The sequence below is a fragment of the Ambystoma mexicanum genome, unplaced genomic scaffold (assembly GCF_040938575.1).
Source record: "Ambystoma mexicanum isolate Mex_15411 unplaced genomic scaffold, UKY_AmexF1_1 Mex_scaf26, whole genome shotgun sequence".
Classification (NCBI taxonomy): Eukaryota; Metazoa; Chordata; class Amphibia; order Caudata; family Ambystomatidae; genus Ambystoma; species Ambystoma mexicanum.
This window is the reverse complement of record NW_027182440.1, coordinates 1,027,445-1,099,533: the sequence shown is the minus strand read 5'-3', so window position 1 is coordinate 1,099,533 and position 72,089 is coordinate 1,027,445.

The window sequence follows — 72,089 nt, the reverse complement described above, 5'->3', positions numbered from 1 at the left end:
CCAGCTGGGCGTCTGTCACATTCCCCTGCATAGAGAGCACATGTTCCTAACACTAACAGCGAGCTGGGAGTCTGTCACATTCCCTAACAGTGAGCTGGGAAACTGTCACATTCCCTTGCACAGAGAGCACTAATAGTGAGCTGGCAGTCTGTCACATTCCCTTGCATAGAGAGCACATGTTCCGAACACTAACAGCAAGCTGGGAGTCTGTCACATTCCCCTGCATAGAGAGCAAATGTCCCTAACACTAACAGCGAGATGGGAGTCTGTCACATTCCCTTGCATAGACAGCACATGTTCCTATCACTAACAGCGAGCTGGGAGTCGGTCACATTCCCTTGCACAGAGCACATGTTCCTAACACTAACAGCGAGCTGGGAGTCTGTCACATTCCCCTGCATAGAGAGCACATGTTCCTAACACTAACAGCGAGCTGGGCGTCTGTCACATTCTCCTGCATAGACAGCACATGTTCCTAAAACTAACAGCGAGCTGGGAGTCTGTCACTATCCTTTGCATAGAGAGCACATGTTCCCAACACTAGCAGCGAGCTGGGCGTCTGTCACATTCTCCTGCATAAGGAACACGTGTTCCTAACACTAAGAGCGAGCTGGGAGTCTGTCTCATTCCCTTGCATAGAAAGCACATGTTCCTAACACTAAAAGCGAGCTGGGAGTCTGTCACATTCCCTAACAGTGAGCTGGGAAACTGTCACATTCCCTTGCACAGAGAGCACTAATAGTGAGCTGGGAGTCTGTCACATTCCCTTGCATAGAGAGCACATGTTCCGAACACTAACAGCAAGCTGGGAGTCTGTCACATTCCTTTGCACATAGAGCACTAACAGCAAGCTGGGAGTCTGTCACATTCCCCTGCATAGAGAGCAAATGTCCCTAACACTAACAGCGAGATGGGAGTCTGTCACATTCCCTTGCATAGACAGCACATGTTCCTAACACTAACAGCGAGCTGGGAGTCGGTCACATTCCCTTGCACAGAGCACATGTTCCTAACACTAACAGCGAGCTGGGAGTCTGTCACTATCCTTTGCATAGAGAGCACATGTTCCCAACACTAACAGCGAGCTGGGCGTCTGTCACATTCCCTAACAGTGAGCTGGGAAACTGTCACATTCCCTTGCACAGAGAGCACTAATAGTGAGCTGGGAGTCTGTCACGTTCCCTTGCATAGACAGCACATGTTCCTATCACTAACAGCGAGCTGGGAGTCGGTCACATCCCTTGCACAGAGCACATGTTCCTAACACTAACAGCGAGCTGGGAGTCTGTCACTATCCTTTGCATAGAGAGCACATGTTCCCAACACTAACAGCGAGCTGGGCGTCTGTCACATTCCCTAACAGTGAGCTGGGAAACTGTCACATTCCCTTGCACAGAGAGCACTAATAGTGAGCTGGGAGTCTGTCACATTCCCTTGCATAGACAGCACATGTTCTGAACACTAACAGCAAGCTGGGAATCTGTCACATTCCTGGGCACAGATATCACTAACAGCAAGCTGGGAGTCTGTCATATTCCCCTGCATAGAGAGCACATGTTCCTAACACTAACAGCGAGCTGGGCGTCTGTCACATTCCCTTGCATAGAGAGCACTCGTTCCGAACACTAACAGCGAGCTGGGAGTCTAACACTTTCCCCTGCATAGAGAGCACAAGTTCCTAACACTAACAGCTAGCTGGGCATCTGTCACATTGCCCTGCATAGAGAGCACATGTTCCTAACACTACCAGCGAGTTGGGAGTCTGTCACATTCCCCCGCATAGAGAGGACATGTTCTTAAAACTAACAGCAAGCTGGGCGTCTGTCACATTCCCCTGCATAGAGAGCACATGTTCCTAACACTAACAGCGAGCTGGGAGTCTGTCACATTCTCTAACAGCAAGCTGGGAGTCTGTCACATTCCCTTGCACAGAGAGCACTAACAGCGAGCTGGGAGTCTGTCACATTTCCTTGCCTAGAGAGCACATGTTCCTAACACTAACAGCGAGCTGGGAGTCTGCAACATTCCCTTGCGCAGAGAGCACATGTTCCTAACACGAACAGCGAGCTGGGAGTCTGTCACATTCCCCTGCACACAGAGCACATGTTCCTAACACTAACAGCGAGCTGGGAGTCTGCCATATTCTCTTGCACAGAGAGCAAATGCACCTAACACTAACAGCGAGCTGGGTGTCTGCCGCATTCCATTGCACAGAGAGCACATGCCCCTAACACTAACAGCAAGCTGGGAGTCTGCCACATTCCCCTGCGTAGACAGCACATGCTCCTAACACTAACAGCGAGCTGGGAGTTTGTCATATTCCACTGCATAGAGAGCACATGTTCCTAACACTAACCACGAGCTGGGAGTCTGTCACATTCCCCTGCATAGAGAGCACATGTTCCTAACACTAACAGTGAGTTGGGAGTCTGTCACATTCCCCTGCATAGAGAGTACATGTTCCTAACACTAAAAGCGAGCTGGGAGTCTGCCACTATCCCCTGCACAGAGAGCAAATGGTCCTAACACAAACAGCGAGCTGGGTGTCTGCTGCATTCTCTTGCACAGAGAACACATGCTTCTAACACTAACAGCAAACTGGGAGTCTGCCACATTCCCTTTCACAGAGAGCACATGTTCCTAACACTAACAACAAGCTTGGAGTCTGCCACTTTCTCCTGCGTAGACAGCACATGTTCCTTACACTAACAGCGAGCTGGGAGTTTGTCATATTTCACTGCATAGAGAGCACATGTTCCTAACACTAACCACGAGCTGGGAGTCTGTCACATTCCCCTGCATAGAGAGCACATGTTCCTAACACTAACAGCGAGTTGGGAGTCTAACACTTTCCCCTGCATAGAGAGGACATGTTCCTAACACAAACAGCAAGTTGGGAGTCTGTCACATTCCCTAACAGTGAGCTGGGAAACTGTCACATTCCCTTGCACAGAGAGCACTAATGGTGAGCTGGGAGTCTGTCACATTCCCTTGCATAGAAAGCACATGTTCCTAACACTAAAAGCGAGCTGGGAGTCTGTCACATTCCCTAACAGTGAGCTGGGAAACTGTCACATTCCCTTGCACAGAGAGCACTAATAGTGAGCTGGGAGTCTGTCACATTCCCTTGCATAGAGAGCACATGTTCTGAACACTAACAGCAAGCTGGGAGTCTGTCACATTCCTTTGCACATAGAGCACTAACAGCAAGCTGGGAGTCTGTCACATTCCCTTGCATAGACAGCACATGTTCCTATCACTAACAGCGAGCTGGGAGTCGGTCACATTCCCTTGCACAGAGCACATGTTCCTAACACTAACAGCGAGCTGGGAGTCTGTCACTATCCTTTGCATAGAGAGCACATGTTCCCAACACTAACAGCGAGCTGGGCGTCTGTCACATTCCCTAACAGTGAGCTGGGAAACTGTCACATTCCCTTGCACAGAGAGCACTAATAGTGAGCTGGGAGTCTGTCACATTCCCTTGCATAGACAGCACATGTTCCGAACACTAACAGCAAGCTGGGAATCTGTCACATTCCTGGGCACAGAGATCACTAACAGCAAGCTGGGAGTCGGTCATATTCCCCTGCATAGAGAGCACATGTTCCTAACACTAACAGCGAGCTGGGCGTCTGTCACATTCCCTTGCATAGAGAGCACTCGTTCCGAACACTAACAGCGAGCTGGGAGTCTAACACTTTCCCCTGCATAGAGAGCACAAGTTCCTAACACTAACAGCTAGCTGGGCATCTGTCACATTCCCCTGCATAGAGAGCACATGTTCCTAACACTAACAGCGAGTTGGGCGTCTGTCACATTTCCCTGCATAGAGAGGACATGTTCTTAACACTAACAGCAAGCTGGGCGTCTGTCACATTCCCCTGCATAGAGAGCACATGTTCCTAACACTAACAGCGAGCTGGGAGTCTGTCACATTCTCTAACAGCAAGCTGGGAGTCTGTCACATTCCCTTGCACAGAGAGCACTAACAGCGAGCTGGGAGTCTGTCACATTTCCTTGCCTAGAGAGCACATGTTCCTAACACTAACAGCGAGCTGGGAGTCTGCAACATTCCCTTGCGCAGAGAGCACATGTTCCTAACACGAACAGCGAGCTGGGAGTCTGTCACATTCCCCTGCACACAGAGCACATGTTCCTAACACTAACAGCGAGCTGGGAGTCTGCCACATTCTCTTGCACAGAGAGCACATGCTCCTAACACTAACAGCGAGCTGGGTGTCTGCCGCATTCCCTTGCACAGAGAGCACATGTTCCTAACACTAACAGGGAGCTGGGAGTCTGTCACATTCCCCTGCACACAGAACACATGTTCCTAACACTAACAGCGAGCTGGGAGTCTGCCACATTCTCTTGCACAGAGAGCAAATGCACCTAACACTAACAGCGAGCTGGGTGTCTGCCGCATTCCATTGCACAGAGAGCACATGCCCCTAACACTAACAGCAAGCTGGGAGTCTGCCACATTTCCATGCACAGAGAGCACATGTTCCTAACACTAACAACAAGCTGGGAGTCTGCCACATTCCCCTGCGTAGACAGCACATGCTCCTAACACTAACAGCGAGCTGGGAGTTTGTCATATTCCACTGCATAGAGAGCACATGTTCCTAACACTAACCACGAGCTGGGAGTCTGTCACATTCCCCTGCATAGAGAGCACATGTTCCTAACACTAACAGTGAGTTGGGAGTATGTCACATTCCCCTGCATAGAGAGTACATGTTCCTAACACTAACAGCGAGCTGGGAGTCTGCCACATTCTCTTGCACAGAGAGCACATGCTCCTAACACTAAAAGCGAGCTGGGAGTCTGCCACTATCCCCTGCACAGAGAGCAAATGGTCCTAACACTAACAGCGAGCTGGGTGTCTGCTGCATTCTCTTGCACAGAGAGCACATGCTCCTAACACTAACAGCAAACTGGGAGTCTGCCACATTCCCTTTCACAGAGAGCACATGTTCCTAACACTAACAACAAGCTTGGAGTCTGCCACTTTCTCCTGCGTAGACAGCACATGTTCCTTACACTAACAGCGAGCTGGGAGTTTGTCATATTCCACTGCATAGAGAGCACATGTTCCTAACACTAACCACCAGCTGGGAGTCTGTCACATTCCCCTGCATAGAGAGCACATGTTCCTAACACTAACAGCGAGTTGGGAGTCTAACACTTTCCCCTGCATAGAGAGGACATGTTCCTAACACAAACAGCAAGCTGGGTGTCTGTCACATTCCCCTACATAGAGCACATGTCCCTAAAACTAACAGTGAGCTGAGAGTCTGTCACATTCTCCTGCATAGAGAGCACATGTTTCTAACACTAACAGCCAGCTGGGCGTCTGTCACATTCCCCTGCATAGAGAGCACATGTTCCTAACACTAACAGCGAGCTGGGAGTCTGTCACATTCCCTAACAGTGAGCTGGGAAACTGTCACATTCCCTTGCACAGAGAGCACTAATAGTGAGCTGGCAGTCTGTCACATTCCCTTGCATAGAGAGCACATGTTCCGAACACTAACAGCAAGCTGGGAGTCTGTCACATTCCCCTGCATAGAGAGCAAATGTCCCTAACACTAACAGCGAGATGGGAGTCTGTCACATTCCCTTGCATAGACAGCACATGTTCCTATCACTAACAGCGAGCTGGGAGTCGGTCACATTCCCTTGCACAGAGCACATGTTCCTAACACTAACAGCGAGCTGGGAGTCTGTCACATTCCCCTGCATAGAGAGCACATGTTCCTAACACTAACAGCGAGCTGGGCGTCTGTCACATTCTCCTGCATAGACAGCACATGTTCCTAAAACTAACAGCGAGCTGGGAGTCTGTCACTATCCTTTGCATAGAGAGCACATGTTCCCAACACTAGCAGCGAGCTGGGCGTCTGTCACATTCTCCTGCATAAGGAACACGTGTTCCTAACACTAAGAGCGAGCTGGGAGTCTGTCTCATTCCCTTGCATAGAAAGCACATGTTCCTAACACTAAAAGCGAGCTGGGAGTCTGTCACATTCCCTAACAGTGAGCTGGGAAACTGTCACATTCCCTTGCACAGAGAGCACTAATAGTGAGCTGGGAGTCTGTCACATTCCCTTGCATAGAGAGCACATGTTCCGAACACTAACAGCAAGCTGGGAGTCTGTCACATTCCTTTGCACATAGAGCACTAACAGCAAGCTGGGAGTCTGTCACATTCCCCTGCATAGAGAGCAAATGTCCCTAACACTAACAGCGAGATGGGAGTCTGTCACATTCCCTTGCATAGACAGCACATGTTCCTAACACTAACAGCGAGCTGGGAGTCGGTCACATTCCCTTGCACAGAGCACATGTTCCTAACACTAACAGCGAGCTGGGAGTCTGTCACTATCCTTTGCATAGAGAGCACATGTTCCCAACACTAACAGCGAGCTGGGCGTCTGTCACATTCCCTAACAGTGAGCTGGGAAACTGTCACATTCCCTTGCACAGAGAGCACTAATAGTGAGCTGGGAGTCTGTCACGTTCCCTTGCATAGACAGCACATGTTCCAAACACTAACAGCAAGCTGGGAATCTGTCACATTCCTGGGCACAGAGATCACTAACAGCAAGCTGGGAGTCTGTCATATTCCCCTGCATAGAGAGCACATGTTCCTAACACTAACAGCGAGCTGGGCGTCTGTCACATTCCCTTGCATAGAGAGCACTCGTTCCGAACACTAACAGCGAGCTGGGAGTCTGTCACATTCCCTTGCACAGAGCACATGTTCCTAACACTAACAGCGAGCTGGGAGTCTGTCACATTCCCCTGCATAGAGAGCACATGTTCCTAACACTAACAGCGAGATGGGCGTCTGTCACATTCCCTTCCATAGACAGCACATGCTCCTAACACCAACGGTGAGCTGGGAGTCTGTCACATTCCCTTGCATAGAAAGCACATGTTTCTAACACTGACAGAGAGCTGGAAGTCTGTTGCATTTCCTTGCATAGAGAGCACATTTTCCTAACACTAACCACGAGCTGGGAGTCTGTCACATTCCCCTGCATAGAGAGCACATATTCCTAACACTAACAGCGAGTTGGGAGTCTAACACTTTCCCCTGCATAGAGAGGACATGTTCCTAACACAAACAGCAAGCTGGGCGTCTGTCACATTCCCCTGCATAGAGAGCACATGTCCCTAAAACTAACAGTGAGCTGAGAGTCTGTCACATTCTCCTGCATAGAGAGCACATGTTCCTAACACTAACAGCCAGCTGGGCGTCTGTCACATTCCCCTGCATAGAGAGCACATGTTCCTAACACTAACAGCGAGCTGGGAGTCTGTCACATTCCCTAACAGTGAGCTGGGAAACTGTCACATTCCCTTGCACAGAGAGCACTAATAGTGAGCTGGGAGTCTGTCACATTCCTTTGCACATAGAGCACTAACAGCAAGCTGGGAGTCTGTCACATTCCCCTGCATAGAGAGCACATGTTCCGAACACTAACAGCAAGCTGGAAGTCTGTCACATTCCTTTGCACATAGAGCACTAACAGCAAGCTGGGAGTCTGTCACATTCCCCTGCATAGAGAGCAAATGTCCCTAACACTAACAGCGAGATGGGAGTCTGTCACATTCCCTTGCATAGACAGCACATGTTCCTATCACTAACAGCGAGCTGGGAGTCGGTCACATTCCCTTGCACAGAGCACATGTTCCTAACACTAACAGCGAGCTGGGAGTCTGTCACTATCCTTTGCATAGAGAGCACATGTTCCCAACACTAACAGCGAGCTGGGCGTCTGTCACATTCCCTAACAGTGAGCTGGGAAACTGTCACATTCCCTTGCACAGAGAGCACTAATAGTGAGCTGGGAGTCTGTCACATTCCCTTGCTTAGACAGCACATGTTCCGAACACGAACAGCAAGCTGGGAATCTGTCACATTCCTGGGCACAGAGATCACTAACAGCAAGCTGGGAGTCTGTCATATTTCCCTGCATAGAGAGCACATGTTCCTAACACTAACAGCGAGCTGGGCGTCTGTCACATTCCCTTGCATAGAGAGCACTTGTTCCGAACACTAACAGCGAGCTGGGAGTCTGTCACATTCCCTTGCACAGAGCACATGTTCCTAACACTAACAGCGAGCTGGGAGTCTGTCACATTCCCCTGCATAGAGAGCACATGTTCCTAACACTAACAGCGAGCTGGGCGTCTGTCACATTCCCTTGCAGAGAGAGCACTCGTTCCGAACACTAACAGCGAGCTGGGATTCTGTCACATTCCCTTGCATAGACAGCACATGCTCCTAACACCAACGGTGAGCTGGGAGTCTGTCACATTCCCTTGCATAGAGAGCACATGTTCCTAACACTAACAGTGAGCTGGGATTCTGTGACATTCCAATGCATAGAGAGCACATTTTCCTAACACTAACAGCAAGCTGGGTGTCTGTCACATTCCCTTGCATAGAGAGCACATGTTCCTAACACTAACGGCGAGCTGGGAGTCTGTCACATTCTCTAACAGCAAGCTGGGAGTCTGTCACATTCCCTTGCACAGAGAGCACTTACAGCGAGCTGGGAGTCTGTCACATTTCCTTGCCTAGAGAGCACATGTTCCTAACACTAACAGCGAGCTGGGAGTCTGTCACATTCCCCTGCACACAGAGCACATGTTCCTAACACTAACAGCGAGCTGGGAGTCTGCCACATTCTCTTGCACAGAGAGCACATGCTCCTAACACTAACAGCGAGCTGGGTGTCTGCCGCATTCCCTTGCACAGAGAGCACATGTTCCTAACACTAACAGCGAGCTGGGAGTCTGTCACATTCCCCTGCACACAGAACACATGTTCCTAACACTAACAGCGAGCTGGGAGTCTGCCACATTCTCTTGCACAGAGAGAAAATGCACCTAACACTAACAGCGAGCTGGGTGTCTGCCGCATTCCATTGCACAGAGAGCACATGCCCCTAACACTAACAGCAAGCTGGGAGTCTGCCACATTTCCATGCACAGAGAGCACATGTTCCTAACACTAACAACAAGCTGGGAGTCTGCCACATTCCCCTGCGTAGACAGCACATGCTCCTAACACTAACAGCGAGCTGGGAGTTTGTCATATTCCACTGCATAGAGAGCACATGTTCCTAACACTAACCACGAGCTGGGAGTCTGTCACATTCCCCTGCATAGAGAGCACATGTTCCTAACACTAACACTGAGTTGGGACTCTGTCACATTCCCCTGCATAGAGAGTACATGTTCCTAACACTAACAGCGAGCTGGGAGTCTGCCACATTCTCTTGCACAGAGAGCACATGCTCCTAAAACTAAAAGCGAGCTGGGAGTCTGCCACTATCCCCTGCACAGAGAGCAAATGGTCCTAACACTAACAGCGAGCTGGGTGTCTGCTGCATTCTCTTGCACAGAGAGCACATGCTCCTAACACTAACAGCAAACTAGGAGTCTGCCACATTCCCTTTCACAGAGAGCACATGTTCCTAACACTAACAACAAGCTTGCAGTCTGCCACTTTCTCCTGCGTAGACAGCACATGTTCCTTACACTAACAGCGAGCTGGGAGTTTGTCATATTCCACTGCATAGAGAGCACATGTTCCTAACACTAACCACGAGCTGGGAGTCTGTCACATTCCCCTGCATAGAGAGCACATGTTCCTAACACTAACAGCGAGTTGGGAGTCTAACACTTTCCCGTGCATAGAGAGGACATGTTCCTAACACAAACAGCAAGCTGGGCGTCTGTCACATTCCCCTGCATAGAGAGCACATGTCCCTAAAACTAACAGTGAGCTGAGAGTCTGTCACATTCTCCTGCATAGAGAGCACATGTTCCTAACACTATCAGCCAGCTGGGCGTCTGTCACATTCCCCTGCATAGAGAGCACATGTTCCTAACACTAACAGCGAGCTGGGAGTCTGTCACATTCCCTAACAGTGAGCTGGGAAACTGTCACATTCCCTTGCACAGAGAGCACTAATAGTGAGCTGGGAGTCTGTCACATTCCCTTGCATAGAGAGCACATGTTCCGAACACTAACAGCAAGCTGGGAGTCTGTCACATTCCTTTGCACATAGAGCACTAACAGCAAGCTGGGAGTCTGTCACATTCCCCTGCATAGAGAGCAAATGTCCCTAACACTAACAGCGAGATGGGAGTCTGTCACATTCCCTTGCATAGACAGCACATGTTCCTATCACTAACAGCAAGCTGGGAGTAGGTCACATTCCCTTGCACAGAGCACATGTTCCTAACACTAACAGCGAGCTGGGCGTCTGTCACATTCCCTAACAGTGAGCTGGGAAACTGTCACATTCCCTTGCACAGAGAGCACTAATAGTGAGCTGGGAGTCTGTCACATTCCCTTGCATAGACAGCACATGTTCCGAACACTAACAGCAAGCTGGGAATCTGTCACATTCCTGGGCACAGATATCACTAACAGCAAGCTGGGAGTCTGTCATATTCCCCTGCATAGAGAGCACATGTTCCTAACACTAACAGCGAGCTGGGCGTCTGTCACATTCCCTTGCATAGAGAGCACTCGTTCCGAACACTAACAGCGAGCTGGGAGTCTAACACTTTCCCCTGCATAGAGAGCACAAGTTCCTAACACTAACAGCTAGCTGGGCATCTGTCACATTCCCCTGCATAGAGAGCACATGTTCCTAACACTACCAGTGAGTTGGGAGTCTGTCACATTCCCCTGCATAGAGAGGACATGTTCTTAAAACTAACAGCAAGCTGGGTGTCTGTCACATTCCCCTGCATAGAGAGCACATGTTCCTAACACTAACAGCGAGCTGGGAGTCTGTCACATTCTCTAACAGCAAGATGGGAGTCTGTCACATTCCCTTGCACAGAGAGCACTAACAGCGAGCTGGGAGTCTGTCACATTTCCGTGCCTAGAGAGCACATGTTCCTAACACTAACAGCGAGCTGGGAGTCTGCAACATTCCCTTGCGCAGAGAGCACATGTTTCTAACACGAACAGCGAGCTGGGAGTCTGTCACATTCCCCAGCACACAGAGCACATGTTCCTAACACTAACAGCGAGCTGGGAGTCTGTCACTATCCTTTGCATAGAGAGCACATGTTCCCAACACTAACAGCGAGCTGGGCGTCTGTCACATTCCCTAACAGTGAGCTGGGAAACTGTCACATTCCCTTGCACAGAGAGCACTAATAGTGAGCTGGGAGTCTGTCACATTCCCTTGCATAGAGAGCACATGTTCCGAACACTAACAGCAAGCTGGGAATCTGTCACATTCCTGGGCACAGAGATCACTAACAGCAAGCTGGGAGTCTGTCATATTCCCCTGCATAGAGAGCACATGTTCCTAACACTAACAGCGAGCTGGGCGTCTGTCACATTCCCTTGCATAGAGAGCACTTGTTCCGAACACTAACAGCGAGCTGGGAGTCTGTCACATTCCCTTGCACAGAGCACATGTTCCTAACACTAACAGCGAGCTGGGAGTCTGTCACATTCCCCTGCATAGAGAGCACATGTTCCTAACACTAACAGCGAGCTGGGCGTCTGTCACATTCCCTTGCATAGAGAGCACTTGTTTCGAACACTAACAGCGAGCTGGGATTCTGTCACATTCCCTTGCATAGACAGCACATGCTCCTAACACCAACGGTGAGCTGGGAGTCTGTCACATTCCCTTGCATAGAGAGCACATGTTCCTAACACTAACAGTGAGCTGGGATTCTGTGACATTCCAATGCATAGAGAGCACATTTTCCTAACACTAACAGCAAGCTGGGTGTCTGTCACATTCCCTTGCATAGAGAGCACATGTTCCTAACACTAACGGCGAGCTGGGAGTCTGTCACATTCTCTAACAGCAAGCTGGGAGTCTGTCACATTCCCTTGCACAGAGAGCACTAACAGCGAGCTGGGAGTCTGCAACATTCCCTTGCGCAGAGAGCACATGTTCATAACACTAACAGCGAGCTAGGAGTCTGTCACATTCCCCTGCACACAGAGCACATGTTCCTAACACTAACAGCGAGCTGGGAGTCTGCCACATTCTCTTGCACAGAGAGCACATGCTCCTAACACTAACAGCGAGCTGGGTGTCTGCCGCATTCCCTTGCACAGAGAGCACATGTTCCTAACACTAACAGCGAGGTGGGAGTCTGTCACATTCCCCTGCACACAGAACACATGTTACTAACACTAACAGCGAGCTGGGAGTCTGCCACATTCTCTTGCACAGAGAGAAAATGCACCTAACACTAACAGCGAGCTGGGTGTCTGCCGCATTCCATTGCACAGAGAGCACATGCCCCTAACACTAACAGCAAGCTGGGAGTCTGCCACATTTCCATGCACAGAGAGCACATGTTCCTAACACTAACAACAAGCTGGGAGTCTGCCACATTCCCCTGCGTAGACATCACATGCTCCTAACACTAACAGCGAGCTGGGAGTTTGTCATATTCCACTGCATAGAGAGCACATGTTCCTAACACTAACCACAAGCTGGGAGTCTGTCACATTCCCCTGCATAGAGAGCACATGTTCCTAACACTAACACTGAGTTGGGACTCTGTCACATTCCCCTGCATAGAGAGTACATGTTCCTAACACTAACAGCGAGCTGGGAGTCTGCCACATTCTCTTGCACAGAGAGCACATGCCCCTAACACTAAAAGCGAGCTGGGAGTCTGCCACTATCCCCTGCACAGAGAGCAAATGGTCCTAACACTAACAGCGAGCTGGGTGTCTGCTGCATTCTCTTGCACAGAGAGCACATGCTCCTAACACTAACAGCAAACTGGGAGTCTGCCACATTCCCTTTCACAGAGAGCACATGTTCCTAACACTAACAACAAGCTTGCAGTCTGCCACTTTCTCCTGCGTAGACAGCACATGTTCCTTACACTAACAGCGAGCTGGGAGTTTGTCATATTCCACTGCATAGAGAGCACATGTTCCTAACACTAACCACGAGCTGGGAGTCTGTCACATTCCCCTGCATAGAGAGCACATGTTCCTAACACTAACAGCGAGTTGGGAGTCTAACACTTTCCCGTGCATAGAGAGGACATGTTCCTAACACAAACAGCAAGCTGGGCGTCTGTCACATTCCCCTGCATAGAGAGCACATGTCCCTAAAACTAACAGTGAGCTGAGAGTCTGTCACATTCTCCTGCATAGAGAGCACATGTTCCTAACACTAACAGCCAGCTGGGCGTCTGTCACATTCCCCTGCATAGAGAGCACATGTTCCTAACACTAACAGCGAGCTGGGAGTCTGTCACATTCCCTAACAGTGAGCTGGGAAACTGTCACATTCCCTTGCACAGAGAGCACTAATAGTGAGCTGGGAGTCTGTCACATTCCCTTGCATAGAGAGCACATGTTCCGAACACTAACAGCAAGCTGGGAGTCTGTCACATTCCTTTGCACATAGAGCACTAACAGCAAGCTGGGAGTCTGTCACATTCCCCTGCATAGAGAGCAAATGTCCCTAACACTAACAGCGAGATGGGAGTCTGTCACATTCCCTTGCATAGACAGCACATGTTCCTATCACTAACAGCAAGCTGGGAGTCGGTCACATTCCCTTGCACAGAGCACATGTTCCTAACACTAACAGCGAGCTGGGCGTCTGTCACATTCCCTAACAGTGAGCTGGGAAACTGTCACATTCCCTTGCACAGAGAGCACTAATAGTGAGCTGGGAGTCTGTCACATTCCCGTGCATAGACAGCACATGTTCCAAACACTAACAGCAAGCTGGGAATCTGTCACATTCCTGGGCACAGATATCACTAACAGCAAGCTGGGAGTCTGTCATATTCCCCTGCATAGAGAGCACATATTCCTAACACTAACAGCGAGCTGGGCGTCTGTCACATTCCCTTGCATAGAGAGCACTCGTTCCGAACCCTAACAGCGAGCTGGGAGTCTAACACTTTCCCCTGCATAGAGAGCACAAGTTCCTAACACTAACAGCTAGCTGGGCATCTGTCACATTCCCCTGCATAGAGAGCACATGTTCCTAACACTACCAGTGAGTTGGGAGTCTGTCACATTCCCCTGCATAGAGAGCACAAGTTCCTAACACTAACAGCTAGCTGGGCATCTGTCACATTCCCCTGCATAGAGAGCACATGTTCCTAACACTACCAGTGAGTTGGGAGTCTGTCACATTCCCCTGCATAGAGAGGACATGTTCTTAAAACTAACAGCAAGCTGGGCGTCTGTCACATTCCCCTGCATAGAGAGCACATGTTCCTAACACTAACAGCGAGCTGGGAGTCTGTCACATTCTCTAACAGCAAGCTGGGAGTCTGTCACATTCCCTTGCACAGAGAGCACTAACAGCGAGCTGGGAGTCTGTCACATTTCCTTGCCTAGAGAGCACATGTTCCTAACACTAACAGCGAGCTGGGAGTCTGCAACATTCCCTTGCGCAGAGAGCACATGTTTCTAACACGAACAGCGAGCTGGGAGTCTGTCACATTCCCCTGCACACAGAGCACATGTTCCTAACACTAACAGCGAGCTGGGAGTCTGCCATATTCTCTTGCACAGAGAGCACATGCTCCTAACACTAACAGCGAGCTGGGTGTCTGCCGCATTCCCTTGCACAGAGAGCACATGTTCCTAACACTAACAGCGAGCTGGGAGTCTGTCACATTCCCCTGCACACAGAACACATGTTCCTAACACTAACAGCGAGCTGGGAGTCTGCCACATTCTCTTGCACAGAGAGCAAATGCACCTAACACTAACAGCGAGCTGGGTGTCTGCCGCATTCCATTGCACAGAGAGCACATGCCCCTAACACTAACAGCAAGCTGGGAGTCTGCCACATTCCCCTGCGTAGACAGCACATGCTCCTAACACTAACAGCGAGCTGGGAGTTTGTCATATTCCACTGCATAGAGAGCACATGTTCCTAACACTAACCACGAGCTGGGAGTCTGTCACATTCCCCTGCATAGAGAGCACATGTTCCTAACACTAACAGTGAGTTGGGAGTCTGTCACATTCCCCTGCATAGAGTACATGTTCCTAACACTAACAGCGAGCTGGGAGTCTGCCACATTCTCTTGCACAGAGAGCACATGCTCCTAACACTAAAAGCGAGCTGGGAGTCTGCCACTATCCCCTGCACAGAGAGCAAATGGTCCTAACACTAACAGCGAGCTGGGTGTCTGCTGCATTCTCTTGCACAGAGAGCACATGCTTCTAACACTAACAGCAAACTGGGAGTCTGCCACATTCCCTTTCACAGAGAGCACATGTTCCTAACACTAACAACAAATTTGGTTCAGCCACTTTCTCCTGCGTAGACAGCACATGTTCCTTACACTAACAGCGAGCTGGGAGTTTGTCATATTTCACTGCATAGAGAGCACATGTTCCTAACACTAACCACGAGCTGGGAGTCTGTCACATTCCCCTGCATAGAGAGCACATGTTCCTAAGACTAACAGTGAGTTGGGAGTCTAACACTTTCCCCTGCATAGAGAGGACATGTTCCTAACACAAACAGCAAGCTGGGTGTCTGTCACATTCCCCTACATAGAGCACATGTCCCTAAAACTAACAGTTAGCTGAGAGTCTGTCACATTCTCCTGCATAGAGAGCACATGTTCCTAACACTAACAGCCAGCTGGGCGTCTGTCACATTCCCCTGCATAGAGAGCACATGTTCCTAACACTAACAGCGAGCTGGGAGTCTGTCACATTCCCTAACAGTGAGCTGGGAAACTGTCACATTCCCTTGCACAGAGAGCACTAATGGTGAGCTGGGAGTCTATCACATTCCCTTGCATAGAGAGCACATGTTCCGAACACTAACAGCAAGCTGGGAGTCTGTCACATTCCTTTGCACATAGAGCACTAACAGCAAGCTGGGAGTCTGTCACATTCCCCTGCATAGAGAGCAAATGTCCCTAACACTAACAGCGAGATGGGAGTCTGTCACATTCCCTTGCATAGACAGCACATGTTCCTATCACTAACAGCGAGCTGGGAGTCGGTCACATTCCCTCGCACAGAGCACATGTTCCTAACACTAACAGCGAGCTGGGAGTCTGTCACATTCCCCTGCATAGAGAGCACATGTTCCTAACACTAACAGCGAGCTGGGCGTCTGTCACATTCTCCTGCATAGACAGCACATGTTCCTAAAACTAACAGTGAGCTGGGAGTCTGTCACTATCCTTTGCATAGAGAGCACATGTTCCCAACACTAGCAGCGAGCTGGGCGTCTGTCACATTCTCCTGCATAAGGAACACGTGTTCCTAACACTAAGAGCGAGATGGGAGTCTGTCTCATTCCCTTGCATAGAAAGCACATGTTCCTAACACTAAAAGCGAGCTGGGAGTCTGTCACATTCCCTAACAGTGAGCTGGGAAACTGTCACATTCCCTTGCACAGAGAGCACTAATAGTGAGCTGGGAGTCTGTCACATTCCCTTGCATAGAGAGCACATGTTCCGAACACTAACAGCAAGCTGGGAGTCTGTCACATTCCTTTGCACATAGAGCACTAACAGCAAGCTGGGAGTCTGTCACATTCCCTTGCATAGACAGCACATGTTCCTATCACTAACAGCGAGCTGGGAGTCGGTCACATTCCCTTGCACAGAGCACATGTTCCTAACACTAACAGCGGGCTGGGAGTCTGTCACTATCCTTTGCATAGAGAGCACATGTTCCCAACACTAACAGCCAGCTGGGCGTCTGTCACATTCCCTAACAGTGAGCTGGGAAACTGTCACATTCCCTTGCACAGAGAGCACTAATAGTGAGCTGGGAGTCTGTCACATTCCCTTGCATAGACAGCACATGTTCCGAACACTAACAGCAAGCTGGGAATCTGTCACATTCCTGGGCACAGAGATCACTAACAGCAAGCTGGGAGTCTGTCATATTCCCCTGCATAGAGAGCACATGTTCCTAACACTAACAGCGAGCTGGGCGTCTGTCACATTCCCTTGCATAGAGAGCACTCGTTCCGAACACTAACAGCGAGCTGGGAGTCTAACACTTTCCCCTGCATAGAGAGCACATGTTCCTAACACTAACAGCGAGTTGGGAGTCTGTCACATTCCCCTGCATAGAGAGGACATGTTCTTAACACTAACAGCAAGCTGGGCGTCTGTCACATTCCCCTGCATAGAGAGCACATGTTCCTAACACTAACAGCGAGCTGGGAGTCTGCAACATTCCCGTGCGCAGAGAGCACATGTTCCTAACACGAACAGCGAGCTGGGAGTCTGTCACATTCCCCTGCACACAGAGCACATGTTCCTAACACTAACAGCGAGCTGGGAGTCTGCCACATTCTCTTGCACAGAGAGCACATGCTCCTAACACTAACAGCGAGCTGGGTGTCTGCCGCATTCCCTTGCACAGAGAGCACATGTTCCTAACACTAACAGGGAGCTGGGAGTCTGTCACATTCCCCTGCACACAGAACACATGTTCCTAACACTAACAGCGAGCTGGGAGTCTGCCACATTCTCTTGCACAGAGAGCAAATGCACCTAACACTAACAGCGAGCTGGGTGTCTGCCGCATTCCATTGCACAGAGAGCACATGCCCCTAACACTAACAGCAAGCTGGGAGTCTGCCACATTTCCATGCACAGAGAGCACATGTTCCTAACACTAACAACAAGCTGGGAGTCTGCCGCATTCCCCTGCGTAGACAGCACATGCTCCTAACACTAACAGCGAGCTGGGAGTTTGTCATATTCCACTGCATAGAGAGCACATGTTCCTAACACTAACCACGAGCTGGGAGTCTGTCACATTCCCCTGCATAGAGAGCACATGTTCCTAACACTAACAGTGAGTTGGGAGTATGTCACTTTCCCCTGCATAGAGAGTACATGTTCATAACACTAACAGCGAGCTGGGAGTCTGCCACATTCTCTTGCACAGAGAGCACATGCTCCTAACACTAAAAGCGAGCTGGGAGTCTGCCACTATCCCCTGCACAGAGAGCAAATGGTCCTAACACTAACAGCGAGCTGGGTGTCTGCTGCATTCTCTTGCACAGAGAGCACATGCTCCTAACACTAACAGCAAACTGGGAGTCTGCCACATTCCCTTTCACAGAGAGCACATGTTCCTAACACTAACAACAAGCTTGGATCTGCCAATTTCTCCTGCGTAGACAGCACATGTTCCTTACACTAACAGCGAGCTGGGAGTTTGTCATATTCCACTGCATAGAGAGCACATGTTCCTAACACTAACCACGAGCTGGGAGTCTGTCACATTCCCCTGCATAGAGAGCACATGTTCCTAACACTAACAGCGAGTTGGGAGTCTAACACTTTCCCCTGCATAGAGAGGACATGTTCCCAACACAAACAGCAAGCTGGGTGTCTGTCACATTCCCCTACATAGAGTACATGTCCCTAAAACTAACAGTGAGCTGAGAGTCTGTCACATTCTCCTGCATAGAGAGCACATGTTCCTAACACTAACAGCCAGCTGGGCGTCTGTCACATTCCCCTGCATAGAGAGCACATGTTCCTAACACTAACAGCGAGCTGGGAGTCTGTCACATTCCCTAACAGTGAGCTGGGAAACTGTCACATTCCCTTGCACAGAGAGCACTAATAGTGAGCTGGGAGTCTGTCACATTCCCTTGCATAGAGAGCACATGTTCCGAACACTAACAGCAAGCTGGGAGTCTGTCACATTCCTTTGCACATAGAGCACTAACAGCAAGCTGGGAGTCTGTCACATTCCCCTGCATAGAGAGCAAATGTCCCTAACACTAACAGCGAGATGGGAGTCTGTCACATTCCCTTGCATAGACAGCACATGTTCCTATCACTAACAGCGAGCTGGGAGTCGGTCACATTCCCTTGCACAGAGCACAGGTTCCTAACACTAACAGCGAGCTGGGAGTCTGTCACATTCCCCTGCATAGAGAGCACATGTTCCTAACACTAACAGCGAGCTGGGCGTCTGTCACATTCTCCTGCATAGACAGCACATGTTCCTAAAACTAACAGCGAGCTGGGAGTCTGTCACTATCCTTTGCATAGAGAGCACATGTTCCCAACACTAGCAGCGAGCTGGGCGTCTGTCACATTCTCCTGCATAAGGAACACGTGTTCCTAACACTAAGAGCGAGCTGGGAGTCTGTCTCATTCCCTTGCATAGAAAGCACATGTTCCTAACACTAAAAGCGAGCTGGGAGTCTGTCACATTCCCTAACAGTGAGCTGGGAAACTGTCACATTCCCTTGCACAGAGAGCACTAATAGTGAGATGGTAGTCTGTCACATTCCCTTGCATAGAGAGCACATGTTCCGAACACTAACAGCAAGCTGGGAGTCTGTCACATTCCTTTGCACATAGAGCACTAACAGCAAGCTGGGAGTCTGTCACATTCCCCTGCATAGAGAGCAAATGTCCCTAACACTAACAGCGAGATGGGAGTCTGTCACATTCCCTTGCATAGACAGCACATGTTCCTAACACTAACAGCGAGCTGGGAGTCGGTCACATTCCCTTGCACAGAGCACATGTTCCCAACACTAACAGCGAGCTGGGCGTCTGTCACATTCCCTAACAGTGAGCTGGGAAACTGTCACATTCCCTTGCACAGAGAGCACTTATAGTGAGCTGGGAGTCTGTCACATTCCCTTGCATAGACAGCACATGTTCCGAACACTAACAGCAAGCTGGGAATCTGTCACATTCCTGGGCACAGAGATCACTAACAGCAAGCTGGGAGTCTGTCATATTCCCCTGCATAGAGAGCACATGTTCCTAACACTAACAGCGAGCTGGGCGTCTGTCACATTCCCTTGCATAGAGAGCACTCATTCCGAACACTAACAGCGAGCTGGGAGTCTGTCACATTCCCTTGCACAGAGCACATGTTCCTAACACTAACAGCGAGCTGGGAGTCTGTCACATTCCCCTGCATAGAGAGCACATGTTCCTAACACTAACAGCGAGATGGGCGTCTGTCACATTCCCTTGCATAGACAGCACATGCTCCTAACACCAACGGTGAGCTGGGAGTCTGTCACATTCCCTTGCATAGAAAGCACATGTTTCTAACACTGACAGAGAGCTGGAAGTCTGTTGCATTTCTTTGCATAGAGAGCACATTTTCCTAACACTAACCATGAGCTGGGAGTCAGTCACATTCCCCTGCATAGAGAGCACATATTCCTAACACTAACAGCGAGTTGGGAGTCTAACACTTTCCCCTGCATAGAGAGGACATGTTCCTAACACAAACAGCAAGCTGGGCGTCTGTCACATTCCCCTGCATAGAGAGCACATGTCCCTAAAACTAACAGTGAGCTGAGAGTCTGTCACATTCTCCTGCATAGAGAGCACATGTTCCTAACACTAACAGCCAGCTGGGCGTCTGTCACATTCCCCTGCATAGAGAGCACATGTTCCTAACACTAACAGCGAGCTGGGAGTCTGTCACATTCCCTAACAGTGAGCTGGGAAACTGTCACATTCCCTTGCACAGAGAGCACTAATAGTGAGCTGGGAGTCTGTCACATTCCTTTGCACATAGCGCACTAACAGCAAGCTGGGAGTCTGTCACATTCCCCTGCATATAGAGCACATGTTCCGAACACTAATAGCAAGCTGGAAGTCTGTCACATTCCTTGGCACATAGAGCACTAACAGCAAGCTGGGAGTCTGTCACATTCCCCTGCATAGAGAGCAAATGTCCCTAACACTAACAGCGAGATGGGAGTCTGTCACATTCCCTTGCATAGACAGCACATGTTCCTATCACTAACAGCGAGCTGGGAGTCGGTCACATTCCCTTGCACAGAGCACATGTTCCTAACACTAACAGCGAGCTGGGAGTCTGTCACTATCCTTTGCATAGAGAGCACATGTTCCCAACACGAACAGCGAGCTGGGCGTCTGTCACATTCCCTACAGTGAGCTGGGAAACTGTCACATTCCCTTGCACAGAGAGCACTAATAGTGAGCTGGGAGTCTGTCACATTCCCTTGCATAGACAGCACATGTTCCGAACACTAACAGCAAGCTGGGAATCTGTCACATTCCCCTGCATAGAGAGCACATGTTCCTAACACTAACAGCGAGATGGGCGTCTGTCACATTCCCTTGCATAGACAGCACATGCTCCTAACACCAATGGTGAGCTGGGAGTCTGTCACATTCCCTTGCATAGAAAGCACATGTTTCTAACACTGACAGAGAGCTGGAAGTCTGTTGCATTTCCTTGCATAGAGAGCAAATTTTCCTAACACTAACCACGAGCTGGGAGTCTGTCACATTCCCCTGCATAGAGAGCACATATTCCTAACACTAACAGCGAGTTGGGAGTCTAACACTTTCCCCTGCATAGAGAGGACATGTCCCTAACACAAACAGTGAGCTGAGCGTCTGTCACATTCTCCTGCATAGAGAGCACATGTTCCTAACACTAACAGTGAGCTGAGAGTCTGTCACATTCTCCTGCATAGAGAGCACATGTTCCTAACACTAACAGCCAGCTGGGCGTCTGTCACATTCCCCTGCATAGAGAGCACATGTTCCTAACACTAACAGCGAGCTGGGAGTCTGTCACATTCCCTAACAGTGAGCTGGGAAACTGTCACATTCCCTTGCACAGAGAGCACTAATAGTGAGCTGGGAGTCTGTCACATTCCTTTGCACATAGAGCACTAACAGCAAGCTGGGAGTCTGTCACATTCCCCTGCATAGAGAGCAAATGTCCCTAACACTAATAGCGAGATGGGAGTCTGTCACATTCCCTTGCATAGACAGCACATGTTCCTATCACTAACAGCGAGCTGGGAGTCGGTCACATTCCCTTGCACAGAGCACATGTTCCTAACACTAACAGCGAGCTGGGAGTCTGTCACTATCCTTTGCATAGAGAGCACATGTTCCCAACACTAACAGCGAGCTGGGCGTCTGTCACATTCCCTAACAGTGAGCTGGGAAACTGTCACATTCCCTTGCACAGAGAGCACTAATAGTGAGCTGGGAGTCTGTCACATTCCCTTGCATAGACAGCACATGTTCCGAACACTAACAGCAAGCTGGGAATCTGTCACATTCCTGGGCACAGAGATCACTAACAGCAAGCTGGGAGTCTGTCATATTCCCCTGCATAGAGAGCACATGTTCCTAACACTAACAGCGAGCTGGGCGTCTGTCACATTCCCTTGCATAGAGAGCACTCGTTCCGAACACTAACAGCAAGCTGGGAGTCTGTCACATTCCCTTGCACAGAGCACATGTTCCTAACACTAACAGCGAGCTGGGAGTCTATCACATTCCCCTGCATAGAGAGCACATGTTCCTAACACTAACAGCGAGCTGGGCGTCTGTCACATTCCCTTGCATAGAGAGCACTTGTTCCGAACACTAACAGCGAGCTGGGAGTCTGTCACATTCCCTTGCATAGACAGCACATGCTCCTAACACCAACGGTGAGCTGGGAGTCTGTCACATTCCCTTGCATAGAGAGCACATGTTCCTAACACTAACAGTGAGCTGGGATTCTGTGACATTCCAATGCATAGAGAGCACATTTTCCTAACACTAACAGCAAGCTGGGTGTCTGTCACATTCCCCTGCATAGAGAGCACATGTTCCTAACACTAACGGCGAGCTGGGAGTCTGTCACATTCTCTAACAGCAAGCTGGGAGTCTGCACATTCCCTTGCACAGAGAGCACTAACAGCGAGCTGGGAGTCTGTCACATTTCCTTGCCTAGAGAGCACATGTTCCTAACACTAACAGCGAGCTGGGAGTCTGCAACATTCCCTTGCGCAGAGAGCATATGTTCCTAACACTAACAGCGAGCTGGGAGTCTGTCACATTCCCCTGCACACAGAGCACATGTTCCTAACACTAACAGCGAGCTGGGAGTCTGCCACATTCTCTTGCACAGAGAGCACATGTTCCTAACACTAACAGCGAGCTGGGAGTCTGTCACATTGCCCTGCACACAGAACACATGTTCCTAACACTAACAGCGAGCTGGGAGTCTGCCACATTCTCTTGCACATAGAGAAAATGCACCTAACACTAACAGCGAGCTGGGTGTCTGCCGCATTCCATTGCACAGAGAGCACATGCCCCTAACACTAACAGCAAGCTGGGAGTCTGCCACATTTCCATGCACAGAGAGCACATGTTCCTAACACTAACAACAAGCTGGGAGTCTGCCACATTCCCCTGCGTAGACAGCACATGCTCCTAACACTAACAGCGAGCTGGGAGTTTGTCATATTCCACTGCATAGAGAGCACATATTCCTAACACTAACCACGAGCTGGGAGTCTGTCACATTCCCCTGCATAGAGAGCACATGTTCCTAACACTAACAGTGAGTTGGGAGTCTGTCACATTCCCCTGCATAGAGAGTACATGTTCCTAACACTAACAGCGAGCTGGGAGTCTGCCACATTCTCTTGCACAGAGAGCACATGCTCCTAACACTAAAAGCGAGCTGGGAGTCTGCCACTATCCCCTGCACAGAGAGAAAATGGTCCTAACACTAACAGCGAGCTGGGTGTCTGCTGCATTCTCTTGCACAGAGAGCACATGCTCCTAACACTAACAGCAAACTGGGAGTCTGCCACATTCCCTTTCACAGAGAGCACATGTTCCTAACACTAACAACAAGCTTGCAGTCTGCCACTTTCTCCTGCGTAGACAGCACATGTTCCTTACACTAACAGCGAGCTGGGAGTTTGTCATATTCCACTGCATAGAGAGCACATGTTCCTAACACTAACCACGAGCTGGGAGTCTGTCACATTCCCCTGCATAGAGAGCACATGTTCCTAACACTAACAGCGAGTTGGGAGTCTAACACTTTCCCGTGCATAGAGAGGACATGTTCCTAACACAAACAGCAAGCTGGGCGTCTGTCACATTCCCCTGCATAGAGAGCACATGTCCCTAAAACTAACAGTGAGCTGAGAGTCTGTCACATTCTCCTGCATAGAGAGCACATGTTCCTAACACTAACAGCCAGCTGGGCGTCTGTCACATTCCCCTGCATAGAGAGCACATGTTCCTAACACTAACAGCGAGATGGGCGTCTGTCACATTCCCTTGCATAGACAGCACATGCTCCTAACACCAACGGTGAGCTGGGAGTCTGTCACATTCCCTTGCATAGAAAGCACATGTTTCTAACACTGACAGAGAGCTGGAAGTCTGTTGCATTTCCTTGCATAGAGAGCACATTTTCCTAACACTAACCACGAGCTGGGAGTCTGTCACATTCCCCTGCATAGAGAGCACATATTCCTAACACTAACAGCGAGTTGGGAGTCTAACACTTTCCCCTGCATAGAGAGGACATGTTCCTAACACAAACAGCAAGCTGGGCGTCTGTCACATTCCCCTGCATAGAGAGCACATGTCCCTAAAACTAACAGTGAGCTGAGAGTCTGTCACATTCTCCTGCATAGAGAGCACATGTTCCTAACACTAACAGCCAGCTGGGCGTCTGTCACATTCCCCTGCATAGAGAGCACATGTTCCTAACACTAACAGCGAGCTGGGAGTCTGTCACATTCCCTAACAGTGAGCTGGGAAACTGTCACATTCCCTTGCACAGAGAGCACTAATAGTGAGCTGGGAGTCTGTCACATTCCTTTGCACATAGCGCACTAACAGCAAGCTGGGAGTCTGTCACATTCCCCTGCATAGAGAGCACATGTTCCGAACACTAATAGCAAGCTGGAAGTCTGTCACATTCCTTGGCACATAGAGCACTAACAGCAAGCTGGGAGTGTGTCACATTCCCCTGCATAGAGAGCAAATGTCCCTAACACTAACAGCGAGATGGGAGTCTGTCACATTCCCTTGCATAGACAGCACATGTTCCTATCACTAACAGCGAGCTGGGAGTCGGTCACATTCCCTTGCACAGAGCACATGTTCCTAACACTAACAGCGAGCTGGGAGTCTGTCACTATCCTTTGCATAGAGAGCACATGTTCCCAACACGAACAGCGAGCTGGGCGTCTGTCACATTCCCTAACAGTGAGCTGGGAAACTGTCACATTCCCTTGCACAGAGAGCACATGTTCCTAACACTAACAGCGAGATGGGCGTCTGTCACATTCCCTTGCATAGACAGCACATGCTCCTAACACCAACGGTGAGCTGGGAGTCTGTCACATTCCCTTGCATAGAAAGCACATGTTTCTAACACTGACAGAGAGCTGGAAGTCTGTTGCATTTCCTTGCATAGAGAGCAAATTTTCCTAACACTAACCACGAGCTGGGAGTCTGTCACATTCCCCTGCATAGAGAGCACATATTCCTAACACTAACAGCGAGTTGGGAGTCTAACACTTTCCCCTGCATAGAGAGGACATGTCCCTAACACAAACAGTGAGCTGAGAGTCTGTCACATTCTCCTGCATAGAGAGCACATGTTCCTAACACTAACAGTGAGCTGAGAGTCTGTCACATTCTCCTGCATAGAGAGCACATGTTCCTAACACTAACAGCCAGCTGGGCGTCTGTCACATTCCCCTGCATAGAGAGCACATGTTGTTAACACTAACAGCGAGCTGGGAGTCTGTCACATTCCCTAACAGTGAGCTGGGAAACTGTCACATTCCCTTGTACAGAGAGCACTAATAGTGAGCTGGGAGTCTGTCACATTCCTTTGCACATAGAGCACTAACAGCAAGCTGGGAGTCTGTCACATTCCCCTGCATAGAGAGCAAATGTCCCTAACACTAACAGCGAGATGGGAGTCTGTCACATTCCCTTGCATAGACAGCACATGTTCCTATCACTAACAGCGAGCTGGGAGTCGGTCACATTCCCTTGCACAGAGCACATGTTCCTAACACTAACAGCGAGCTGGGAGTCTGTCACTATCCTTTGCATAGAGAGCACATGTTCCCAACACTAACAGCGAGCTGGGCGTCTGTCACATTCCCTAACAGTGAGCTGGGAAACTGTCACATTCCCTTGCACAGAGAGCACTAATAGTGAGCTGGGAGTCTGTCACATTCCCTTGCATAGACAGCACATGTTCCGAACACTAACAGCAAGCTGGGAATCTGTCACATTCCTGGGCACAGAGATCACTAACAGCAAGCTGGGAGTCTGTCATATTCCCCTGCATAGAGAGCACATGTTCCTAACACTAACAGCGAGCTGGGCGTCTGTCACATTCCCTTGCATAGAGAGCACTCGTTCCGAACACTAACAGCAAGCTGGGAGTCTGTCACATTCCCTTGCACAGAGCACATGTTCCTAACACTAACAGCGAGCTGGGAGTCTGTCACATTCCCCTGCATAGAGAGCACATGTTCCTAACACTAACAGCGAGCTGGGCGTCTGTCACATTCCCTTGCTTAGAGAGCACTCGTTCCGAACACTAACAGCGAGCTGGGAGTCTGTCACATTCCCTTGCATAGACAGCACATGCTCCTAACACCAACGGTGAGCTGGGAGTCTGTCACATTCCCTTGCATAGAGAGCACATGTTCCTAACACTAACAGTGAGCTGGGATTCTGTGACATTCCAATGCATAGAGAGCACATTTTCCTAACACTAACAGCAAGCTGGGTGTCTGTCACATTCCCTTGCATAGAGAGCACATGTTCCTAACACTAACGGCGAGCTGGGAGTCTGTCACATTCTCTAACAGCAAGCTGGGAGTCTGTCACATTCCCTTGCACAGAGAGCACTAACAGCGAGCTGGGAGTCTGTCACATTTCCTTGCCTAGAGAGCACATGTTCCTAACACTAACAGCGAGCTGGGAGTCTGCAACATTCCCTTGCGCAGAGAGCACATGTTCCTAACACTAACAGCGAGCTGGGAGTCTGTCACATTCCCCTGCACACAGAGCACATGTTCCTAACACTAACAGCGAGCTGGGAGTCTGCCACATTCTCTTGCACAGAGAGCACATGCTCCTAACACTAACAGCAAGCTGGGTGTCTGCCGCATTCCCTTGCACAGAGAGCACATGTTCCTAACACTAACAGCGAGCTGGGAGTCTGTCACATTCCCCTGCACACAGAACACATGTTCCTAACACTAACAGCGAGCTGGGAGTCTGCCACATTCTCTTGCACATAGAGAAAATGCACCTAACACTAACAGCGAGCTGGGTGTCTGCCGCATTCCATTGCACAGAGAGCACATGCCCCTAACACTAACAGCAAGCTGGGAGTCTGCCACATTTCCATGCACAGAGAGCACATGTTCCTAACACTAACAACAAGCTGGGAGTCTGCCACATTCCCCTGCGTAGACAGCACATGCTCCTAACACTAACAGCGAGCTGGGAGTTTGTCACATTCCCCTGCATAGAGAGCACATGTTCCTAACACTAACACTGAGTTGGGACTCTGTCACATTCCCCTGCATAGAGAGTACATGTTCCTAACACTAACAGCGAGCTGGGAGTCTGCCACATTCTCTTGCACAGAGAGCACATGCTCCTAACACTAAAAGCGAGCTGGGAGTCTGCCACTATCCCCTGCACAGAGAGAAAATGGTCCTAACACTAACAGCGAGCTGGGTGTCTGCTGCATTCTCTTGCACAGAGAGCACATGCTCCTAACACTAACAGCAAACTGGGAGTCTGCCACATTCCCTTTCACAGAGAGCACATGTTCCTAACACTAACAACAAGCTTGCAGTCTGCCACTTTCTCCTGCGTAGACAGCACATGTTCCTTACACTAACAGCGTGCTGGGAGTTTGTCATATTCCACTGCTTAGAGAGCACATGTTCCTAACACTAACCACGAGCTGGGAGTCTGTCACATTCCCCTGCATAGAGAGCACATGTTCCTAACACTAACAGCGAGTTGGGAGTCTAACACTTTCCCGTGCATAGAGAGGACATGTTCCTAACACAAACAGCAAGCTGGGCGTCTGTCACATTCCCCTGCATAGAGAGCACATGTCCCTAAAACTAACAGTGAGCTGAGAGTCTGTCACATTCTCCTGCATAGAGAGCACATGTTCCTAACACTAACAGCCAGCTGGGCGTCTGTCACATTCCCCTGCATAGAGAGCACATGTTCCTAACACTAACAGCGAGCTGGGAGTCTGTCACATTCCCTAACAGTGAGCTGGGAAACTGTCACATTCCCTTGCACAGAGAGCACTAATAGTGAGCTGGGAGTCTGTCACATTCCCTTGCATAGAGAGCACATGTTCCGAACACTAACAGCAAGCTGGGAGTCTGTCACATTCCTTTGCACATAGAGCACTAACAGCAAGCTGGGAGTCTGTCACATTCCCCTGCATAGAGAGCAAATGTCCCTAACACTAACAGCGAGATGGGAGTCTGTCACATTCCCTTGCATAGACAGCACATGTTCCTATCACTAACAGCGAGCTGGGAGTCGGTCACATTCCCTTGCACAGAGCACATGTTCATAACACTAACAGCGAGCTGGGAGTCTGTCACATTCCCTAACAGTGAGCTGGGAAACTGTCACATTCCCTTGCACAGAGAGCACTAATAGTGAGCTGGGAGTCTGTCACATTCCCTTGCATAGAGAGCACATGTTCCGAACACTAACAGCAAGCTGGGAGTCTGTCACATTCCTTTGCACATAGAGCACTAACAGCAAGCTGGGAGTCTGTCACATTCCCTTGCATAGACAGCACATGTTCCTATCACTAACAGCGAGCTGGGAGTCGGTCACATTCCCTTGCACAGAGCACATGTTCCTAACACTAACAGCGAGCTGGGAGTCTGTCACATTCCCTAACAGTGAGCTGGGAAACTGTCACATTCCCTTGCACAGAGAGCACTAATAGTGAGCTGGGAGTCTGTCACATTCCCTTGCATAGAGAGCACATGTTCCGAACACTAACAGCAAGCTGGGAGTCTGTCACATTCCTTTGCACATAGAGCACTAACAGCAAGCTGGGAGTCTGTCACATTCCCTTGCATAGACAGCACATGTTCCTATCACTAACAGCGAGCTGGGAGTCGGTCACATTCCCTTGCACAGAGCACATGTTCCTAACACTAACAGCGAGCTGGGAGTCTGTCACTATCCTTTGCATAGAGAGCACATGTTCCCAACACTAACAGCGAGCTGGGCGTCTGTCACATTCCCTAACAGTGAGCTGGGAAACTGTCACATTCCCTTGCACAGAGAGCACTAATAGTGTGCTGGGAGTCTGTCACATTCCCTTGCATAGACAGCACATGTTCCGAACACTAACAGCAAGCTGGGAATCTGTCACATTCCTGGGCACAGAGATCACTAACAGCAAGCTGGGAGTCTGTCATATTCCCCTGCATAGAGAGCACATGTTCCTAACACTAATAGCGAGCTGGGCGTCTGTCACATTCCCTTGCATAGAGAGCACTCGTTCCGAACACTAACAGCGAGCTGGGAATCTAACACTTTCCCCTGCATAGAGAGCACAAGTTCCTAACACTAACAGCTAGCTGGGCATCTGTCACATTCCCCTGCATAGAGAGCACATGTTCCTAACACTAACAGCGAGTTGGGAGTCTGTCACATTCCCCTGCATAGAGAGGACATGTTCTTAACACTAACAGCAAGCTGGGCATCTGTCACATTCCCCTGCATAGAGAGCACATGTTCCTAACACTAACAGCGAGCTGGGAGTCTGTCACATTCTCTAACAGCAAGCTGGGAGTCTGTCACATTCCCTTGCACAGAGAGCACTAACAGCGAGCTTGGAGTCTGTCACATTTCCTTGCCTAGAGAGCACATGTTCCTAACACTAACAGCGAGCTGGGAGTCTGCAACATTCCCTTGCTCAGAGAGCACATGTTCCTAACACGAACAGCGAGCTGGGAGTCTGTCACATTCCCCTGCACACAGAGCACATGTTCCTAACACTAACAGCGAGCTGGGAGTCTGCCACATTCTCTTGCACAGAGAGCACATGCTCCTAACACTAACAGCGAGCTGGGTGTCTGCCGCATTCCCTTGCACAGAGAGCACATGTTCCTAACACTAACAGGGAGCTGGGAGTCTGTCACATTCCCCTGCACACAGAACACATGTTCCTAACACTAACAGCGAGCTGGGAGTCTGCCACATTCTCTTGCACAGAGAGCAAATGCACCTAACACTAACAGCGAGCTGGGTGTCTGCCGCATTCCATTGCACAGAGAGCACATGCCCCTAACACTAACAGCAAGCTGGGAGTCTGCCACATTTCCATGCACAGAGAGCACATGTTCCTAACACTAAAAACAAGCTGGGAGTCTGCCACATTCCCCTGCGTAGACAGCACATGCTCCTAACACTAACAGCGAGCTGGGAGTTTGTCATATTCCACTGCATAGAGAGCACATGTTCCTAACACTAACCACGAGCTGGGAGTCTGTCACATTCCCCTGCATAGAGAGCAAATGTTCATAACACTAACAGTGAGTTGGGAGTATGTCACATTCCCCTGCATAGAGAGTACATGTTCCTAACACTAACAGCGAGCTGGGAGTCTGCCACATTCTCTTGCACAGAGAGCACATGCTCCTAACACTAAAAGCGAGCTGGGAGTCTGCCACTATCCCTTGCACAGAGAGCAAATGGTCCTAACACTAACAGCGAGCTGGGTGTCTGCTGCATTCTCTTGCACAGAGAGCACATGCTCCTAACACTAACAGCAAACTGGGAGTCTGCCACATTCCCTTTCACAGAGAGCACATGTTCCTAACACTAACAACAAGCTTGGAGTCTGCCACTTTCTCCTGCGTAGACAGCACATGTTCCTTACACTAACAGCGAGCTGGGAGTTTGTCATATTCCACTGCATAGAGAGCACATGTTCCTAACACTAACCACGAGCTGGGAGTCTGTCACATTCCCCTGCATAGAGAGCACATGTTCCTAACACTAACAGCGAGTTGGGAGTCTAACACTTTCCCCTGCATAGAGAGGACATGTTCCTAACACAAACAGCAAGCTGGGTGTCTGTCACATTCCCCTACATAGAGCACATGTCCCTAAAACTAACAGTGAGCTGAGAGTCTGTCACATTCTCCTGCATAGAGAGCACATGTTCCTAACACTAACAGCCAGCTGGGCGTCTGTCACATTCCCCTGCATAGAGAGCACATGTTCCTAACACTAACAGCGAGCTGGGAGTCAGTCACATTCCCTAACAGTGAGCTGGGAAACTGTCACATTCCCTTGCACAGAGAGCACTAATAGTGAGCTGGGAGTCTGTCACATTCCCTTGCATAGAGAGCCCATGTTCCGAACACTAACAGCAAGCTGGGAGTCTGTCACATTCCTTTGCACATAGAGCACTAACAGCAAGCTGGGAGTCTGTCACATTCTTCTGCAAAGAGAGCAAATGTCCCTAACACTAACAGCGAGATGGGAGTCTGTCACATTCCCTTGCATAGACAGCACATGTTCCTATCACTAACAGCGAGCTGGGAGTCGGTCACATTCCCTTGCACAGAGCACATGTTCCTAACACTAACAGCGAGCTGGGAGTCTGTCACATTCCCCTGCATAGAGAGCACATGTTCCTAACACTAACAGCGAGCTGGGCGTCTGTCACATTCTCCTGCATAGACAACACATGTTCCTAAAACTAACAGCGAGCTGGGAGTCTGTCACTATCCTTTGCATAGAGAGCACATGTTCCCAACACTAGCAGCGAGCTGGGCGTCTGTCACATTCTCCTGCATAAGGAACACGTGTTCCTAACACTAAGAGCGAGCTGGGAGTCTGTCTCATTCCCTTGCATAGAAAGCACATGTTCCTAACACTAAAAGCGAGCTGGGAGTCTGTCACATTCCCTAACAGTGAGCTGGGAAACTGTCACATTCCCTTGCACAGAGAGCACTAATAGTGAGCTGGGAGTCTGTCACATTCCCTTGCATAGAGAGCACATGTTCCGAACACTAACAGCAAGCTGGGAGTCTGTCACATTCATTTGCACATAGAGCACTAACAACAAGCTGGGAGTCTGTCACATTCCCCTGCATAGAAAGCAAATGCCCCTAACACTAACAGCGAGATGGGAGTCTGTCACATTCCCTTGCATAGACAGCACATGTTCCTAACACTAACAGCGAGCTGGGAGTCGGTCACATTCCCTTGCACAGAGCACATGTTCCTAACACTAACAGTGAGCTGGGAGTCTGTCACTATCCTTTGCATAGAGAGCACATGTTCCAAACACTAACAGCGAGCTGGGCGTCTGTCACATTCCCTAACAGTGAGCTGGGAAACTGTCACATTCCCTTGCACAGAGAGCACTAATAGTGAGCTGGGAGTCTGTCACATTCCCTTGCATAGACAGCACATGTTCCGAACACTAACAGCAAGCTGGGAATCTGTCACATTCCTGGGCACAGAGATCACTAACAGCAAGCTGGGAGTCTGTCATATTCCCCTGCATAGAGAGCACATGTTCCTAACACTAACAGCGAGCTGGGCATCTGTCACATTCCCTTGCATAGAGAGCACTCGTTCCGAACACTAACAGCGAGCTGGGAGTCTGTCACATTCCCTTGCACAGAGCACATGTTCCTAACACTAACAGCGAGCTGGGAGTCTGTCACATTCCCCTGCATAGAGAGCACATGTTCCTAACACTAACAGCGAGATGGGCGTCTGTCACATTCCCTTGCATAGACAGCACATGCTCCTAACACCAACGGTGAGCTGGGAGTCTGTCACATTCCCTTGCATAGAAAGCACATGTTTCTAACACTGACAGAGAGCTGGAAGTCTGTTGCATTTCCTTGCATAGAGAGCAAATTTTCCTAACACTAACCACGAGCTGGGAGTCTGTCACATTCCCCTGCTTAGAGAGCACATATTCCTAACACTAACAGCGAGTTGGGAGTCTAACACTTTCCCCTGCATAGAGAGGACATGTTCCTAACACAAACAGTGAGCTGAGAGTCTGTCACATTCTCCTGCATAGAGAGCACATGTTCCTAACACTAACAGTGAGCTGAGAGTCTGTCACATTCTCCTGCATAGAGAGCACATGTTCCTAACACTAACAGCCAGCTGGGCGTCTGTCACATTCCCCTGCATAGAGAGCACATGTTCCTAACACTAACAGCGAGCTGGGAGTCTGTCACATTCCCTAACAGTGAGCTGGGAAACTGTCACATTCCCTTGCACAGAGAGCACTAATAGTGAGCTGGGAGTCTGTCACATTCCTTTGCACATAAAGCACTAACAGCAAGCTGGGAGTCTGTCACATTCCCCTGCATAGAGAGCACATGTTCCGAACACTAACAGCAAGCTGGAAGTCTGTCACATTCCTTTGCACATAGAGCACTAACAGCAAGCTGGGAGTCTGTCACATTCCCCTGCATAGAGAGCAAATGTCCCTAACACTAACAGCGAGATGGGAGTCTGTCACATTCCCTTGCATAGACAGCACATGTTCCTATCACTAACAGCGAGCTGGGAGTCGGTCACATTCCCTTGCACAGAGCACATGTTCCTAACACTAACAGCGAGCTGGGAGTCTGTCACTATCCTTTGCATAGAGAGCACATGTTCCCAACACTAACAGCGAGCTGGGCGTCTGTCACATTCCCTAACAGTGAGCTGGGAAACTGTCACATTCCCTTGCACAGAGAGCACTAATAGTGAGCTGGGAGTCTGTCACATTCCCTTGCATAGACAGCACATGTTCCGAACACTAACAGCAAGCTGGGAATCTGTCACATTCCTGGGCACAGAGATCACTAACAGCAAGCTGGGAGTCTGTCATATTCCCCTGCATAGAGAGCACATGTTCCTAACACTAACAGCGAGCTGGGCGTCTGTCACATTCCCTTGCATAGAGAGCACTCGTTCCGAACACTAACAGCAAGCTGGGAGTCTGTCACATTCCCTTGCACAGAGCACATATTCCTAACACTAACAGCGAGCTGGGAGTCTGTCACATTCCCCTGCATAGAGAGCACATGTTCCTAACACTAACAGCGAGCTGGGCGTCTGTCACATTCCCTTGCATAGAGAGCACTCGTTCCGAACACTAACAGCGAGCTGGGAGTCTGTTACATTCCCTTGCATAGACAGCACATGCTCCTAACACCAACGGTGAGCTGGGAGTCTGTCACATTCCCTTGCATAGAGAGCACATGTTCCTAACACTAACAGTGAGCTGGGATTCTGTGACATTCCAATGCATAGAGAGCACATTTTCCTAACACTAACAGCAAGCTGGGTGTCTGTCACATTCCCTTGCATAGAGAGCACATGTTCCTAACACTAACGGCGAGCTGGGAGTCTGTCACATTCTCTAACAGCAAGCTGGGAGTCTGTCACATTCCCTTGCACAGAGAGCACTAACAGCGAGCTGGGAGTCTGTCACATTTCCTTGCCTAGAGAGCACATGTTCCTAACACTAACAGCGAGCTGGGAGTCTGCAACATTCCCTTGCGCAGAGAGCACATGTTCCTAACACTAACAGCGAGCTGGGAGTCTGTCACATTCCCCTGCACACAGAGCACATGTTCCTAACACTAACAGCGAGCTGGGAGTCTGCCACATTCTCTTGCACAGAGAGCACATGCTCCTAACACTAACAGCGAGCTGGGTGTCTGCCGCATTCCCTTGCACAGAGAGCACATGTTCCTAACACTAACAGCGAGCTGGGAGTCTGTCACATTCCCCTGCACACAGAACACATGTTCCTAACACTAACAGCGAGCTGGGAGTCTGCCACATTCTCTTGCACAGAGAGAAAATGCACCTAACACTAACAGCGAGCTGGGTGTCTGCCGCATTCCATTGCACAGAGAGCACATGCCCCTAACACTAACAGCAAGCTGGGAGTCTTCCACATTTCCATGCACAGAGAGCACATGTTCCTAACACTAACAACAAGCTGGGAGTCTGCCACATTCCCCTGCATAGACAGCACATGCTCCTAACACTAACAGCGAGCTGGGAGTATGTCATATTCCACTGCATAGAGAGCACATGTTCCTAACACTAACCACGAGCTGGGAGTCTGTCACATTCCCCTGCATAGAGAGTACATGTTCCTAACACTAATAGCGAGCTGGGAGTCTGCCACATTCTCTTGCACAGAGAGCACATGCTCCTAACACTAAAAGCGAGCTGGGAGTCTGCCACTATCCCCTGCACAGAGAGCAAATGGTCCTAACACTAACAGCGAGCTGGGTGTCTGCTGCATTCTCTTGCACAGAGAGCACATGCTCCTAACACTAACAGCAAACTGGGAGTCTGCCACATTCCCTTTCACAGAGAGCACATGTTCCTAACACTAACAACAAGCTTGCAGTCTGCCACTTTCTCCTGCGTAGACAGCACATGTTCCTTACACTAACAGCGAGCTGGGAGTTTGTCATATTAAACTGCATAGAGAGCACATGTTCCTAACACTAACCACGAGCTGGGAGTCTGTCACATTCCCCTGCATAGAGAGCACATTTTCCTAACACTAACAGCGAGTTGGGAGTCTAACACTTTCCCGTGCATAGAGAGGACATGTTCCTAACACAAACAGCAAGCTGGGCGTCTGTCACATTCCCCTGCATAGAGAGCACATGTCCCTAAAACTAACAGTGAGCTGAGAGGCTGTCACATTCTCCTGCATAGAGAGCACATGTTCCTAACACTAACAGCCAGCTGGGCGTCTGTCACATTCCCCTGCATAGAGAGCACATGTTCCTAACACTAACAGCGAGCTGGGAGTCTGTCACATTCCCTAACAGTGAGCTGGGAAACTGTCACATTCCCTTGCACAGAGAGCACTAATAGTGAGCTGGGAGTCTGTCACATTCCCTTGCATAGAGAGCACATGTTCTGAACACTAACAGCAAGCTGGGAGTCTGTCACTATCCTTTGCATAGAGAGCACATGTTCCCAACACTAGCAGCGAGCTGGGCGTCTGTCACATTCTCCTGCATAAGGAACACGTGTTCCTAACACTAAGAGCGAGCTGGGAGTCTGTCTCATTCCGTTGCATAGAAAGCACATGTTCCTAACACTAATAGCGAGCTGGGAGTCTGTCACATTCCCTAACAGTGAGCTGGGAAACTGTCACATTCCCTTGCACAGAGAGCACTAATAGTGAGCTGGGAGTCTGTCACATTCCCTTGCATAGAGAGCACATGTTCCGAACACTAACAGCAAGCTGGGAGTCTGTCACATTCCTTTGCACATAGAGCACTAAGAGCAAGCTGGGAGTCTGTCACATTCCCCTGCATAGATAGCAAATGTCCCTAACACTAACAGCAAGATTGGGGTCTGTCACATTCCCTTGCATAGACAGCACATGTTCCTATCACTAACAGCGAGCTGGGAGTCGGTCACATCCCTTGCACAGAGCACATGTTCCTAACACTAACAGCGAGCTGGGAGTCTGTCACATTCCCCTGCATAGATAGCACATGTTTCTAACACTAACAGCGAGCTGGGAGTCGATCACATTCCCTTGCACAGAGCACATGTTCCTAACACTAACAGCGAGCTGGGAGTCTGTCACATTCCCCTGCATAGACAGCACATGTTCCTAACACTAACAGCGAGCTGGGAGTCTGTCACTATCCTTTGCATAGAGAGCACATGTTCCCAACACTAGCAGCGAGCTGGGCGTCTGTCACATTCTCATGCATAAGGAACACGTGTTCCTAACACTAAGAGCGAGCTGGGAGTCTGTCTCGTTCCCTTGCATAGAAAGCACATGTTCCTAACACTGACAGAGAGCTGGAAGTCTGTTGCATTTCCTTGCATAGAGAGCAAATTTTCCTAAAACTAACAGCAAGCTGGGAATCTGTCACATTCCTGGGCACAGAGATCACTAACAGCAAGCTGGGAGTCTGTCATATTCCCCTGCATAGAGAGCACATGTTCCTAACAATAACAGCGAGCTGGGCGTCTGTCACATTCCCTTGCATAGAGAGCACTCGTTCCGAACACTAACAGCGAGCTGGGAGTCTGTCACATTCCCTTGCACAGAGCACATGTTCCTAACACTAACAGCGAGCTGGGAGTCTGTCACATTCCCCTGCATAGAGAGCACATGTTCCTAACACTAACAGCGAGCTGGGCGTCTGTCACATTCCCTTGCATAGACAGCACATGCTCCTAACACCAACGGTGAGCTGGGAGTCTGTCACATTCCCTTGCATAGAAAGCACATGTTCCTAACACTGACAGAGAGCTGGAAGTCTGTTGCATTTCCTTGCATAGAGAGAACATTTTCCTAACACTAACCACGAGCTGGGAGTCTGTCACATTCCCCTGCATAGAGAGCACATGTTCCTAACACTAACAGCGAGTTGGGAGTCTAACACTTTCCCCTGCATAGAGAGGACATGTTCCTAACACAAACAACAGCAAGCTGGGCGTCTGTCACATTCCCCTGCATAGAGAGCACATGTCCCTAAAACTAACAGTGAACTGAGAGTCTGTCACATTCTCCTGCATAGAGAGCACATGTTCCTAACACTAACAGCCAGCTGGGCATCTGTCACATTCCCCTGCATAGAGAGCACATGTTCCTAACACTAACAGCGATCTGGGAGTCTGTCACATTCCCTAACAGTGAGCTGGGAAACTGTCACATTCCCTTGCACAGAGAGCACTAATAGTGAGCTGGGAGTCTGTCACATTCCCTTGCATAGGGAGCACATGTTCCGAACACTAACAGCAAGCTGGGAGTCTGTCACATTCCTTTGCACATAGAGTACTAACAGCAAGCTTGGAGTCTGTCACATTCCCCTGCATAGAGAGCAAATGTCCCTAACACTAACAGTGAGATGGGAGTCTGTCACATTCCCTTGCATAGACAGCACATGTTCCTATCACTAACAGCGAGCTGGGAGTCGGTCACATTCCCTTGCACAGAGCACATGTTCCTAACACTAACAGCGAGCTGGGAGTCTGTCACATTCCCCTGCATAGAGAGCACATGTTCCTAACACTCACAGCGAGCTGGGTGTCTGTCACATTCTCCTGCATAGACAGCACATGTTCCTAACACTAACAGCGAGCTGGGAGTCTGTCACTATCCTTTGCATAGAGAGCACATGTTCCCAACACTAACAGCGAGCTGGGCGTCTGTCACATTCCCTAACAGTGAGCTGGGAAACTGTCACATTCCCTTGCACAGAGAGCACTAATAGTGAGCTGGGAGTCTGTCACATTCCCTTGCATAGACAGCACATGTTCCGAACACTAACAGCAAGCTGGGAATCTGTCACATTCCTGGGCACAGAGATCACTAACAGCAAGCTGGGAGTCTGTCATATTCCCCTGCATAGAGAGCACATGTTCCTAACACTAACAGCGAGCTGGGCGTCTGTCACATTCCCTTGCATAGAGAGCCCTCGTTCCGAACACTAACAGCGAGCTGGGAGTCTGTCACATTCCCTTGCACAGAGCACATGTTCCTAACACTAACAGCGAGCTGGGAGTCTGTCACATTCCCCTGCATAGAGAGCACATGCTCCTAACACCAACGGTGAGCTGGGAGTCTGTCACATTCCCTTGCATAGAGAGCACATGTTCCTAATACTAACAGTGAACTAGGATTCTGTGACATTCCAATGCATAGAGAGCACATTTTCCTAACACTAACAGCAAGCTGGGTGTCTGTCACATTCCCTTGCATAGAGAGCACATGTTCCTAACACTAACGGCGAGCTGGGTGTCTGTCACATTCCCTTTCCTCGAGAGCACATGTTCCTAACACTAACAGCGAGCTGGGAGTCTGTCACATTCCCTTGCATAGAAAGCACATGCCCCTAACACTAACAGCAAGCTGGGAGTCTGCCACATTTCCATGCACAGAGAGAACATGTTCCTAACACTAACAACAAGCTGGGAGTCTGCCACATTCCCCTGCGTAGACAGCACATGCTCCTAACACTAACAGCGAGCTGGGAGTTTGTCATATTCCACTGCATAGAGAGCACATGTTCCTAACACTAACCACGAGCTGGGAGTCTGTCACATTCCCCTGCATAGAGAGCACATGTTCCTAACACTAACACTGAGTTGGGACTCTGTCACATTCCCCTGCATAGAGAGTACATGTTCCTAACACTAACAGCGAGCTGGGAGTCTGCCACATTCTCTTGCACAGAGAGCACATGCTCCTAACACTAAAAGCGAGCTGGGAGTCTGCCACTATCCCCTGCACAGAGAGCAAATGGTCGTAACACTAACAGCGAGCTGGGTGTCTGCTGCATTCTCTTGCACAGAGAGCACATGCTCCTAACACTAACAGCAAACTGGGAGTCTGCCACATTCCCTTTCACAGAGAGCACATGTTCCTAACACTAACAACAAGCTTGCAGTCTGCCACTTTCTCCTGCGTAGACAGCACATGTTCCTTACACTAACAGCAAGCTGGGAGTTTGTCATATTAAACTGCATAGAGAGCACATGTTCCTAACACTAACCACGAGCTGGGAGTCTGTCACATTCCCCTGCATAGAGAGCACATGTTCCTAACACTAACAGCGAGTTGGGAGTCTAACACTTTCCCGTGCATAGAGAGGACATGTTCCTAACACAAACAGCAAGCTGGGCGTCTGTCACATTCCCCTGCATAGAGAGCACATGTCCCTAAAACTAACAGTGAGCTGAGAGTCTGTCACATTCTCCTGCATAGAGAGCACATGTTCCTAACACTAACAGCCAGCTGGGCGTCTGTCACATTCCCCTGCATAGAGAGCACATGTTCCTAACACTAACAGCGAGCTGGGAGTCTGTCACATTCCCTAACAGTGAGCTGGGAAACTGTCACATTCCCTTGCACAGAGAGCACTAATAGTGAGCTGGGAGTCTGTCACATTCCCTTGCATAGAGAGCACATGTTCTGAACACTAACAGCAAGCGGGGAGTCTGTCACTATCCTTTGCATAGAGAGCACATGTTCCCAGCACTAGCAGCGAGCTGGGCGTCTGTCACATTCTCCTGCATAAGGAACACGTGTTCCTAACACTAAGAGCGAGCTGGGAGTCTGTCTCATTCCGTAGCATAGAAAGCACATGTTCCTAACACTAATAGCGAGCTGGGAGTCTGTCACATTCCCTAACAGTGAGCTGGGAAACTGTCACATTCCCTTGCACAGAGAGCACTAATAGTGAGCTGGGAGTCTGTCACATTCCCTTGCATAGAGAGCACATGTTCCGAACACTAACAGCAAGCTGGGAGTCTGTCACATTCCTTTGCACATAGAGCACTAAGAGCAAGCTGGGAGTCTGTCACATTCCCCTGCATAGATAGCAAATGTCCCTAACACTAACAGCGAGATTGGGGTCTGTCACATTCCCTTGCATAGACAGCACATGTTCCTATCACTAACAGCGAGCTGGGAGTCGGTCACATCCCTTGCACAGAGCACATGTTCCTAACACTAACAGCGAGCTGGGAGTCTGTCACATTCCCCTGCATAGATAGCACATGTTTCTAACACTAACAGCGAGCTGGGAGTCGGTCACATTCCCTTGCACAGAGCACATGTTCCTAACACTAACAGCGAGCTGGGAGTCTGTCACATTCCCCTGCATAGACAGCACATGTTCCTAACACTAACAGCGAGCTGGGAGTCTGTCACTAACCTTTGCAGAGAGAGCACATGTTCCCAACACTAGCAGCGAGCTGGGCGTCTGTCACATTCTCATGCATAAGGAACACGTGTTCCTAACACTAAGAGCGAGCTGGGAGTCTGTCTCGTTCCCTTGCATAGAAAGCACATGTTCCTAACACTGACAGAGAGCTGGAAGTCTGTTGCATTTCCTTGCATAGAGAGCAAATTTTCCTAAAACTAACAGCAAGCTGGGAATCTGTCACATTCCTGGGCACAGAGATCACTAACAGCAAGCTGGGAGTCTGTCATATTCCCCTGCATAGAGAGCACATGTTCCTAACACTAACAGCGAGCTGGGCGTCTGTCACATTCCCTTGCATAGAGAGCACTCGTTCCGAACACTAACAGCGAGCTGGGAGTCTGTCACATTCCCTTGCACAGAGCACATGTTCCTAACACTAACAGCGAGCTGGGAGTCTGTCACATTCCCCTGCATAGAGAGCACATGTTCCTAACACTAACAGCGAGCTGGGCGTCTGTCACATTCCCTTGCATAGACAGCACATGCTCCTAACACCAACGGTGAGCTGGGAGTCTGTCACATTCCCTTGCATAGAAAGCACATGTTCCTAACACTGACAGAGAGCTGGAAGTCTGTTGCATTTCCTTGCATAGAGAGAACATTTTCCTAACACTAACCACGAGCTGGGAGTCTGTCACATTCCCCTGCATAGAGAGCACATGTTCCTAACACTAACAGCGAGTTGGGAGTCTAACACTTTCCCCTGCATAGAGAGGACATGTTCCTAACACAAACAACAGCAAGCTGGGCGTCTGTCACATTCCCCTGCATAGAGAGCACATGTCCCTAAAACTAACAGTGAGCTGAGAGTCTGTCACATTCGCCTGCATAGAGAGCACATGGTCCTAACACTAACAGCCAGCTGGGCGTCTGTCACATTCCCCTGCATAGAGAGCACATGTTCCTAACACTAACAGCGAGCTGGGAGTCTGTCACATTCCCTAACAGTGAGCTGGGAAACTGTCACATTCCCTTGCACAGAGAGCACTAATAGTGAGCTGGGAGTCTGTCACATTCCCTTGCATAGAGAGCACATGTTCCGAACACTAACAGCAAGCTGGGAGTCTGTCACATTCCTTTGCACATAGAGCACTAACAGCAAGCTTGGAGTCTGTCACATTCCCCTGCATAGAGAGCAAATGTCCCTAACACTAACAGCGAGATGGGAGTCTGTCACATTCCCTTGCATAGACAGCACATGTTCCTATCACTAACAGCGAGCTGGGAGTCGGTCACATTCCCTTGCACAGAGCACATGTTCCTAACACTAACAGCGAGCTGGGAGTCTGTCACATTCCCCTGCATAGAGAGCACATGTTCCTAACACTAACAGCGAGCTGGGTGTCTGTCACATTCTCCTGCATAGACAGCACATGTTCCTAACACTAACAGCGAGCTGGGAGTCTGTCACTATCCTTTGCATAGAGAGCACATGTTCCCAACACTAACAGCGAGCTGGGCGTCTGTCACATTCCCTAACAGTGAGCTGGGAAACTGTCACATTCCCTTGCACAGAGAGCACTAATAGTGAGCTGGGAGTCTGTCACATTCCCTTGCATAGATAGCACATGTTCCGAACACTAACAGCAAGCTGGGAATCTGTCACATTCCTGGGCACAGAGATCACTAACAGCAAGCTGGAAGTCTGTCATATTCCCCTGCATAGAGAGCACATGTTCCTAACACTAACAGCGAGCTGGGCGTCTGTCACATTCCCTTGCATAGAGAGCACTCGTTCCGAACACTAACAGCGAGCTGGGAGTCTGTCACATTCCTTTGCACAGAGCACATGTTCCTAACACTAACAGCGAGCTGGGAGTCTGTCACATTCCCCTGCATAGAGAGCACATGCTCCTAACACCAACGGTGAGCTGGGAGTCTGTCACATTCCCTTGCATAGAGAGCACATGTTCCTAACACTAACAGTGAGCTAGGATTCTGTGACATTCCAATGCATAGAGAGAACATTTTCCTAACACTAACAGCAAGCTGGGTGTCTGTCACATTCCCTTGCATAGAGAGCACATGTTCCTAACACTAACGGCGAGCTGGGTGTCTGTCACATTCCCTTTCCTCGAGAGCACATGTTCCTAACACTAACAGCGAGCTGGGAGTCTGTCACATTCCCTTGCATAGAAAGCACATGCTCCTAACACTAACAGCGAGCTGGGAGTCTGCCACATTCCTCTGCATAGAGAGGACATGTTCCTAACACTAACAGCAAGCTGGGCGTCTGTCACATTCCCCTGTATAGAGAGCACATGTTACTAACACTAACAGTGAGCTGAGAGTCTGTCACATTCCCCTGCATACATAGAGAGCACATGTTTCTAACACTAACAGCTAGCTGAACGTCTGTCACATTCCCCTGCATAGAAAGCACATGTTCCTAACACTAACAGCAGCTGGGAGTCAGTCACATTCCCTAACAGCGAGCTGGGAGTCTGTCACATTCCCTTGCACAGAGAGCACTAACAGTTAGCTGGGAGTCTGTCATATTCCCCTGCATAGAGAGCAAATGTCCCTAACACTAACAGCGAGCTGTGAGTCTGTCACATTCCCTTGCATAGAAAGCATATGCTCCTAACACTAACAACAAGCTGGGAGTCTGCCATATTCCCTTGCACAGAGAGCACATGTTCCTAACACTAACCACGAGCTGGGAGTCTGTCACATTCCCCTGCATAGAGAGCACATGTTCCTAACACTAACAGCGAGTTGGGAGTCTGTCACATTCCACTGCATAGAGAGGACATGTTCCTAACACTAACAGTGAGCTGAGAGTCTGTCACTTTCCCCTGCATAGAGAGCACATGTTTCTAACACTAACAGCTAGCTGAACGTCTGTCACATTCCCCTGCATAGAGAGCACATGTTCCTAACACTAACAGCAGCTGGGAGTCTGTCACATTCCCTAACAGCGAGCTGGGAGTCTGTCACATTCTCTTCCACAGAGAGCACTAACAGTGAGCTGGGAGTCTGTCATATTCCCCTGCATAGAGAGCAAATGACCCTAACACTAACAGCGAGATGGGAGTCTGTCACATTCGTTTGCATAGACAGCACATGTTCCTAACACTAACAGCGAGCTGGGAGTCAGTCACATTCCCTTGCACAGAGCACATGTTCCTAACACTAACAGCAAGCTGGGAGTCTGTCACATTCCCCTGCATAGAGAGCACATGTTCCTAACACTAACAGCGAGCTGGGCGTCTGTCACATTCTCCTGCATAGACAGCACATGTTCCTAACACTAACAGCGAGCTGAGAGTCTGTCGCATTCCTTTGCATAGAGAGCACATGTTCCTAACACTAGCAGCGAGCTGGTAGTCTGTCACATTCCCTTGCAGAGAGAGAGCACATATTCCTAACATTAACAGCGAGCTGTGCGTCTGTTGCATTCTCCTGCATAAGGAACACATGTTCCTAACACTAAGAGCGAGCTGGGAGTCTTTCACATTCCCTTGCATCGAAAGCACATGTTCCTAACACTGACAGGGAGCTGGAAGTCTGTTGCATTTCCTTGCATAGAGAGCAAATGTTCTTAAAACTGACAGCGAGCTGGGAATCTGTCACATTCCTGGGCACAGAGATCACTAACAGCAAGCTGGGAGTCTTTCACATTCCCTTGCATAGAGAGCACTAGTTCCGAACACTAACAGCGAGCTGGGAGTCTGTCACATTCCCTTGCATAGACAGCACATGTTCCTAACACTAACAGCGAGCTGAGAGTCTGTCACATTCTCTAACAGCAAGCTGGGAGTCTGTCACATTGCCTTGCACAGAGAGCACTAACAGCGAGCTGGGAGTCTGTCACATTTCCTTGCCTAGAGAGCACATGTTCCTAACACTAACAGCGAGCTGGGAGTCTGCAACATTCCCTTGCGCAGAGAGCACATGTTCCTAACACTAACAGCGAGCTGGGAGTCTGTCACATTCCCCTGCACACAGAGCACATGTTCCTAACACTAACAGCGAGCTGGGAGTCTGCCACATTCTCTTGCACAGAGAGCACATGCTCCTAACACTAACAGCGAGCTGGGTGTCTGCCGCATTCCCTTGCACAGAGAGCACATGTTCCTAACACTAACAGCGAGCTGGCAGTCTGTCACATTCCCCTGCACACAGAACACATGTTCCTAACACTAACAGTGAGCTGGGAGTCTGCCACATTCTCTTGCACAGAGAGCAAATGCACCTAACACTAACAGCGAGCTGGGTGTCTGCCGCATTCCATTGCACAGAGAGCACATGCCCCTAACACTAACAGCAAGCTGGGAGTCTGCCACATTTCCATGCACAGAGAGCACATGTTCCTAACACTAACAACAAGCTGGGAGTCTGTCACATTCCCCTGCATAGAGAGCACATGTTCCTAACACTAACACTGAGTTGGGAGTCTGTCACATTCCCCTGCATAGAGAGTACATGTTCCTAACACTAACAGCGAGCTGGGAGTCTGCCACATTCTCTTGCACAGAGAGCACATGCTCCTAACACTAAAAGCGAGCTGGGAGTCTGCCACTATCCCCTGCACAGAGAGCAAATGGTCCTAACACTAACAGCGAGCTGGGTGTCTGCTGCATTCTCTTGCACAGAGAGCACATGCTCCTAACACTAACAGCAAACTGGGAGTCTGCCACATTCCCTTTCACAGAGAGCACATGTTCCTAACACTAACAACAAGCTTGCAGTCTGCCACTTTCTCCTGCGTAGACAGCACATGTTCCTTACACTAACAGCGAGCTGGGAGTTTGTCATATTCCACTGCATAGAGAGCACATGTTCCTAACACTAACCACGAGCTGGGAGTCTGTCACATTCCCCTGCATAGAGAGCACATGTTCCTAACACTAACAGCGAGTTGGGAGTCTAACACTTTCCCATGCATAGAGAGGACATGTTCCTAACACAAACAGCAAGCTGGGCGTCTGTCACATTCCCCTGCATAGAGAGCACATGTCCCTAAAACTAACAGTGAGCTGAGAGTCTGTCACATTCTCCTGCATAGATAGCACATGTTCCTAACACTAACAGCCAGCTGGGCGTCTGTCACATTCCCCTGCATAGAGAGCACATGTTCCTAACACTAACAGCGAGCTGGGAGTCTGTCACATTCCCTAACAGTGAGCTGGGAAACTGTCACATTCCCTTGCACAGAGAGCACTAATAGTGAGCTGGGAGTCTGTCACATTCCCTTGCATAGAGAGCACATGTTCCGAACACTAACAGCAAGCTGGGAGTCTGTCACTATCCTTTGCATAGAGAGCACATGTTCCCAACACTAGCAGCGAGCTGGGCGTCTGTCACATTCTCCTGCATAAGGAACATGTGTTCCTAACACTAAGAGCGAGCTGGGAGTCTGTCTCATTCCCTTGCATAGAAAGCACATGTTCCTAAAACTAACAGCGAGCTGGGAGTCTGTCACATTCCCTTGCATAGAGAGCAAATGTCCCTAACACTAACAGCGAGATTGGAGTCTGTCACATTCCCTTGCATAGACAGCACATGTTCCTATCACTAACAGCGAGCTGGGAGTCGGTCACATTCCCTTGCACAGAGCACATGTTCCTAACACTAACAGCGAGCTGGGAGTCTGTCACATTCCCCTGCATAGATAGCACATGTTCCTAACACTAACAGCGAGCTGGACGTCTGTCACATTCTCCTGCATAGACAGCACATGTTCCTAACACTAACAGCGAGCTGGGAATCTGTCACTATCCTTTGCATAGAGAGCACATGTTCCGAACACTAACAGCAAGCTGGGCGTCTGTCACATTCCCCTGCATAGAGAGCACATGTTCCTAAAACTAACAGCGAGCTGGGAGTCTGTCACATTCTCTAACAGCAAGCTGGGAGTCTGTCACATTCCCTTGCACAGAGAGCACTAACAGCAAGCTGGGAATCTGTCACATTCCTGGGCACAGAGATCACTAACAGCAAGCTGGGAGTCTGTCATATTCCCCTGCATAGAGAGCACATGTTCCTAACACTAACAGCGAGCTGGGCGTCTGTCACATTCCCTTGCATAGAGAGCCCTCGTTCCGAACACTAACAGCGAGCTGGGAGTCTGTCACATTCCCTTGCACAGAGCACATGTTCCTAACACTAACAGCGAGCTGGGAGTCTGTCACATTCCCCTGCATAGAGAGCACATGCTCCTAACACCAACGGTGAGCTGGGAGTCTGTCACATTCCCTTGCATAGAGAGCACATGTTCCTAATACTAACAGTGAACTAGGATTCTGTGACATTCCAATGCATAGAGAGCACATTTTCCTAACACTAACAGCAAGCTGGGTGTCTGTCACATTCCCTTGCATAGAGAGCACATGTTCCTAACACTAACGGCGAGCTGGGTGTCTGTCACATTCCCTTTCCTCGAGAGCACATGTTCCTAACACTAACAGCGAGCTGGGAGTCTGTCACATTCCCTTGCATAGAAAGCACATGCCCCTAACACTAACAGCAAGCTGGGAGTCTGCCACATTTCCATGCACAGAGAGAACATGTTCCTAACACTAACAACAAGCTGGGAGTCTGCCACATTCCCCTGCGTAGACAGCACATGCTCCTAACACTAACAGCGAGCTGGGAGTTTGTCATATTCCACTGCATAGAGAGCACATGTTCCTAACACTAACCACGAGCTGGGAGTCTGTCACATTCCCCTGCATAGAGAGCACATGTTCCTAACACTAACACTGAGTTGGGACTCTGTCACATTCCCCTGCATAGAGAGTACATGTTCCTAACACTAACAGCGAGCTGGGAGTCTGCCACATTCTCTTGCACAGAGAGCACATGCTCCTAACACTAAAAGCGAGCTGGGAGTCTGCCACTATCCCCTGCACAGAGAGCAAATGGTCGTAACACTAACAGCGAGCTGGGTGTCTGCTGCATTCTCTTGCACAGAGAGCACATGCTCCTAACACTAACAGCAAACTGGGAGTCTGCCACATTCCCTTTCACAGAGAGCACATGTTCCTAACACTAACAACAAGCTTGCAGTCTGCCACTTTCTCCTGCGTAGACAGCACATGTTCCTTACACTAACAGCAAGCTGGGAGTTTGTCATATTAAACTGCATAGAGAGCACATGTTCCTAACACTAACCACGAGCTGGGAGTCTGTCACATTCCCCTGCATAGAGAGCACATGTTCCTAACACTAACAGCGAGTTGGGAGTCTAACACTTTCCCGTGCATAGAGAGGACATGTTCCTAACACAAACAGCAAGCTGGGCGTCTGTCACATTCCCCTGCATAGAGAGCACATGTCCCTAAAACTAACAGTGAGCTGAGAGTCTGTCACATTCTCCTGCATAGAGAGCACATGTTCCTAACACTAACAGCCAGCTGGGCGTCTGTCACATTCCCCTGCATAGAGAGCACATGTTCCTAACACTAACAGCGAGCTGGGAGTCTGTCACATTCCCTAACAGTGAGCTGGGAAACTGTCACATTCCCTTGCACAGAGAGCACTAATAGTGAGCTGGGAGTCTGTCACATTCCCTTGCATAGAGAGCACATGTTCTGAACACTAACAGCAAGCGGGGAGTCTGTCACTATCCTTTGCATAGAGAGCACATGTTCCCAGCACTAGCAGCGAGCTGGGCGTCTGTCACATTCTCCTGCATAAGGAACACGTGTTCCTAACACTAAGAGCGAGCTGGGAGTCTGTCTCATTCCGTAGCATAGAAAGCACATGTTCCTAACACTAATAGCGAGCTGGGAGTCTGTCACATTCCCTAACAGTGAGCTGGGAAACTGTCACATTCCCTTGCACAGAGAGCACTAATAGTGAGCTGGGAGTCTGTCACATTCCCTTGCATAGAGAGCACATGTTCCGAACACTAACAGCAAGCTGGGAGTCTGTCACATTCCTTTGCACATAGAGCACTAAGAGCAAGCTGGGAGTCTGTCACATTCCCCTGCATAGATAGCAAATGTCCCTAACACTAACAGCGAGATTGGGGTCTGTCACATTCCCTTGCATAGACAGCACATGTTCCTATCACTAACAGCGAGCTGGGAGTCGGTCACATCCCTTGCACAGAGCACATGTTCCTAACACTAACAGCGAGCTGGGAGTCTGTCACATTCCCCTGCATAGATAGCACATGTTTCTAACACTAACAGCGAGCTGGGAGTCGGTCACATTCCCTTGCACAGAGCACATGTTCCTAACACTAACAGCGAGCTGGGAGTCTGTCACATTCCCCTGCATAGACAGCACATGTTCCTAACACTAACAGCGAGCTGGGAGTCTGTCACTAACCTTTGCAGAGAGAGCACATGTTCCCAACACTAGCAGCGAGCTGGGCGTCTGTCACATTCTCATGCATAAGGAACACGTGTTCCTAACACTAAGAGCGAGCTGGGAGTCTGTCTCGTTCCCTTGCATAGAAAGCACATGTTCCTAACACTGACAGAGAGCTGGAAGTCTGTTGCATTTCCTTGCATAGAGAGCAAATTTTCCTAAAACTAACAGCAAGCTGGGAATCTGTCACATTCCTGGGCACAGAGATCACTAACAGCAAGCTGGGAGTCTGTCATATTCCCCTGCATAGAGAGCACATGTTCCTAACACTAACAGCGAGCTGGGCGTCTGTCACATTCCCTTGCATAGAGAGCACTCGTTCCGAACACTAACAGCGAGCTGGGAGTCTGTCACATTCCCTTGCACAGAGCACATGTTCCTAACACTAACAGCGAGCTGGGAGTCTGTCACATTCCCCTGCATAGAGAGCACATGTTCCTAACACTAACAGCGAGCTGGGCGTCTGTCACATTCCCTTGCATAGACAGCACATGCTCCTAACACCAACGGTGAGCTGGGAGTCTGTCACATTCCCTTGCATAGAAAGCACATGTTCCTAACACTGACAGAGAGCTGGAAGTCTGTTGCATTTCCTTGCATAGAGAGAACATTTTCCTAACACTAACCACGAGCTGGGAGTCTGTCACATTCCCCTGCATAGAGAGCACATGTTCCTAACACTAACAGCGAGTTGGGAGTCTAACACTTTCCCCTGCATAGAGAGGACATGTTCCTAACACAAACAACAGCAAGCTGGGCGTCTGTCACATTCCCCTGCATAGAGAGCACATGTCCCTAAAACTAACAGTGAGCTGAGAGTCTGTCACATTCGCCTGCATAGAGAGCACATGGTCCTAACACTAACAGCCAGCTGGGCGTCTGTCACATTCCCCTGCATAGAGAGCACATGTTCCTAACACTAACAGCGAGCTGGGAGTCTGTCACATTCCCTAACAGTGAGCTGGGAAACTGTCACATTCCCTTGCACAGAGAGCACTAATAGTGAGCTGGGAGTCTGTCACATTCCCTTGCATAGAGAGCACATGTTCCGAACACTAACAGCAAGCTGGGAGTCTGTCACATTCCTTTGCACATAGAGCACTAACAGCAAGCTTGGAGTCTGTCACATTCCCCTGCATAGAGAGCAAATGTCCCTAACACTAACAGCGAGATGGGAGTCTGTCACATTCCCTTGCATAGACAGCACATGTTCCTATCACTAACAGCGAGCTGGGAGTCGGTCACATTCCCTTGCACAGAGCACATGTTCCTAACACTAACAGCGAGCTGGGAGTCTGTCACATTCCCCTGCATAGAGAGCACATGTTCCTAACACTAACAGCGAGCTGGGTGTCTGTCACATTCTCCTGCATAGACAGCACATGTTCCTAACACTAACAGCGAGCTGGGAGTCTGTCACTATCCTTTGCATAGAGAGCACATGTTCCCAACACTAACAGCGAGCTGGGCGTCTGTCACATTCCCTAACAGTGAGCTGGGAAACTGTCACATTCCCTTGCACAGAGAGCACTAATAGTGAGCTGGGAGTCTGTCACATTCCCTTGCATAGATAGCACATGTTCCGAACACTAACAGCAAGCTGGGAATCTGTCACATTCCTGGGCACAGAGATCACTAACAGCAAGCTGGAAGTCTGTCATATTCCCCTGCATAGAGAGCACATGTTCCTAACACTAACAGCGAGCTGGGCGTCTGTCACATTCCCTTGCATAGAGAGCACTCGTTCCGAACACTAACAGCGAGCTGGGAGTCTGTCACATTCCTTTGCACAGAGCACATGTTCCTAACACTAACAGCGAGCTGGGAGTCTGTCACATTCCCCTGCATAGAGAGCACATGCTCCTAACACCAACGGTGAGCTGGGAGTCTGTCACATTCCCTTGCATAGAGAGCACATGTTCCTAACACTAACAGTGAGCTAGGATTCTGTGACATTCCAATGCATAGAGAGAACATTTTCCTAACACTAACAGCAAGCTGGGTGTCTGTCACATTCCCTTGCATAGAGAGCACATGTTCCTAACACTAACGGCGAGCTGGGTGTCTGTCACATTCCCTTTCCTCGAGAGCACATGTTCCTAACACTAACAGCGAGCTGGGAGTCTGTCACATTCCCTTGCATAGAAAGCACATGCTCCTAACACTAACAGCGAGCTGGGAGTCTGCCACATTCCTCTGCATAGAGAGGACATGTTCCTAACACTAACAGCAAGCTGGGCGTCTGTCACATTCCCCTGTATAGAGAGCACATGTTACTAACACTAACAGTGAGCTGAGAGTCTGTCACATTCCCCTGCATACATAGAGAGCACATGTTTCTAACACTAACAGCTAGCTGAACGTCTGTCACATTCCCCTGCATAGAGAGCACATGTTCCTAACACTAACAGCAGCTGGGAGTCAGTCACATTCCCTAACAGCGAGCTGGGAGTCTGTCACATTCCCTTGCACAGAGAGCACTAACAGTTAGCTGGGAGTCTGTCATATTCCCCTGCATAGAGAGCAAATGTCCCTAACACTAACAGCGAGCTGTGAGTCTGTCACATTCCCTTGCATAGAAAGCATATGCTCCTAACACTAACAACAAGCTGGGAGTCTGCCATATTCCCTTGCACAGAGAGCACATGTTCCTAACACTAACCACGAGCTGGGAGTCTGTCACATTCCCCTGCATAGAGAGCACATGTTCCTAACACTAACAGCGAGTTGGGAGTCTGTCACATTCCACTGCATAGAGAGGACATGTTCCTAACACTAACAGTGAGCTGAGAGTCTGTCACTTTCCCCTGCATAGAGAGCACATGTTTCTAACACTAACAGCTAGCTGAACGTCTGTCACATTCCCCTGCATAGAGAGCACATGTTCCTAACACTAACAGCAGCTGGGAGTCTGTCACATTCCCTAACAGCGAGCTGGGAGTCTGTCACATTCTCTTCCACAGAGAGCACTAACAGTGAGCTGGGAGTCTGTCATATTCCCCTGCATAGAGAGCAAATGACCCTAACACTAACAGCGAGATGGGAGTCTGTCACATTCGTTTGCATAGACAGCACATGTTCCTAACACTAACAGCGAGCTGGGAGTCAGTCACATTCCCTTGCACAGAGCACATGTTCCTAACACTAACAGCAAGCTGGGAGTCTGTCACATTCCCCTGCATAGAGAGCACATGTTCCTAACACTAACAGCGAGCTGGGCGTCTGTCACATTCTCCTGCATAGACAGCACATGTTCCTAACACTAACAGCGAGCTGAGAGTCTGTCGCATTCCTTTGCATAGAGAGCACATGTTCCTAACACTAGCAGCGAGCTGGTAGTCTGTCACATTCCCTTGCAGAGAGAGAGCACATATTCCTAACATTAACAGCGAGCTGTGCGTCTGTTGCATTCTCCTGCATAAGGAACACATGTTCCTAACACTAAGAGCGAGCTGGGAGTCTTTCACATTCCCTTGCATCGAAAGCACATGTTCCTAACACTGACAGGGAGCTGGAAGTCTGTTGCATTTCCTTGCATAGAGAGCAAATGTTCTTAAAACTGACAGCGAGCTGGGAATCTGTCACATTCCTGGGCACAGAGATCACTAACAGCAAGCTGGGAGTCTTTCACATTCCCTTGCATAGAGAGCACTAGTTCCGAACACTAACAGCGAGCTGGGAGTCTGTCACATTCCCTTGCATAGACAGCACATGTTCCTAACACTAACAGCGAGCTGAGAGTCTGTCACATTCTCTAACAGCAAGCTGGGAGTCTGTCACATTGCCTTGCACAGAGAGCACTAACAGCGAGCTGGGAGTCTGTCACATTTCCTTGCCTAGAGAGCACATGTTCCTAACACTAACAGCGAGCTGGGAGTCTGCAACATTCCCTTGCGCAGAGAGCACATGTTCCTAACACTAACAGCGAGCTGGGAGTCTGTCACATTCCCCTGCACACAGAGCACATGTTCCTAACACTAACAGCGAGCTGGGAGTCTGCCACATTCTCTTGCACAGAGAGCACATGCTCCTAACACTAACAGCGAGCTGGGTGTCTGCCGCATTCCCTTGCACAGAGAGCACATGTTCCTAACACTAACAGCGAGCTGGCAGTCTGTCACATTCCCCTGCACACAGAACACATGTTCCTAACACTAACAGTGAGCTGGGAGTCTGCCACATTCTCTTGCACAGAGAGCAAATGCACCTAACACTAACAGCGAGCTGGGTGTCTGCCGCATTCCATTGCACAGAGAGCACATGCCCCTAACACTAACAGCAAGCTGGGAGTCTGCCACATTTCCATGCACAGAGAGCACATGTTCCTAACACTAACAACAAGCTGGGAGTCTGTCACATTCCCCTGCATAGAGAGCACATGTTCCTAACACTAACACTGAGTTGGGAGTCTGTCACATTCCCCTGCATAGAGAGTACATGTTCCTAACACTAACAGCGAGCTGGGAGTCTGCCACATTCTCTTGCACAGAGAGCACATGCTCCTAACACTAAAAGCGAGCTGGGAGTCTGCCACTATCCCCTGCACAGAGAGCAAATGGTCCTAACACTAACAGCGAGCTGGGTGTCTGCTGCATTCTCTTGCACAGAGAGCACATGCTCCTAACACTAACAGCAAACTGGGAGTCTGCCACATTCCCTTTCACAGAGAGCACATGTTCCTAACACTAACAACAAGCTTGCAGTCTGCCACTTTCTCCTGCGTAGACAGCACATGTTCCTTACACTAACAGCGAGCTGGGAGTTTGTCATATTCCACTGCATAGAGAGCACATGTTCCTAACACTAACCACGAGCTGGGAGTCTGTCACATTCCCCTGCATAGAGAGCACATGTTCCTAACACTAACAGCGAGTTGGGAGTCTAACACTTTCCCATGCATAGAGAGGACATGTTCCTAACACAAACAGCAAGCTGGGCGTCTGTCACATTCCCCTGCATAGAGAGCACATGTCCCTAAAACTAACAGTGAGCTGAGAGTCTGTCACATTCTCCTGCATAGATAGCACATGTTCCTAACACTAACAGCCAGCTGGGCGTCTGTCACATTCCCCTGCATAGAGAGCACATGTTCCTAACACTAACAGCGAGCTGGGAGTCTGTCACATTCCCTAACAGTGAGCTGGGAAACTGTCACATTCCCTTGCACAGAGAGCACTAATAGTGAGCTGGGAGTCTGTCACATTCCCTTGCATAGAGAGCACATGTTCCGAACACTAACAGCAAGCTGGGAGTCTGTCACTATCCTTTGCATAGAGAGCACATGTTCCCAACACTAGCAGCGAGCTGGGCGTCTGTCACATTCTCCTGCATAAGGAACATGTGTTCCTAACACTAAGAGCGAGCTGGGAGTCTGTCTCATTCCCTTGCATAGAAAGCACATGTTCCTAAAACTAACAGCGAGCTGGGAGTCTGTCACATTCCCTTGCATAGAGAGCAAATGTCCCTAACACTAACAGCGAGATTGGAGTCTGTCACATTCCCTTGCATAGACAGCACATGTTCCTATCACTAACAGCGAGCTGGGAGTCGGTCACATTCCCTTGCACAGAGCACATGTTCCTAACACTAACAGCGAGCTGGGAGTCTGTCACATTCCCCTGCATAGATAGCACATGTTCCTAACACTAACAGCGAGCTGGACGTCTGTCACATTCTCCTGCATAGACAGCACATGTTCCTAACACTAACAGCGAGCTGGGAATCTGTCACTATCCTTTGCATAGAGAGCACATGTTCCGAACACTAACAGCAAGCTGGGCGTCTGTCACATTCCCCTGCATAGAGAGCACATGTTCCTAAAACTAACAGCGAGCTGGGAGTCTGTCACATTCTCTAACAGCAAGCTGGGAGTCTGTCACATTCCCTTGCACAGAGAGCACTAACAGCGAGCTGGGAGTCTGTCACATTTCCTTGCCTAGAGAGCACATGTTCCTAACACTAACAGCGAGCTGGGAGTCTGCAACATTCCCTTGCGCAGAGAGCACATGTTCCTAACACAAACAGCAAGCTGGGAGTCTGTCACATTCCCCTGCACACAGAGCACATGTTCCTAACACTAACAGCGAGCTGGGAGTCTGCCATATTCTCTTGCACAGAGAGCACATGCTCCTAACACTAACAGCGAGCTGGGTGTCTGCCGCATTCCCTTGCACAGAGAGCACATGTTCCTAACACTAACATTGAGCTGGGAGTCTGTCACATTCCCCTGCACACAGAACACATGTTCCTAACACTAACAGCGAGCTGGGAGTCTGCCACATTCTCTTGCACAGAGAGCAAATGCACCTAACACTAACAGCGAGCTGGGTGTCTGCCGCATTCCATTGCACAGAGAGCACATGCCCCTAACACTAACAGCAAGCTGGGAGTCTGCCACATTCCCCTGCGTAGACAGCACATGCTCCTAACACTAACAGCGAGCTGGGAGTTTGTCATATTCCACTGCATAGAGAGCACATGTTCCTAACACTAACCACGAGCTGGGAGTCTGTCACATTCCCCTGCATAGAGAGCACATGTTCCTAACACTAACAGTGAGTTGGGAGTCTGTCACATTCCCCTGCATAGAGAGTACATGTTCCTAACACTAACAGCGAGCTGGGAGTCTGCCACATTCTCTTGCACAGAGAGCACATGCTCCTAACACTAAAAGCGAGCTGGGAGTCTGCCACTATCCCCTGCACAGAGAGCAAATGGTCCTAACACTAACAGCGAGCTGGGTGTCTGCTGCATTCTCTTGCACAGAGAGCACATGCTTCTAACACTAACAGCAAACTGGGAGTCTGCCACATTCCCTTTCACAGAGAGCACATGTTCCTAACACTAACAACAAGCTTGGAGTCTGCCACTTTCTCCTGCGTAGACAGCACATGTTCCTTACACTAACAGCGAGCTGGGAGTTTGTCATATTTCACTGCATAGAGAGCACATGTTCCTAACACTAACCAAAGAGCTGGGAGTCTGTCACATTCCCCTGCATAGAGAGCACATGTTCCTAACACTAACAGCGAGTTGGGAGTCTAACACTTTCCCCTGCATAGAGAGGACATGTTCCTAACACAAACAGCAAGCTGGGTGTCTGTCACATTCCCCTACATAGAGCACATGTCCCTAAAACTAACAGTGAGCTGAGAGTCTGTCACATTCTCCTGCATATAGAGCACATGTTCCTAACACTAACAGCCAGCTGGGCGTCTGTCACATTCCCCTGCATAGAGAGCACATGTTCCTAACACTAACAGCGAGCTGGGAGTCTGTCACATTCCCTAACAGTGAGCTGGGAAACTGTCACATTCCCTTGCACAGAGAGCACTAATGGTGAGCTGGGAGTCTGTCACATTCCCTTGCATAGAGAGCACATGTTCCGAACACTAACAGCAAGCTGGGAGTCTGTCACATTCCTTTGCACATAGAGCACTAACAGCAAGCTGGGAGTCTGTCACATTCCCCTGCATAGAGAGCAAATGTCCCTAACACTAACAGCGAGATGGGAGTCTGTCACATTCCCTTGCATAGACAGCACATGTTCCTATCACTAACAGCGAGCTGGGAGTCGGTCACATTCCCTTGCACAGAGCACATGTTCCTAACACTAACAGCGAGCTGGGAGTCTGTCACATTCCCCTGCATAGAGAGCACATGTTCCTAACACTAACAGCGAGCTGGGCGTCTGTCACATTCTCCTGCATAGACAGCACATGTTCCTAAAACTAACAGCGAGCTGGGAGTCTGTCACTATCCTTTGCATAGAGAGCACATGTTCCCAACACTAGCAGCGAGCTGGGAGTCTGTCACATTCTCCTGCATAAGGAACACGTGTTCCTAACACTAAGAGCGAGCTGGGAGTCTGTCTCATTCCCTTGCATAGAAAGCACATGTTCCTAACACTAAAAGCGAGCTGGGAGTCTGTCACATTCCCTAACAGTGAGCTGGGAAACTGTCACATTCCCTTGCGCAGAGAGCACTAATAGTGAGCTGGGAGTCTGTCACATTCCCTTGCATAGAGAGCACATGTTCCGAACACTAACAGCAAGCTGGGAGTCTGTCACATTCCTTTGCACATAGAGCACTAACAGCAAGCTGGGAGTCTGTCACATTCCCTTGCATAGACAGCACATGTTCCTATCACTAACAGCGAGCTGGGAGTCGGTCACATTCCCTTGCACAGAGCACATGTTCCTAACACTAACAGCGAGCTGGGAGTCTGTCACTATCCTTTGCATAGAGAGCACATGTTCCCAACACTAACAGCGAGCTGGGCGTCTGTCACATTCCCTAACAGTGAGCTGGGAAACTGTCACATTCCCTTGCACAGAGAGCACTAATAGTGTGCTGGGAGTCTGTCACATTCCCTTGCATAGACAGCACATGTTCCGAACACTAACAGCAAGCTGGGAATCTGTCACATTCCTGGGCACAGAGATCACTAACAGCAAGCTGGGAGTCTGTCATATTCCCCTGCATAGAGAGCACATGTTCCTAACACTAATAGCGAGCTGGGCATCTGTCACATTCCCTTGCATAGAGAGCACTCGTTCCGAACACTAACAGCGAGCTGGGAGTCTAACACTTTCCCCTGCATAGAGAGCACAAGTTCCTAACACTAACAGCTAGCTGGGCATCTGTCACATTCCCCTGCATAGAGAGCACATGTTCCTAACACTAACAGCGAGTTGGGAGTCTGTCACATTCCCCTGCATAGAGAGGACATGTTCTTAACACTAACAGCAAGCTGGGCGTCTGTCACATTCCCCTGCATAGAGAGCACATGTTCCTAACACTAACAGCGAGCTGGGAGTCTGTCACATTCTCTAACAGCAAGCTGGGAGTCTGTCACATTCCCTTGCACAGAGAGCACTAACAGCGAGCTTGGAGTCTGTCACATTTCCTTGCCTAGAGAGCACATGTTCCTAACACTAACAGCGAGCTGGGAGTCTGCAACATTCCCTTGCTCAGAGAGCACATGTTCCTAACACGAACAGCGAGCTGGGAGTCTGTCACATTCCCCTGCACACAGAGCACATGTTCCTAACACTAACAGCGAGCTGGGAGTCTGCCACATTCTCTTGCACAGAGAGCACATGCTCCTAACACTAACAGCGAGCTGGGTGTCTGCCGCATTCCCTTGCACAGAGAGCACATGTTCCTAACACTAACAGGGAGCTGGGAGTCTGTCACATTCCCCTGCACACAGAACACATGTTCCTAACACTAACAGCGAGCTGGGAGTCTGCCACATTCTCTTGCACAGAGAGCAAATGCACCTAACACTAACAGCGAGCTGGGTGTCTGCCGCATTCCATTGCACAGAGAGCACATGCCCCTAACACTAACAGCAAGCTGGGAGTCTGCCACATTTCCATGCACAGAGAGCACATGTTCCTAACACTAAAAACAAGCTGGGAGTCTGCCACATTCCCCTGCGTAGACAGCACATGCTCCTAACACTAACAGCGAGCTGGGAGTTTGTCATATTCCACTGCATAGAGAGCACATGTTCCTAACACTAACCACGAGCTGGGAGTCTGTCACATTCCCCTGCATAGAGAGCAAATGTTCATAACACTAACAGTGAGTTGGGAGTATGTCACATTCCCCTGCATAGAGAGTACATGTTCCTAACACTAACAGCGAGCTGGGAGTCTGCCACATTCTCTTGCACAGAGAGCACATGCTCCTAACACTAAAAGCGAGCTGGGAGTCTGCCACTATCCCCTGCACAGAGAGCAAATGGTCCTAACACTAACAGCGAGCTGGGTGTCTGCTGCATTCTCTTGCACAGAGAGCACATGCTCCTAACACTAACAGCAAACTGGGAGTCTGCCACATTCCCTTTCACAGAGAGCACATGTTCCTAACACTAACAACAAGCTTGGAGTCTGCCACTTTCTCCTGCGTAGACAGCACATGTTCCTTACACTAACAGCAAGCTGGGAGTTTGTCATATTCCACTGCATAGAGAGCACATGTTCCTAACACTAACCACGAGCTGGGAGTCTGTCACATTCCCCTGCATAGAGAGCACATGTTCCTAACACTAACAGCGAGTTGGGAGTCTAACACTTTCCCCTGCATAGAGAGGACATGTTCCTAACACAAACAGCAAGCTGGGTGTCTGTCACATTCCCCTACATAGAGCACATGTCCCTAAAACTAACAGTGAGCTGAGAGTCTGTCACATTCTCCTGCATAGAGAGCACATGTTCCTAACACTAACAGCCAGCTGGGCGTCTGTCACATTCCCCTGCATAGAGAGCACATGTTCCTAACACTAACAGCGAGCTGGGAGTCAGTCACATTCCCTAACAGTGAGCTGGGAAACTGTCACATTCCCTTGCACAGAGAGCACTAATAGTGAGCTGGGAGTCTGTCACATTCCCTTGCATAGAGAGCCCATGTTCCGAACACTAACAGCAAGCTGGGAGTCTGTCACATTCCTTTGCACATAGAGCACTAACAGCAAGCTGGGAGTCTGTCACATTCTTCTGCAAAGAGAGCAAATGTCCCTAACACTAACAGCGAGATGGGAGTCTGTCACATTCCCTTGCATAGACAGCACATGTTCCTATCACTAACAGCGAGCTGGGAGTCGGTCACATTCCCTTGCACAGAGCACATGTTCCTAACACTAACAGCGAGCTGGGAGTCTGTCACATTCCCCTGCATAGAGAGCACATGTTCCTAACACTAACAGCGAGCTGGGCGTCTGTCACATTCTCCTGCATAGACAACACATGTTCCTAAAACTAACAGCGAGCTGGGAGTCTGTCACTATCCTTTGCATAGAGAGCACATGTTCCCAACACTAGCAGCGAGCTGGGCGTCTGTCACATTCTCCTGCATAAGGAACACGTGTTCCTAACACTAAGAGCGAGCTGGGAGTCTGTCTCATTCCCTTGCATAGAAAGCACATGTTCCTAACACTAAAAGTGAGCTGGGAGTCTGTCACATTCCCTAACAGTGAGCTGGGAAACTGTCACATTCCCTTGCACAGAGAGCACTAATAGTGAGCTGGGAGTCTGTCACATTCCCTTGCATAGAGAGCACATGTTCCGAACACTAACAGCAAGCTGGGAGTCTGTCACATTCATTTGCACATAGAGCACTAACAACAAGCTGGGAGTCTGTCACATTCCCCTGCATAGAGAGCAAATGCCCCTAACACTAACAGCGAGATGGGAGTCTGTCACATTCCCTTGCATAGACAGCACATGTTCCTAACACTAACAGCGAGCTGGGAGTCGGTCACATTCCCTTGCACAGAGCACATGTTCCTAACACTAACAGCGAGCTGGGAGTCTGTCACTATCCTTTGCATAGAGAGCACATGTTCCAAACACTAACAGCGAGCTGGGCGTCTGTCACATTCCCTAACAGTGAGCTGGGAAACTGTCACATTCCCTTGCACAGAGAGCACTAATAGTGAGCTGGGAGTCTGTCACATTCCCTTGCATAGACAGCACATGTTCCGAACACTAACAGCAAGCTGGGAATCTGTCACATTCCTGGGCACAGAGATCACTAACAGCAAGCTGGGAGTCTGTCATATTCCCCTGCATAGAGAGCACATGTTCCTAACACTAACAGCGAGCTGGGCATCTGTCACATTCCCTTGCATAGAGAGCACTCGTTCCGAACACTAACAGCGAGCTGGGAGTCTGTCACATTCCCTTGCACAGAGCACATGTTCCTAACACTAACAGCGAGCTGGGAGTCTGTCACATTCCCCTGCATAGAGAGCACATGTTCCTAACACTAACAGCGAGATGGGCGTCTGTCACATTCCCTTGCATAGACAGCACATGCTCCTAACACCAACGGTGAGCTGGGAGTCTGTCACATTCCCTTGCATAGAAAGCACATGTTTCTAACACTGACAGAGAGCTGGAAGTCTGTTGCATTTCCTTGCATAGAGAGCAAATTTTCCTAACACTAACCACGAGCTGGGAGTCTGTCACATTCCCCTGCTTAGAGAGCACATATTCCTAACACTAACAGCGAGTTGGGAGTCTAACACTTTCCCCTGCATAGAGAGGACATGTTCCTAACACAAACAGTGAGCTGAGAGTCTGTCACATTCTCCTGCATAGAGAGCACATGTTCCTAACACTAACAGTGAGCTGAGAGTCTGTCACATTCTCCTGCATAGAGAGCACATGTTCCTAACACTAACAGCCAGCTGGGCGTCTGTCACATTCCCCTGCATAGAGAGCACATGTTCCTAACACTAACAGCGAGCTGGGAGTCTGTCACATTCCCTAACAGTGAGCTGGGAAACTGTCACATTCCCTTGCACAGAGAGCACTAATAGTGAGCTGGGAGTCTGTCACATTCCTTTGCACATAGAGCACTAACAGCAAGCTGGGAGTCTGTCACATTCCCCTGCATAGAGAGCACATGTTCCGAACACTAACAGCAAGCTGGAAGTCTGTCACATTCCTTTGCACATAGAGCACTAACAGCAAGCTGGGAGTCTGTCACATTCCCCTGCATAGAGAGCAAATGTCCCTAACACTAACAGCGAGATGGGAGTCTGTCACATTCCCTTGCATAGACAGCACATGTTCCTATCACTAACAGCGAGCTGGGAGTCGGTCACATTCCCTTGCACAGAGCACATGTTCCTAACACTAACAGCGAGCTGGGAGTCTGTCACTATCCTTTGCATAGAGAGCACATGTTCCCAACACTAACAGCGAGCTGGGCGTCTGTCACATTCCCTAACAGTGAGCTGGGAAACTGTCACATTCCCTTGCACAGAGAGCACTAATAGTGAGCTGGGAGTCTGTCACATTCCCTTGCATAGACAGCACATGTTCCGAACACTAACAGCAAGCTGGGAATCTGTCACATTCCTGGGCACAGAGATCACTAACAGCAAGCTGGGAGTCTGTCATATTCCCCTGCATAGAGAGCACATGTTCCTAACACTAACAGCGAGCTGGGCGTCTGTCACATTCCCTTGCATAGAGAGCACTCGTTCCGAACACTAACAGCAAGCTGGGAGTCTGTCACATTCCCTTGCACAGAGCACATATTCCTAACACTAACAGCGAGCTGGGAGTCTGTCACATTCCCCTGCATAGAGAGCACATGTTCCTAACACTAACAGCGAGCTGGGCGTCTGTCACATTCCCTTGCATAGAGAGCACTCGTTCCGAACACTAACAGCGAGCTGGGAGTCTGTTACATTCCCTTGCATAGACAGCACATGCTCCTAACACCAACGGTGAGCTGGGAGTCTGTCACATTCCCTTGCATAGAGAGCACATGTTCCTAACACTAACAGTGAGCTGGGATTCTGTGACATTCCAATGCATAGAGAGCACATTTTCCTAACACTAACAGCAAGCTGGGTGTCTGTCACATTCCCTTGCATAGAGAGCACATGTTCCTAACACTAACGGCGAGCTGGGAGTCTGTCACATTCTCTAACAGCAAGCTGGGAGTCTGTCACATTCCCTTGCACAGAGAGCACTAACAGCGAGCTGGGAGTCTGTCACATTTCCTTGCCTAGAGAGCACATGTTCCTAACACTAACAGCGAGCTGGGAGTCTGCAACATTCCCTTGCGCAGAGAGCACATGTTCCTAACACTAACAGCGAGCTGGGAGTCTGTCACATTCCCCTGCACACAGAGCACATGTTCCTAACACTAACAGCGAGCTGGGAGTCTGCCACATTCTCTTGCACAGAGAGCACATGCTCCTAACACTAACAGCGAGCTGGGTGTCTGCCGCATTCCCTTGCACAGAGAGCACATGTTCCTAACACTAACAGCGAGCTGGGAGTCTGTCACATTCCCCTGCACACAGAACACATGTTCCTAACACTAACAGCGAGCTGGGAGTCTGCCACATTCTCTTGCACAGAGAGAAAATGCACCTAACACTAACAGCGAGCTGGGTGTCTGCCGCATTCCATTGCACAGAGAGCACATGCCCCTAACACTAACAGCAAGCTGGGAGTCTGCCACATTTCCATGCACAGAGAGCACATGTTCCTAACACTAACAACAAGCTGGGAGTCTGCCACATTCCCCTGCATAGACAGCACATGCTCCTAACACTAACAGCGAGCTGGGAGTATGTCATATTCCACTGCATAGAGAGCACATGTTCCTAACACTAACCACGAGCTGGGAGTCTGTCACATTCCCCTGCATAGAGAGTACATGTTCCTAACACTAATAGCGAGCTGGGAGTCTGCCACATTCTCTTGCACAGAGAGCACATGCTCCTAACACTAAAAGCGAGCTGGGAGTCTGCCACTATCCCCTGCACAGAGAGCAAATGGTCCTAACACTAACAGCGAGCTGGGTGTCTGCTGCATTCTCTTGCACAGAGAGCACATGCTCCTAACACTAACAGCAAACTGGGAGTCTGCCACATTCCCTTTCACAGAGAGCACATGTTCCTAACACTAACAACAAGCTTGCAGTCTGCCACTTTCTCCTGCGTAGACAGCACATGTTCCTTACACTAACAGCGAGCTGGGAGTTTGTCATATTAAACTGCATAGAGAGCACATGTTCCTAACACTAACCACGAGCTGGGAGTCTGTCACATTCCCCTGCATAGAGAGCACATGTTCCTAACACTAACAGCGAGTTGGGAGTCTAACACTTTCCCGTGCATAGAGAGGACATGTTCCTAACACAAACAGCAAGCTGGGCGTCTGTCACATTCCCCTGCATAGAGAGCACATGTCCCTAAAACTAACAGTGAGCTGAGAGTCTGTCACATTCTCCTGCATAGAGAGCACATGTTCCTAACACTAACAGCCAGCTGGGTGTCTGTCACATTCCCCTGCATAGAGAGCACATGTTCCTAACACTAACAGCGAGCTGGGAGTCTGTCACATTCCCTAACAGTGAGCTGGGAAACTGTCACATTCCCTTGCACAGAGAGCACTAATAGTGAGCTGGGAGTCTGTCACATTCCCTTGCATAGAGAGCACATGTTCTGAACACTAACAGCAAGCTGGGAGTCTGTCACTATCCTTTGCATAGAGAGCACATGTTCCCAACACTAGCAGCGAGCTGGGCGTCTGTCACATTCTCCTGCATAAGGAACACGTGTTCCTAACACTAAGAGCGAGCTGGGAGTCTGTCTCATTCCGTTGCATAGAAAGCACATGTTCCTAACACTAATAGCGAGCTGGGAGTCTGTCACATTCCCTAACAGTGAGCTGGGAAACTGTCACATTCCCTTGCACAGAGAGCACTAATAGTGAGCTGGGAGTCTGTCACATTCCCTTGCATAGAGAGCACATGTTCCGAACACTAACAGCAAGCTGGGAGTCTGTCACATTCCTTTGCACATAGAGCACTAAGAGCAAGCTGGGAGTCTGTCACATTCCCCTGCATAGATAGCAAATGTCCCTAACACTAACAGCGAGATTGGGGTCTGTCACATTCCCTTGCATAGACAGCACATGTTCCTATCACTAACAGCGAGCTGGGAGTCGGTCACATCCCTTGCACAGAGCACATGTTCCTAACACTAACAGCGAGCTGGGAGTCTGTCACATTCCCCTGCATAGATAGCACATGTTTCTAACACTAACAGCGAGCTGGGAGTCGGTCACATTCCCTTGCACAGAGCACATGTTCCTAACACTAACAGCGAGCTGGGAGTCTGTCACATTCCCCTGCATAGACAGCACATGTTCCTAACACTAACAGCGAGCTGGGAGTCTGTCACTATCCTTTGCATAGAGAGCACATGTTCCCAACACTAGCAGCGAGCTGGGCGTCTGTCACATTCTCATGCATAAGGAACACGTGTTCCTAACACTAAGAGCGAGCTGGGAGTCTGTCTCGTTCCCTTGCATAGAAAGCACATGTTCCTAACACTGACAGAGAGCTGGAAGTCTGTTGCATTTCCTTGCATAGAGAGCAAATTTTCCTAAAACTAACAGCAAGCTGGGAAACTGTCACATTCCTGGGCACAGAGATCACTAACAGCAAGCTGGGAGTCTGTCATATTCCCCTGCATAGAGAGCACATGTTCCTAACAATAACAGCGAGCTGGGCGTCTGTCACATTCCCTTGCATAGAGAGCACTCGTTCCGAACACTAACAGCGAGCTGGGAGTCTGTCACATTCCCTTGCACAGAGCACATGTTCCTAACACTAACAGCGAGCTGGGAGTCTGTCACATTCCCCTGCATAGAGAGCACATGTTCCTAACACTAACAGCGAGCTGGGCGTCTGTCACATTCCCTTGCATAGACAGCACATGCTCCTAACACCAACGGTGAGCTGGGAGTCTGTCACATTCCCTTGCATAGAAAGCACATGTTCCTAACACTGACAGAGAGCTGGAAGTCTGTTGCATTTCCTTGCATAGAGAGAACATTTTCCTAACACTAACCACGAGCTGGGAGTCTGTCACATTCCCCTGCATAGAGAGCAAATGTTCCTAACACTAACAGCGAGTTGGGAGTCTAACACTTTCCCCTGCATAGAGAGGACATGTTCCTAACACAAACAACAGCAAGCTGGGCGTCTGTCACATTCCCCTGCATAGAGAGCACATGTCCCTAAAACTAACAGTGAACTGAGAGTCTGTCACATTCTCCTGCATAGAGAGCACATGTTCCTAACACTAACAGCCAGCTGGGCATCTGTCACATTCCCCTGCATAGAGAGCACATGTTCCTAACACTAACAGCGATCTGGGAGTCTGTCACATTCCCTAACAGTGAGCTGGGAAACTGTCACATTCCCTTGCACAGAGAGCACTAATAGTGAGCTGGGAGTCTGTCACATTCCCTTGCATAGAGAGCACATGTTCCGAACACTAACAGCAAGCTGGGAGTCTGTCACATTCCTTTGCACATAGAGCACTAACAGCAAGCTTGGAGTCTGTCACATTCCCCTGCATAGAGAGCAAATGTCCCTAACACTAACAGCGAGATGGGAGTCTGTCACATTCCCTTGCATAGACAGCACATGTTCCTATCACTAACAGCGAGCTGGGAGTCGGTCACATTCCCTTGCACAGAGCACATGTTCCTAACACTAACAGCGAGCTGGGAGTCTGTCACATTCCCCTGCATAGAGAGCACATGTTCCTAACACTCACAGCGAGCTGGGTGTCTGTCACATTCTCCTGCATAGACAGCACATGTTCCTAACACTAACAGCGAGCTGGGAGTCTGTCACTATCCTTTGCATAGAGAGCACATGTTCCCAACACTAACAGCGAGCTGGGCGTCTGTCACATTCCCTAACAGTGAGCTGGGAAACTGTCACATTCCCGTGCACAGAGAGCACTAATAGTGAGCTGGGAGTCTGTCACATTCCCTTGCATAGACAGCACATGTTCCGAACACTAACAGCAAGCTGGGAATCTGTCACATTCCTGGGCACAGAGATCACTAACAGCAAGCTGGGAGTCTGTCATATTCCCCTGCATAGAGAGCACATGTTCCTAACACTAACAGCGAGCTGGGCGTCTGTCACATTCCCTTGCATAGAGAGCACTCGTTCCGAACACTAACAGCGATCTGGGAGTCTGTCACATTCCCTTGCACAGAGCACATGTTCCTAACACTAACAGCGAGCTGGGAGTCTGTCACATTCCCCTGCATAGAGAGCACATGCTCCTAACACCAACGGTGAGCTGGGAGTCTGTCACATTCCCTTACATAGAGAGCACATGTTCCTAATACTAACAGTGAACTAGGATTCTGTGACATTCCAATGCATAGAGAGCACATTTTCCTAACACTAACAGCAAGCTGGGTGTCTGTCACATTCCCTTGCATAGAGAGCACATGTTCCTAACACTAACGGCGAGCTGGGTGTCTGTCACATTCCCTTTCCTCGAGAGCACATGTTCCTAACACTAACAGCGAGCTGGGAGTCTGTCACATTCCCTTGCATAGAAAGCACATGCCCCTAACACTAACAGCAAGCTGGGAGTCTGCCACATTTCCATGCACAGAGAGCACATGTTCCTAACACTAACAACAAGCTGGGAGTCTGCCACATTCCCCTGCGTAGACAGCACATGCTCCTAACACTAACAGCGAGCTGGGAGTTTGTCATATTCCACTGCATAGAGAGCACATGTTCCTAACACTAACCACGAGCTGGGAGTCTGTCACATTCCCCTGCATAGAGAGCACATGTTCCTAACACTAACACTGAGTTGGGACTCTGTCACATTCCCCTGCATAGAGAGTACATGTTCCTAACACTAACAGCGAGCTGGGAGTCTGCCACATTCTCTTGCACAGAGAGCACATGCTCCTAACACTAAAAGCGAGCTGGGAGTCTGCCACTATCCCCTGCACAGAGAGCAAATGGTCCTAACACTAACAGCGAGCTGGGTGTCTGCTGCATTCTCTTGCACAGAGAGCACATGCTCCTAACACTAACAGCAAACTGGGAGTCTGCCACATTCCCTTTCACAGAGAGCACATGTTCCTAACACTAACAACAAGCTTGCAGTCTGCCACTTTCTCCTGCGTAGACAGCACATGTTCCTTACACTAACAGCAAGCTGGGAGTTTGTCATATTAAACTGCATAGAGAGCACATGTTCCTAACACTAACCACGAGCTGGGAGTCTGTCACATTCCCCTGCATAGAGAGCACATGTTCCTAACACTAACAGCGAGTTGGGAGTCTAACACTTTCCCGTGCATAGAGAGGACATGTTCCTAACACAAACAGCAAGCTGGGCGTCTGTCACATTCCCCTGCATAGAGAGCACATGTCCCTAAAACTAACAGTGAGCTGAGAGTCTGTCACATTCTCCTGCATAGAGAGCACATGTTCCTAACACTAACAGCCAGCTGGGCGTCTGTCACATTCCCCTGCATAGAGATCACATGTTCCTAACACTAACAGCGAGCTGGGAGTCTGTCACATTCCCTAACAGTGAGCTGGGAAACTGTCACATTCCCTTGCACAGAGAGCACTAATAGTGAGCTGGGAGTCTGTCACATTCCCTTGCATAGAGAGCACATGTTCTGAACACTAACAGCAAGCGGGGAGTCTGTCACTATCCTTTGCATAGAGAGCACATGTTCCCAACACTAGCAGCGAGCTGGGCGTCTGTCACATTCTCCTGCATAAGGAACACGTGTTCCTAACACTAAGAGCGAGCTGGGAGTCTGTCTCATTCCGTAGCATAGAAAGCACATGTTCCTAACACTAATAGCGAGCTGGGAGTCTGTCACATTCCCTAACAGTGAGCTGGGAAACTGTCACATTCCCTTGCACAGAGAGCACTAATAGTGAGCTGGGAGTCTGTCACATTCCCTTGCATAGAGAGCACATGTTCCGAACACTAACAGCAAGCTGGGAGTCTGTCACATTCCTTTGCACATAGAGCACTAAGAGCAAGCTGGGAGTCTGTCACATTCCCCTGCATAGATAGCAAATGTCCCTAACACTAACAGCGAGATTGGGGTCTGTCACATTCCCTTGCATAGACAGCACATGTTCCTATCACTAACAGCGAGCTGGGAGTCGGTCACATCCCTTGCACAGAGCACATGTTCCTAACACTAACAGCGAGCTGGGAGTCTGTCACATTCCCCTGCATAGATAGCACATGTTTCTAACACTAACAGCGAGCTGGGAGTCGGTCACATTCCCTTGCACAGAGCACATGTTCCTAACACTAACAGCGAGCTGGGAGTCTGTCACATTCCCCTGCATAGACAGCACATGTTCCTAACACTAACAGCGAGCTGGGAGTCTGTCACTAACCTTTGCATAGAGAGCACATGTTCCCAACACTAGCAGCGAGCTGGGCGTCTGTCACATTCTCATGCATAAGGAACACGTGTTCCTAACACTAAGAGCGAGCTGGGAGTCTGTCTCGTTCCCTTGCATAGAAAGCACATGTTCCTAACACTGACAGAGAGCTGGAAGTCTGTTGCATTTCCTTGCATAGAGAGCAAATTTTCCTAAAACTAACAGCAAGCTGGGAATCTGTCACATTCCTGGGCACAGAGATCACTAACAGCAAGCTGGGAGTCTGTCATATTCCCCTGCATAGAGAGCACATGTTCCTAACACTAACAGCGAGCAGGGCGTCTGTCACATTCCCCTGCATAGAGAGCACATGTCCCTAAAACTAACAGTGAGCTGAGAGTCTGTCACATTCTCCTGCATAGAGAGCACATGGTCCTAACACTAACAGCCAGCTGGGCGTCTGTCACATTCCCCTGCATAGAGAGCACATGTTCCTAACACTAACAGCGAGCTGGGAGTCTGTCACATTCCCTAACAGTGAGCTGGGAAACTGTCACATTCCCTTGCACAGAGAGCACTAATAGTGAGCTGGGAGTCTGTCACATTCCCTTGCATAGAGAGCACATGTTCCGAACACTAACAGCAAGCTGGGAGTCTGTCACATTCCTTTGCACATAGAGCACTAACAGCAAGCTTGGAGTCTGTCACATTCCCCTGCATAGAGAGCAAATGTCCCTAACACTAACAGCGAGATGGGAGTCTGTCACATTCCCTTGCATAAACAGCACATGTTCCTATCACTAACAGCGAGCTGGGAGTCGGTCACATTCCCTTGCACAGAGCACATGTTCCTAACACTAACAGCGAGCTGGGAGTCTGTCACATTCCCCTGCATAGAGAGCACATGTTCCTAACACTAACAGCGAGCTGGGTGTCTGTCACATTCTCCTGCATAGACAGCACATGTTCCTAACACTAACAGCGAGCTGGGAGTCTGTCACTATCCTTTGCATAGAGAGCACATGTTCCCAACACTAACAGCGAGCTGGGCGTCTGTCACATTCCCTAACAGTGAGCTGGGAAACTGTCACATTCCCTTGCACAGAGAGCACTAATAGTGAGCTGGGAGTCTGTCACATTCCCTTGCATAGATAGCACATGTTCCGAACACTAACAGCAAGCTGGGAATCTGTCACATTCCTGGGCACAGAGATCACTAACAGCAAGTTGGGAGTCTGTCATATTCCCCTGCATAGAGAGCACATGTTCCTAACACTAACAGCGAGCTGGGCGTCTGTCACATTCCCTTGCATAGAGAGCACTCGTTCCGAACACTAACAGCGAGCTGGGAGTCTGTCACATTCCTTTGCACAGAGCACATGTTCCTAACACTAACAGCGAGCTGGGAGTCTGTCACATTCCCCTGCATAGAGAGCACATGCTCCTAACACCAACGGTGAGCTGGGAGTCTGTCACATTCCCTTGCATAGAGAGCACATGTTCCTAACACTAACGGCGAGCTGGGTGTCTGTCACATTCCCTTTCCTCGAGAGCACATGTTCCTAACACTAACAGCGAGCTGGGAGTCTGTCACATTCCCTTGCATAGAAAGCACATGCTCCTAACACTAACAGCGAGCTGGGAGTCTGCCACATTCCTCTGCATAGAGAGGACATGTTCCTAACACTAACAGCAAGCTGGGCCTCTGTCACATTCCCCTGTATAGAGAGCACATGTTCCTAACACTAACAGTGAGCTGAGAGTCTGTCACATTCCCCTGCATACATAGAGAGCACATGTTTCTAACACTAACAGCTAGCTGAACGTCTGTCACATTCCCCTGCATAGAGAGCACATGTTCCTAACACTAACAGCAGCTGGGAGTCAGTCACATTCCCTAACAGCGAGCTGGGAGTCTGTCACATTCCCTTGCACAGAGAGCACTAACAGTTAGCTGGGAGTCTGTCATATTCCCCTGCATAGAGAGCAAATGTCCCTAACACTAACAGCGAGCTGTGAGTCTGTCACATTCCCTTGCATAGAAAGCATATGCTCCTAACACTAACAACAAGCTGGGAGTCTGCCATATTCCCTTGCACAGAGAGCACATGTTCCTAACACTAACCACGAGCTGGGAGTCTGTCACATTCCCCTGCATAGAGAGCACATGTTCCTAACACTAACAGCGAGCTGGGAGTCTGTCACATTCCCTAACAGTGAGCTGGGAAACTGTCACATTCCCTTGCACAGAGAGCACTAATAGTGAGCTGGGAGTCTGTCACATTCCCTTGCATAGAGAGCACATGTTCTGAACACTAACAGCAAGCGGGGAGTCTGTCACTATCCTTTGCAAAGAGAGCACATGTTCCCAACACTAGCAGCGAGCTGGGCGTCTGTCACATTCTCCTGCATAAGGAACACGTGTTCCTAACACTAAGAGCGAGCTGGGAGTCTGTCTCATTCCGTAGCATAGAAAGCACATGTTCCTAACACTAATAGCGAGCTGGGAGTCTGTCACATTCCCTAACAGTGAGCTGGGAAACTGTCACATTCCCTTGCACAGAGAGCACTAATAGTGAGCTGGGAGTCTGTCACATTCCCTTGCATAGAGAGCATATGTTCCGAACACTAACAGCAAGCTGGGAGTCTGTCACATTCCTTTGCACATAGAGCACTAAGAGCAAGCTGGGAGTCTGTCACATTCCCCTGCATAGATAGCAAATGTCCCTAACACTAACAGCGAGATTGGGGTCTGTCACATTCCCTTGCATAGACAGCACATGTTCCTATCACTAACAGCGAGCTGGGAGTCGGTCACATCCCTTGCACAGAGCACATGTTCCTAACACTAACAGCGAGCTGGGAGTCTGTCACATTCCCCTGCATAGATAGCACATGTTTCTAACACTAACAGCGAGCTGGGAGTCGGTCACATTCCCTTGCACAGAGCACATGTTCCTAACACTAACAGCGAGCTGGGAGTCTGTCACATTCCCCTGCATAGACAGCACATGTTCCTAACACTAACAGCGAGCTGGGAGTCTGTCACTAACCTTTGCATAGAGAGCACATGTTCCCAACACTAGCAGCGAGCTGGGCGTCTGTCACATTCTCATGCATAAGGAACACGTGTTCCTAACACTAAGAGCGAGCTGGGAGTCTGTCTCGTTCCCTTGCATAGAAAGCACATGTTCCTAACACTGACAGAGAGCTGGAAGTCTGTTGCATTTCCTTGCATAGAGAGCAAATTTTCCTAAAACTAACAGCAAGCTGGGAATCTGTCACATTCCTGGGCACAGAGATCACTAACAGCAAGCTGGGAGTCTGTCATATTCCCCTGCATAGAGAGCACATGTTCCTAACACTAACAGCGAGCTGGGCGTCTGTCACATTCCCTTG